Source organism: Phyllostomus hastatus, unplaced genomic scaffold, assembly GCF_019186645.2.
Source record: "Phyllostomus hastatus isolate PE091 unplaced genomic scaffold, TTU_PhHast_1.1 phas_contig_16, whole genome shotgun sequence".
Lineage (NCBI taxonomy): Eukaryota > Metazoa > Chordata > Mammalia > Chiroptera > Phyllostomidae > Phyllostomus > Phyllostomus hastatus.
The window spans coordinates 13651-85739 of NW_025333643.1; the positions used below are offsets into that span (position 1 = coordinate 13651).

The 72089-nt window shown below is 43.8% G+C and overlaps 1 protein-coding gene, 2 long non-coding RNA genes and 1 pseudogene across 3 annotated transcripts; all 4 read left to right on the top strand.

The window, feature by feature from the left end:
- The first annotated feature begins 3798 nt into the window (after nt 1-3798).
- On the top strand, nt 3799-13379 carry LOC123814316 (annotated as a pseudogene).
- Nucleotides 13380-15012: 1633 nt separating this feature from the next.
- LOC123814317 (zinc finger protein DZIP1L-like) lies at nt 15013-28965 on the top strand. Its single transcript, XM_045832017.1, is given in 9 exon segments — nt 15013-15081; nt 17636-17708; nt 17711-18216; nt 23340-23409; nt 26121-26165; nt 26168-26232; nt 26932-27081; nt 28732-28866; nt 28957-28965. Coding segments are annotated over 9 exon segments (1122 nt in total).
- Nucleotides 28966-35215: 6250 nt separating this feature from the next.
- Nucleotides 35216-39493, top strand: LOC123814530. The gene is made up of 3 exons (XR_006784929.1): nt 35216-35371; nt 38298-38328; nt 39450-39493. It is a non-coding gene; the product is annotated as an uncharacterized LOC123814530 (long non-coding RNA).
- Nucleotides 39494-41063: 1570 nt separating this feature from the next.
- Nucleotides 41064-44940, top strand: LOC123814529. The gene is made up of 4 exons (XR_006784928.1): nt 41064-41191; nt 42633-42732; nt 43058-43150; nt 44559-44940. It is a non-coding gene; the product is annotated as an uncharacterized LOC123814529 (long non-coding RNA).
- Nucleotides 44941-72089: the final 27149 nt, after the last annotated feature.

Here is a 72089-nt window from a genome sequence, read left to right on the forward strand (position 1 = left end):
TAACAGTGGGCTGCTGTTACACACAAGGGCACTGGAAAGAGTGGTGAGGGAAAATCCTGTCAGGAGCAGTGTTTAAAATACAACAGGTCATCTGCTTTGTGTGGAGGACAAATGGCCTGAAGTCAGGATATGTGCACACTTTCAGGCCATGGCAAATGTCTTGGCTGCTAGGTCAAGGCCTAGAGAGAGCAAGACTGGGAGACTGGAAATGAGGATGTCCGAGGAAGAGGCATGTGGATGGAGCTATGGCAGTGGGCCCGAATGTGTGGGCCTTTGTGTGCCACACCAATGTCCACTGGAAAGCATGTGTGGTGGAAGCAGAAGCACTGAATAAGCAGGTCACCAGGATGGCTCATCCAGTGCCTTCTGTCCTCAGCCGCTTCAACCCTTACAAAGGGGCCTGGGAAGGAATGGATCTGCCATGGTGGTCTGAGGTAGCTACCACCCCACTGAGTCAGTGACTGTCAGCAAGTCAGATCAATGCTGAGACCTTGCTATGTGGTGTGCAAGGCCATAAGCAGCTGACATGTTCATGACATTAGATCTCCTCTATCCCGGGGAGGGCAACAACCCATCCTTACTAGAAGGGAAGCATACTCCAATGATGGGTTTTCCTTCTCTGCTCCTCATGCATTGCTCAGAGTTACAGGCAAGCCACAGATGGTCTGCTTCTGGAGGAACCAAACCTGAGGCAGTCAACAAATGAAAAAGTTCGTTCTTTTAAGACTCAGATAAAATTCTGACAAGAGTAGACTAGAAGAGGAGAAACAAGTAACCAAATTCGAAAAAAAAAAGACAAAGAAGACGAGAAAATTATGGCGCTGATGAGATTTTAAAAGAACTAAGATACATAACTAGAGAAGAAGAGGAAACCCTTACAGTGGAGCACCAACTAACAAATGCAGAAGGAATGAAAGTGTTAGAAAATCGCTACTTTATAAATATTGCAGTGATGACTGATGCAGGCAGGAATTAGTGAACACCAATACTCACATCTGCGAGTTTGATAAGGACCAGGATATTTCCCCACTTCAAAGTACCTCCCACAAACGATTTAAGTTCAGCAAGAAATACATTTCACTCAACTGAAGACAACTTAATGTTTGTTGTCAGAAAGTCCCAGTGCCATCTACAGTAACAGTGTTGTATTTTTCTCTCCTTGTCCTTGGTGAAAGTGAGAGTTGCTTCTTTGGTTTGGAGAGCCCTTCCCGCCCCCAGTGAGCCAGAGGTCAGGCCACTGAGCAGAGGAGCTGGGGCAGTTCTGGGACTCACCCTGGTGCCCTCAGCCTGTGGCGGGTGGGGGCATGACTCCCAGCTCAGGGCCCTTCCTACGCCCTACTCAGTTCTCGATCAGGCAAGTCCTACTTTCTGTGTTTGGGATGTCACTGCATCACTAATGCTCACTTTCACCTGTGTGATGAAGACCACCTCCTACTTCTCTGACCTCTGACTTCACTGCTTGTTCAATGGTTTTGACCATTCTGCAGACAGCTGGGAGGCACTGGGTATGTGACCCACCTGAAATGCAGGCCCTAGGAATGTGTCACTCCACAAATGGAGCCCTCTAGTTACCCCAGTGCAAGGAGCCAGAGCTCTGCTCTACCCACATGCACCCCCTACCCCCAACTCAGAAGGAAAAAACCACCTATCTATCCAATGCCAGGGAACTTTGAAAAGATGCCAAGGTACCCTGAGCCTACAAGTGATGAGGTCCAGAGAAGAAATTCAGCTCCAAAAGGAAAAGGAGTGTGTGCAGACCCAAAGAGCTATTCCTGGAAAGCCTCAGGCACATAGAAAACAAGAAACCATCGATGAGTGGGCAGCTTTACCTCCTTTGATGTAGGACCTGCCATGTGAGGATCCACAGTCTGCTCAGGATGGGCCTTCTCTGGTCACATCAGAGCATCCGGGGGGAGCTGTGGATACCTGTTCATGGCAGAGAGAAGGCTCTGCACTTCAGGTAGGAGATTCCTGGAGGGAGAACAGCTTCAAAGAGGACCACCACACACTCATGTCAGGGGTACTGGGGAGCAGACCACAGGAGAACAGCACTGACTGTGGACATGTGGGCATTGCCACATCAGTGGAGGATGGTGATCCTCACTGACCTGTGAGACTTCACAAGGGTGACCTCAGGGCAAAAGGACCCTTGTTGAAGCCACTGCAACTGAAGTTGGAGAATGAATTCTTGTTCCAAGTCATCAGGAGCTTGGACTACGGGCTTGTGCCTTGCTTATTTGTGGGGATGGATTTCCTTCCTTTTTTTAAAGCTGAAACTTTGTGTTTGCACAGTTTGGACCAAGTTACAGGGTTGTCTGGTGATGAAGGTTCCCAATCTCTGCCCATGATTTTGACTGAAACAAAATTTCGCAGGTGCAGTATCTTTTGGTTCCAGGGTTATATACAGTCAGTATTCTCCAGGTGAAATCCTCACCCTATAGCCCTCCTGAGAGATGCACAGATAGGCAGAATTTAGTGTGTGGGTCACCTGAAAAGCTGTGTGAGCCCCTTATTCTTTTTAAGTCTCTGTGTTTGGGGGGAATTTACTAAAGGGAGGAGTTTCGTGTAGGTAGCATTAAATTCTGCCAATGATTTACTTCCACCAGTTTTTGAATTGGAAGATTAGGTGGTGATTTATCAAAAAGCACAGTAGAAAAAATTTGTTGTCATCACTGAGACCTCAGGTATTGGCAGCTGCAATCTGTACGGTAGAAGGTAAGCTCTGATTCATTGCTTTTGTATTTTCTAAAAGAGTCCTGTGGAATTCGAAAACAGACCACTGAAAAAGTGAGACCTCTGTTCTTCTGAAGTCAGTCAGAGTGAGAGCTAATGCTTCCAGAGTGAGGGACACAGGGGACAGAGAGACCCAAGTTGGAGGCAGGGCTCTGCTCACTGTGTGGTCTGGGCACATTATTTAACTCTACCCTTCAGTTTGCTTCCTTGGTTAATGTTCTCCTTAGTACTAGGAGCTTCTCAGTAAATTTTCTTGGATTTTTCAGGTGGGTAATTATATTTTCTACAACTAGTGAGGTTTTTACCTCTTCTTTTCTAGTATTCATAGTAGACCTTCTTTTCTCTGGTTTCCTTGCCTTGGTTAGAAGTAGCAGCAGTATTCTGAATGGAAACAGTGGTAACAGACAGACCTGTGTCACATTCCCAGTCTTAGTGGTGGTGTTTTAAATGCTTCATATTCAGTATGATGATTGCTGTATGTTCTAGTGGTCAGCTTAAGTAGGTTTCCTTGTGCATTTTAAAAATTATGTGTGGATGTCAAATCTTGTCCTGTTCTTTTTTAATAATCTACATATTTAAATTTTTTTATTTTATTGACTTATAGAGAGGGAAATATTGATTTGTTGTTCCACTTTTTGATGCATTCATTGATTGCTTCTTGCATGTGCCCACAACCTTGGTGTATTGGGATTACCCTCTAACCAACTGAGCTGCCCAACCAGGGCTTTTTATCCTGTTCTTGGCAGGACTCATTGAAACGATCATAGAGCTTTTCTTCTTTAAGCTGTAAGATAATACATGTGACTAACAGTTTTCCTAATAGTGAAATATTTTCCTGTTTTGAATCACCCTTAAATTCCCCTCTTAAACCCTAGTTAATGCATTTTTCTTTGTAATGCCATGTGACATGATCTGATTATATTTTATTTGGGATTTTTAAAAATGTAAGCTTCAAAGTCACATTCTTCTATTGTTTTCTGTATGCTCTCTTTATCTGGTTTTGTGAATGCAACTTCTAATTAATCGTGTTGACTTAAAGGAGCAGGCCAGGAGAGAGAGGGGCACATGCTGAAGGAGCTCCAGCTCCTCCTGTTGGCCATCCTGCTGCTTTCCTGGGGCTTCCTCTATCAGCTCACCCTGAAGTGCAGCTGCCTCTTCTCCTGCCTGGCCCCCAACAAGTCCCAGCAGGGGCTGGGAGCCCACCTGGGCCAGGGGCCCAGCATTTTGTTCCTAGAGACCTCTGAGAGAACAGAGCCTCCCCCGCTGGTCTCCTGTGGTGTGGAGTCGGCTGCCAAGGTTTATCCTGAGCAGCTGGTGGTGTTCTTTATGAAGGGTCTCAGTCATTCCCTGCAGATGCCTCCAAACTCCATCTCCCCAGCCTTTTCCCTCCTCTCAACAATAGACAATGTTTCCTCTTCCTTTTGGATATGAAAAGGCTGTTTGAAGACACACCATTGTTTCCATGGTACACTCAAGTAAGTGTTCACAGAATCTCAGAGTCCCCGTGTAGGGAGGAACCACAGAAAATGAGTCCAACCTACTCATTTGATAGATGGGTGAACTGAGGGTAAAGACTCAGTGTCAGAGGTAGGACTAGAACCCAGATCCTACAACTCTTGCCTGGTCTTCTTTCCATGGTGTTGAGTCCTGATGCAAGTAATCAAGAGAGACTTAAGTTACACTCACCTTTAGCCTGCTGACTTTTGCGTCTAGCTTTCTACCTTAGTATCTGGGTTACATCTGAGACTATTCTTAGGTGAATGAGTTTCTATATCTTTTCTACTGTCAGTTGTAAACTCATCCATGTTAAACTTCTTTGCACCTGAAGGGGAAACCAGGCAGTATTTCACTTGAAAATCATGTAAACAGAAAACTCATAAAGGATCAGGTGGAGTGCAGCTATATGAGATTGAGTATATTTAGATATATTCAAGAAACTGCTGGAACTCTCAGGAATTTTGTAATCACCACCTTAGTAATACAACATAATAGGAAAATAATATCTCAATTAAACATTTCTCTGAAGAGGACCCACAGTCCTCTGGCTGCTAGAGGGCGCTCCAGGACTGTACAAGATCAGACAGTCTGCTGGCTCAGGGACCTGCTTCCTCCCCACCCAGGCTCAACTAAGCTTACCCAAACTGCTTGCTTCTTGGGAAAACAAACCTCTGCTCAAATTGCGTTGGGAGACATTACACACTACACACTATTCATTTCTCACAAACTAATCGTACACATGAGGAACTTAAAGTCTCTGTGTAGATCTGAACCAAAGAGACTTTGATTTGATTCATACCAGCATTCTTTTAAAACTTATTTGAGCATACACCCTCTTTCAGGATGATGCAAATATTTTCTTGGAACTAATGTTTCGTGAAATACACTTTGGGTTTCTCTGAGCTGTGCCTCAACTTTGCTATGTTGGGTGTTAGGGACAAGATGGGCCTTGGGACACAGCTTTAAAGTGTCTGCCCCATCCAGTCCTGCTGGGCACTACATCACTGCCTTTGGGGGAGGGGCTGGGTGTGGCATGTGCTGACCCAGAGAGGCCACCTCAGAACAGCTGGGGGCCAGCTGTTTCAGGTGGCCCAATGTGTCATCAGCTGCTGGTGAGCACCAGGTGTGCTGCACTGATTTGGCAAGTGTAGCCCCTGAGGATGCCCAGGGTTGAGTCCTGTGGGGGAGGGACAGGGTGAGGAACCAGAACCCTAATGCCCTGTCTGGTGCTCACCCTGGGGGCAGCTCTTTGGTTTTAGGCCAATATCAGTCCAATGCCCACATCAGGCCAGCTTCTATGTCTCTGGGTCAGTTCCCTAACCATCACCACTTTACTAACACAATTTCTATCAAAACCATTTTGTTTAAATGAGTAGACATCTGGAGCCAGATTGCCTGGGTCAACTGGGTTTGAAGTTGACAGGCAAAGTCTACTTCTGCCTGTCTTACTTTGGACAAATTACTGAATTTCTTCATTCTTTTAGTTTTTCACTTGAAAAATGGGAATAATTATAATACCAATCTTTAATCATTTGTGTAGATCACAAAAAACTTAGGACAGTTTTTGATAAATTTTCACTCTTATGTATAGTGTCTTCAGCAACTGTATGCAATATGGTGATGTGAGCAATCCTTGTGAAGATTTCTGCAAAGTCTTAAATTCTTTCATTTGGCTTTAAAAACAATTAAATGTATTGGGGTGGCATTGGTAAAGGGGTTTCCAGTGTACATTGCTCTGACACTAGGTCTGTGCATTGCATGATGTGCCCACCACCTACAGTCAAACTGTCTTCCATCACCATATAGCAGGCGCCCTCCACCCCTCACCCCTTTCCCTCTGGTAACCACCATATTGCTTCACAAAGCCAAGAGTTGCTGTCTAAACTTTTAATCCACATAATTCAATTTAGAGAAACCTGTTTTGTTTTCCTGCATTCAGAGTTTAACATTCATTTGGGAACACTGTCAATCATTATGAGTATTTTTATTCTTTAAACAGTATTTTCTGTGTTGCTCACCTTGTAGCAGTAGCAGTCATCCAGTCTTTCTCACCCTACATCCAGTCCATCGAAATCTGACAGCTTGCTCTTTGCCACGTGTGCAGGACCTGACCCCTTCTCTCACCTCCTCCACTATTGTCCTCCTTCACCCTCAGCTCTTGCTGGATTATTTCAACAGTATCTTCACTTGCCTCTTTGCTTCTGTCTTTGCCACCTCCCAACCCCAACCCTGTCTTTTTCCACAGAGCATCCAGTGGGGGCCCTTTGAAGACTAATTCAGATCATATCCCTGCTTTCCTCCAAATCTCCCAAATCAGTTTAGTCTGTACCCAGCCCACATAGTCTACCCCCCTTCTCTACCCCTGGCCTCTCTGATCTCATCCACCCCTCTGCCCTCACTAGTCTGCCTTGGCCACAGTGCCCTCCTCCCACTCCTGCCTCAGGGCCCTCACACTAGCCATTCTCTGTATCCAGAACCTCCTCAGAGGTGTCAGCACAGTTCACCTTCCAGCTCCTACTGGAACCCAAGTATGACTGTCATCCCCCCTGCCCACTTCAAAGCCCCCTCACCAGCTTTTCTCCTTCAGAATCCTTGTGAACACCCAACATATCATATGTTCCTTTGTTTATTGTCTGTCTCCTCCCAGTAGACATTTTTGTCTTTGTTCACGTGTATCTTCAGCAGCTATCACAAAGCTTCACACATAGTAAGCAGGCCTGTGTTAAATATTAAAGGAATTCATTAGTGAATGAAAACATACACGAATGCAAACATTTTTGCCAATTTTTCAGATAGCATACATATTGATTTTTTAAAGTTCTCTACTTTATCTTTTCCTCTCTGAGGTTTTAGCACTTTTAGGACTTAAAAAAATTCTTCCTCCATGGTTTTATATTTGTAGGAACTGTACAATCCATGGAAATTGGCTCAGTAGAGTTTATTTTTCCCACTTTAGAGAGATGCTAAGTGACTTTCCCAGGGTTACACAGCTTGGGAATGTGGAATGTAATTGAATCTTTGACTCCAGAGCACAGGCTCTTCCTTCCCCTGCAGTGAGCAGGAGGAGTCCCTGGAGAGAAAATCATGCCCTGACCCTGAAAATAGGAGGAACAAGGTGCCCCATCAGGGAAGATGCACATAGACCTTCACACTTGGTCCTGGTACCTTTGCCACCTCTTTAAAAATTTTTTTTAATTCTGATAAAATGTACACACCATAATGCTTGTCATTTTAAATTGTGTAATTCAGTGGCATTAAGTATATTCACAATGTTGTACAAGCACCATTATCTGCCTCTACAACTTTTCCATCATCCCCAGTGAAATTCTGTGAAAAACACTAACTCCCCACTCGCTACCCACCCCCTCTGAGCCCTCGTAACCACTCTTGTAGTTTCTAGAATATCTCTATGGACGTGACTACTTTAGGGATGATGTATAAGCGAAATCGTGTTATATGTGTCCCTTTGTGCCTGGCTCATTTCACTTAGCATAATATTTTCAAGGTTCATGTAACATGCATCAGAATTCCATTCCTTTTTAAAGCTAAGTAATATTTTTGTGTGTACATACCATATTTTCTACTCCATTCATATGTCCATGGACACTTGGGTTGCTTTCACCTTTTGGCTATTGTGAATAATTGTTATAAGCTTGTATGTGCAAATGCCAGTCTTTATGCTTTCAATGTTTTAGAATACTCAGCCAGAAAGGGACCTGCTGGATCCTATGGCAATGCTATGTTTAATTTTTTGAGGAAGCACCATTCTCTTTTCCACAGCAGCTGTACCAGCTTTTACTCCCATTGGCAATGCACGGGCTTCCAATGTCTCTGCACCCTTGCCAACATGTGTTCCCACAGGATTTTGCTTTGGCTGCCCCAAGATACAGAGCTTGGCAGATTGAAGCTCAGGTGGGAGAAAGGGGAGTCTCAGTAAGGCCAAGGCTGGCTATGGGATGGGATCAAGGACTGATATTGGAAAGACAGAGCTCTTTGATCCTGGGCTTCACAGCTGGATGCACAGGACAGGCCAGCAGGTTGGGGGAGGGGTGTAATTGACATCTGACCAAGCCTGGGGCTCACCCAAAAGACTAGAGTGGGGCCAGATCAGAAACCAGGAAGGTCCCTTTAGGTTAGGGCTGGTGGCCTGGGATGTCTGCCCAAGAGTCTGCAGGTCCCCCTGCTTTTGCGCCATTCACATGGATCCTGGATTTTCCTGAGGGATTAAACCAGTCATTCCCTCCTTTCCCCTCCTATTGGATCTAAAAATAGCTCATCCCAGAGCAATGAGGGGAGAGGCTCCACTTCTCCTCATAGAGGTGTGGGATGCCTGCCTGGGGAGAGGGGATTCCTCGGACACCTCAGGCCTCCAGCTACTGATGCTGAGAGGTTCTCTGGTCCCTCTTCCATTGGCAGGAGTGAGGTGGCATCTGGCTCTGTTTCTGCCCTGGAGAGTAGGTGGTTTCCAGGCTGGGGAAGCTTCCCCACCTGGAGCAGCCAGGTAGAGCCCCATGGATTCTGGCAATGGCCTGGGGCAGTAGGAAGCTATTGGGTGCTCTTGAGCTGTTGAGCACAGCTCAGTGAGCTCAGAGGCTGGGCCAGGGTGAGCTGGGAAGCCAGTACTATGGGGAACTCCGCCCACTCTCTGAGTTCTGGAAACAGTTGGGTGAGCCAAGCAGTTGAGGAAAACTGCCAGGAATTAGGCTCTGGGTGGGCACAGCTGGGGAGCATGTGTCCAGTTCCAGTAATTCGTGCCACCAGTGGCTAGAAGCTAAACATTAGCAGCTCCAGATGCCCCTGAGGGCTACAGATTGATATTTAAGAATCAGCCAGAATTTCATTTAACAATCAGCTCTTTGGTCCGTTTTATAGAAGTTGGTGGACAGGTTTCCTAAGAACTACATGGACCCTAGGAATTGTTTCCCAGAGGGATTGCTGCCTTGTGTGGTGGTGAACCCCCCTCACTGGCAACCTGCGAAGCCAGGGCTCCCTTCCTTGGCTGTGGATTTCCCGTGGCAGAAACCCTCTTGAACAAGGCAGGGAGTTCAGAAATGCTAGCATAAATACCATTCTTTTGGGTCTCACTAATTGATGACATTGACCTGGGATTGGGATGTTTCTTGGGACCCATCAAACACATGGACAGATGGTTAACAAAGTTTCAGATTTTTTAATGACAGTCATTTCTGCCTGAGTTCCTGTTCCCACATGTGGGACAAGCAGTCCCCTGCTCATTTCCTGTGGAGAAACTAAGGGTTCCATCCCCTCCCCCACAGGGAATGTGGTTTCCAGGTAACCAGTAACATTCTTATTTCACTTTGTCTTCTGGACTCAACTGTGAAGTTGAGTCTGTGCAGATCCAGGGAGAATTGAAGGTCTCCAGCACTTACTGTATTGCGATTCACTGTAAACTTTCAGTCCTTGCATTCTGGTGAAGAAGCTTCAGGTACTGTAATTTCCATAATGAGAAATAATTTATGGATCATCGCCACCATCATTGGGAGGTAGTTTGGCATACTCCAAAAGCTTCAGAGTCCAACAGAACTTGAAGACTGGATTTCTTACTTAGTAGTTCAGTGATTTAGAGGAGAGCCCTTAGCTTTCTGAGTCTCAGTTTTTACACTTTTCAGTTGAAGCAACTGACAGCTTCCTACAAGGCCATCGGATGGCTAGAAGTAGAGCTCTGAAAGGCTGCCACAGTGCCTGGCACATAGATATGTAATAAATGATGGCTGTTGTAATCATAAAATTCCTCAGTCCTCACAGTTTTGCTCACCTTTTGAGGTCAGTTGTCCTAAGCAACTGAGAATTAGACTCTTGGGATTTCAGTGGAAGACAAGAGTGATACTTTTGGGGTTTGTAAAACCTCATGAACTAGGACCACTGCTGCAGAATGCTGTATAAGTGGGAGTGGGGCTGCCACCACCAGTTTCAGAGAGTGGGCTCAGAGGGTCAACGTGAGGGATTTAGGTCTGCTCCGGGGGCAAGCTACAACCCTGTGCTCTTATCTCGACAGTGAGTGTGGGCACTGTAGCTTCCCACTGGTGAGTCTGAACCCACCCACAAGGGCTCCTGAGCTTTCATTAGTGGCCAGTAGGATTAAGCCATGGACCCAGATGGCCAACAAATCAATCACTTTACTAAGTGTGAATAGCCTTTGACTCTGAGGGGTCCAAATTAAGTATTACTACTTCATTCTTATTCTTTCTCCTACTTCTTGCTAGTCCATAGCCTCACTTCCCCAAGACCCCAAGAATACAGAATTTTGAGGCAGATAATCTAAAGTTTTGACATTTTTTTTTAGTTTAATAGCAATCTGGGCTACAGGTAATATGCCAGGGACTGGAGTCCAAAAGATGTGAATAAGCCAAGGCTCAGCCCTGTGGCCTCACAGATGGAGGAGTTGGGGGTGAGGCAGAGGGAGAAATGAGACAGAAATACCTGCTGTGGGTGGCCTTTGGTTCTTCCACAGCACCCTGTCCTAGCTCCTACTCTGACACCACTCTGTGCAGCAATTTCTGTGTATTTTTCCATCTTCCTGGAGAACAAACTCTGGAGACAGACACCATCGCTTACTAGTGGTGAGAGTGTGGGAAAGTCATCTGCCTTCTTTGTCTGTCTCTCAGTTTCTTCATCAGTGTCCTTGGTTGCTGTGAGAATTAAATGGGATAATACCTGTAAAGCTGTCTATCTGTGAGTGGACCTCACAGATCTAGGACTGCTAACTCTTTCTGTTAACAGTGGCTGGGCCTGTTGCTTAGGTCCCCTCAAACCCTGAGTATCAATCACGGTATCTGGCACTTGTCAGGGCTCAGGACCCTTTGTTGATGGGATGGATGAGGGACCCGGCACAGCCACCTCAGCACAGACCAGGATGTGATGAGGGCCACCCAAGGACAGCATGCTGTGTGCTCTGGGAGACCGGGTCGCAGCAGGAATTTCTGACAGTGGGCCTGGGAGGGACTTATGGTGGCGATCACGTAGCAGGAAGACCTTGAAGCATGCACTCACCTTCAGTGGGGGCAGAAGGATGTGGAGAGGGCCAGCTACACCAAGAGGCAGCATCGCAGAGTGGCCAGGAGCTCAGAGTCTGTGACCAGGCTGCCTGGGTTTGGGTCCTGCCTTCTGCCCCTGGGGCAAGCTTCGTCCTTCTGTGTGCCTCAGACACAATCTCTGTCTTCCATGGCTGCTGAGAAATGACATGACATTCTTTATAAGCTGTTTAAAAACAGTGCCTATGAATGAACAGCCCAGAGGTAAGGAAGTCCAGGCAGCGACACAAAGCCCAGGCCGGGAGAAAACGGCGGCAGGGGTCCGAGCGCCACCGAGGGGGCAGGGACGGACTCAAAATGGAGGCGGAGAGCGGCGCACACAGTGCGCCTGCGTGAAAGGGGCTTTTGCGGGAAACGCCAAACAGCGACCTCCTGCTCAAGATAAGAGGAGAAAGGGAAAAAACAAGAAAGCGGTGGCATTGGCTTGAGTCACATGCCAACCCAACCTAAAGACACAGAGCCTTCATTGCAAACATACCTTTTGATGTGAGATGTCAGTCACCCAAAGACCTGGTCAGAGAAGCGGTTGGTGCGGTAACGTACGTGGAGCTCTTAATGGCCGCTGAAGGAACGTCAGGGGGACAGGCGGTTGTTGGATTCAAGATGGAAGAGAGCATGAAAGAAGCTGTCAAAATGCTGAAGAAGCCTAGTCTGAGTGGAAGACGACTGAAAATCAAAGAAGATCCTGAGGATGAATATGCCAGGAGAGCAGTGCAGAAGGCTGGAGGGCGTGGAAGCACAGTGTGTGCAGCAAATGTGGGTTATGAAGTTGGCTGGTAAATGTGAAGAAAGTTTTTAGTATGGCTCGTGTGGTGGTTCTGGCAGACATTCTAAGGATAAAGGTGGAGAAAGTCATGGAATACACATTGTTACTTGTGAACAGTCCACTGAAACTGTGCAAGCAAAATGTATTTTTAATGACCAAGTGCTATTTTGATAGACCAATGCACATGAAATGGATAAGAGGGCCTTACCAAAGGGAGACTTTTTCCTTCCTACCGTGCACAGCAACTTCCCACGGACTTGGTAGTTAGGATGAGGAAGGTGGCCTGTTGATGCCAATCACCTGAATCAAGGCATTGACATGGGAAGCACAGGGCCTGCAGGAATGGGGATGGAAAGCATAGAATTTTGAATAAATAAAAGAGGAGGCATGGAGGGACCCTTGGTGGTGGTATGGAAAACCTGGTTCACTTTGTATCTGGGATGAACATGGGCGGCATAAACGGAATCCTAAGTCATGCACTGAAGACAGGAGAGATCATTGCAAAGGAAGGAGGAGATTGGGCCTGGCATTAATTGCATTGGGGTGCCAGTATGGAGGGCATGGGCACAGGCCTGGGGTATGGCATGGATCACATGGGCTCTGAGATGCAGTGCATGGACCTAGACATGGACCACATGGTCTCTGGCATTGAGCACATGGCTCCTCCATCAACCTTGAGGGCCACCCAGACCATGGGTACATGTGCTTGATCATGAAGCACATGAGTCCTGTGTTGGATCACATGGCCACCAGCTTGGAGCAGGTGGATACCGACAACCTGGGAGTGCATGGGCCTGGAACCCATGAAAGCCAACAACCTTCAATCCATGGGCCTGGAACACATGGGAGCCAATCCCAATGACCTGGAGTGCATGGACCTGTAGCATGTGAGTGCAAATAGCTTGGAGTGCAGGGTTCCAACCATAGGTCTGGTCCTGAATGCTGGCATTGACTGCATGGGCCTGGCCATTGTTAGTGCTGGTATTGGCAGCTTTGACCATGCCATCGAGATGGAGCAATGCAACTTTGGAGAAAGATTCACAGGTTCCTTTGGTGGAGCAGAGGGCTATTCTCCTGGGGTGGCCAGGAAGGCCTGCCAAATGTTTGTGAGAAGTCTCCCATTTGATTGTGCATGGAAGATGCTAAAAGACAAATTGAATGAACGTGGCCATGTGTTATATGCTGACATCAAGATGGAGAATGGGAAGTCCAAGGGATGCCATGTGGTTAAGTTTGAGTCACCAGGGGTGGCTGAACCAGCCTGGTGGATGATGAATGGGATGAAGCTGAGTGGCTGAGTGACTGATGTTCAATGTGATAGAAATGCCTAAGTGGTTGCCCTGTTAAAATCAATACCAGACCTCTGACTTGCTATGTTTTTTGGCAACCATTTTAATTTGTTGGTGGATGTATGAAGATATTTCTAAAATTCAGTTGTTTGCTGGCGTAATTTGAATTACTTTGTCCATGACTGGAGTTTCACTCTTTGCATTGAGATTGCAACGTGTGCAATGTTTTTGGGAGTTGTGGCATCTTGTTCTACCAGGCTCAGGAAAGTGGCATTAAATGCAGGAAAAGGCCAGGTAAAAGAGAAAGCACAGTATAAGCTTGGCAATAAATGGCAACTGATTGTCCATCTTCATGTCCAAGATACAACCAGGCAGCCATTCTCCTAGTGTGGTCCCTGGACCAGCAGCACCAGATTCAGCTGGGACCTGGTGAGAAATACAGGTCTCCAGACTTATTAATTCTGAAGCACTTGTTGACATTGAATATGATTTTGATAAGAAATATGAGTTCCTGGAAAAAAAAGGTAGACAGCAATTAATATGTTAAGTGGGAGATGCAGCTAGGAAGGTGTCTGGAAAGAGTTCCAAGCAATGTGTGAATGTCTCCTTAAGGAATTTGGAACTGGCCCATGAGCAACCCATCAAATCCATTCCCATGTGGATGAAGGTCAGTGGTGGATGGCTCCTTGAAACAGGGCATGCCCTTCCTTTTTGCCACAGTGCCTAGCCCTCCCTGTCCCAACACTCCCTACTGCAGTGCTTCTGAATTAATAAGTCTGGAGATCTGTATTTCTCACCAGGTCCCAGCTGAATCTTGTGCTTAATTGTACTTTGGACATCAAAATGGAGAGTCAGTTGCCATTTATCATCAAATTTGTGCTGTGCTTTGTCTTACACCTGGCATGTTTTCTGCATTTAATGCTCCCTTCCTGGGCCTGGTAGAATTTGGATTTGCATTTTGTGGTATAGTCAGTATTGGAAGGTTTGTTGTAAAACAAAGAAACAAGCAAAATATAACCAAAGACACTGAAATAGGGGGCAGACTGACAGTGACCAGAGGGGAAAGGAGAGGGAATTTCACGGGGCAATGGGTAGGGTTTATAGGAACAAATTTGGAGGACACATGGACAAAAACTAGGAGTGGGGGGTAAGGGGGGGAAGAGGGGAGGGTTGGGTGGGTGGGCTGGAATGGGAGTAAGTGGGAGAAAACTGTACTTGAACAATGATTAAAATAAAATTTAAAAAAAAAGAGAAGGTTTGTTGTCATGGTCCCAAGAGACAGGCTGACCAGCAAGAAATCGATTTGGGAGTGTCTGAGTACTTAGAGCAGGCCTATGGTAGCTGAAGCTGTGGGTAATGTGAGCTCATCCCCAGAGGGACAGTGCAGGGAGAGATGGGTGTGGGTGAAGAGAAGACTATGACAGGGACATTGGGACACTGAGTCTTAAAGGAGGAGTGAAAGGGTAGTAACTGTTTAAGAAAGAGGCTGGAAGGAGCAAGGTGGGAGGGGAGGGGAGAGACCTGATGATGGAATGTTCCAGGCCTTACTGTTACAGAGAAAACTGAGCAAACATCTGAAGAATAAAGCTTAATCAGGTGAATAGTGAGTTCTGTGGTGAGTTTCCCAGTCTGAAGGAGGACAGAAAGCAGGTGTCCTGTTACCCTGGTCCACAGCATGAGCATGCAGGGTGACCTGCTGTTGCTCCAGGTGCAGCTTGTTGTGACTGTTGTCTCTGAGGTTCTGGTGACATGGTGGTAGCTTGAGCTGAACATGGTGTCATCTCGCCCACTTCTGTTTTGCTCTCTTGCCTTGCCTTGCCTTTCTTTCTTTTTCTTTTTTTTTCAAATAATATAAGATGTTAAGTAGAAATGTGCCAGTCTTCTCCTCATGGCTATAGTGGAGGTGCTTGTGGCTGAGGGGCTTTGCTTTTTGAGTGTGCTTTGGGAAAGACTGTCTGAGAAGGAAGCACGGGAGCCAAAATGGAAAAGGTGGGCCAGTGGCATCGTGAGGGCAGTCTCCCAGACAAGGATTGGCCCAAGAAGGCACGCTATAAATGCAGGGGAGGGAGTGGATGAATGACTTTGAGGGATAAGGAGTGATGATCTGATCAAATCAAATTTTTAGAAGAAATGATTTGAAAAATCATGTTGGGTGTTTCAGAGTTCACAAGTGTTAGAAGCAGATGTACCTCCAACTTTCTTCCATTCTGGTCTTGCTACCTGGGACAAACCACTTAGCTCTCCAGAAATCAATTGCTTTGTCTGTAAAATGGGAGTAGCAAAAGCTGTTTGTAGGTTTGTATTTCAAGCTGGTATGTGGCACAAAGGCTGGTAGTGGCTGCAGTGCAGCTGCTGTTAGCACTGAGTTCATTCCCTTTGCCTGTCCTCAGTTCCCACAGCACCCTGGGGGTCTGCATGGCAGGGCTCTAACCCCCTTTCCTAAAAAAAGACAGAGGCTCAGGCAGGTGGGGAATTTTCCTGGAGGACCTGCCCATCTTTGCAAACTCACCACCACCATTTCTTCAAGGCCTTTCTCCTTCCTCAGTGACCTTTCTCTTGTCTTTCTATTGCACTTAAAATTCTGAATCCTATGATCTAGAAAGAACTTAAGTATAATCATATGTACTTCTCCTTACTCCAGATTGTAAGTTCCACAAGGGAAGAAATTATGTTTTTTTCCTTAAAAATTATAAAAGGAACAGATTATGGTGCATAGAACTTTAAATAGTATGGGGACATAGAAAGTGAAAAACAAAGGTCCTCTAACTTCCATTCTCATGCCCAGAGATAATGATAGGTCTATTTTTCTTGAAGGTATCTATGCTTATGAAATATCATATATCATAAATTCATATATTTTATAGAATTTTATTATGTAATAATGGCAAATATGAAACATTCACATATACATATATATAATCATCATTGTGTGTGCAAGGCCTGTCTATGTATCTGTTATCTGTGTAAGTATTTACTGATAACCTATCTATGGACCACCCTTCTGTTCATTTTTTTATCCTCATTTCATATTTGTATTTACCTCTTCCCACTATTATCATAGCTATACCTATTCAAATGCATCTCTATAAAATCATATATAGATATATGAGACATACATATCTATTTCGTAAGTTATTAAATATAATGATATTCTTGTATCATTTAAAGAGAATTGCATACATGTATATGCACGTGCACACACATATGTACATAATCCCATTATTCCCTATCAGTACATGTGAAGCTGCATTATTCTCATCAGGAGATGCATTGTGTTTCATTGTATAGAGATACAGCTGTGTCCTCTATCGCGCTTTCTAGTTTGCTTTCCTATACTACTTCTTATACTTTGTTATTACAAACAACACTGCAGTGCCAACTTTTCCACAAGCACCTTTACACACTTGTATGTGTTTTTCTGTAAGAAAATGTTGAGTTAAAAATCTGTGCTGCTCTTACCAAATTACTTTTCAAAGAGAGAGAACAATCTGTATGTCTACCTAGAAAGTGGAGATTAGGATCTGAGTCTTTGACAAAAAACTGGAGCTCTTTTCAGGAAAACATTAGGTGTGAGAAAAAACAGCCATTGTGGATTGAGTTCAGTCTGAGTGCAGAGACATGGTCACTGTCTTAAGTCCCCCTCCCTCCTTCCCTGGGCAGTGGTGGACACCATCTCACTTACATCCCCCTAGACTAAACATAGTCATGTGATCACACCTTACAGCCAGGCAAACTGGGAAATGTAGCCTGGCCCTGTCCACTGTGATCTAGTGATTAGAGAAGAAGTGGGGCGGGAGTTGGGGAGTGTGGTACCTCAGGTAGCTCTGCCACTCATAGCAAGTTGTAGGACTTTATCCTGAGGTCCCTGGAAGGTTGCAGAGGACCAACTTATACAACTGACAGCTTCCCTCCCCCCACAAAAAAAAAGAACTCTGGCAGTGGTATTGGGCATGGGAGATTCACTGAGGAGCTAGTAATGCCAGGCACTAGACTATGTGCTTCACCTGCCTCATTCCTAACCACAAACATACAAAGTGACCCCAGAAGTCCAAATAGACCTAGAAGCCTTGAAGATGTGAAGGGACTTGCCCAAGGCTGAGGATCTGACTCCACAGCAGAGTGACTATAAAATCCATACCCTTGCTTTCCACGGCTCTGGCCATGTCAGTGCGTAGCATGCACACTGCAGCCATTGTTCAGATCCTTCACCTCACCCCACTCAGGCTCTTGGTGGCCAGGTGTGTGGTACATGCAGCCCATGCACCTTTCCTAACTTGGACTCTCTTCTTGTTTTTCAGGTCCTACCTCAGCTCCTTTGCTGGCTACAGTGCCCTTGGTGGCACCCTCCCAAGGGGGTCATCCCAGGGCTTCCCTGACCATGCAGTTTCTTGCTACCATTGTTCAGGGGCCCCATCATTCCATCTTCGGGGCCTACACAATCCCTCCCTTCAGGTTCCAGCCTCGCAATGGGAGCATGGACTGGAGGCACATGAGTGTCCTGGATGTGGACCGTGTGATACGAGAGCTGGATGTGGCCACCCTGCAGGAGAACCTCACTGACATCACCTTCTGCACCTTGGATGGGGAGGAATGTAGCCACTGTTTGCAGCCTTTGGACCAGGGGCTGCTTAATGTGCTGCGCCTAGCTCAGCTCTCCATTGAGTACCTGATGCACTGCCAGGACTTCCTGATGACCAGAGTTACCCTGCTGGAGCTGCACCTGCAAGCCAGCCTGAGGCAGCAGTCACAGAGTCAGCAGCAGCTGGACAGCCAGGCTGAAGAGCTCAGGGGTTTGCGAGAGGAGAGGCACCGGCAACGCCAGATGATCAAAGACTTGCAGCAGCTTCTCCGATGGTCAGGTGGCCAGAGCTACTATATGGTGAGGAATATCAACAGGGCAAGGAGGGTGGGAGGCCTGGGTGCCCAGGCACTGGGTCACCTGGGCAACACCATCCCCTGGGCTGTGAAGCTGCTATGGGCCATAGTCCTTGGTTAGGAGCAGATTTTAGAGATGCTGCTCAGGGCCAGAGGGCCTGAACATCTGGTTAGGTTACATCTACTGTGTGATTGTGTAGAGCATTCAGGTGTGTCAGATGTGTGTATGAAGGATGTATGTGCATAGAGTGTGCTTCTGGAGAGGTTGTGTCTAAAGCATGTTTGAATATGTGAAGGGTGTGTGTGTGCTCTCATGGAAGGTGTAAATATATCTGATGTGTGTATGTGGATATTTGTAGGGTACCTTTCTGTATGGTATGTGTGTGAAGTGCATGGTGTGTGATATGTGCTTGTGAGTATGTAGAAGTGTCCATATAAAGATATATGGACTTCCAGCAAGATGGAAGCATAGGCGGATGCACTGTACCTCCACGCACAGCCAAGATTAGAACAACAACAATTTAGAGTTAGAATAACACCCAGAACTGATAGAGAATTTATCTGAATGGAAGTGGGACAGCCAAGAAGTTGAAGTAGACCTGTTCATCCAGACCGGTAGGAGGAGCTGAGAGGAGGAGCGGGCGCGGGCTGCAGTGCGAAGAGAGTGGGGAGAACTGGGCGCCTAAGGCAACCAAGAGTGCATAAGCCTTCCGGGACGAAGCGGTGGACCCTGAGTATGCAAGCAGTGGCTGGCGGACCCAGTGAGGCAGCATTGTGGACCAGGGCAGAACGCACAACCCAGGATCCCAGATAAGGGACTGAGATCCCAGGAGAACGGAGCTACCACCATTTCCTCCCGCCCCCTCCCCCAAATACAATGTCACAGTCACAATCTAGTGCCTGGAGTGCCCAGCCCAGGTGAACACCTAAGGCTCTGCCCCTCACCATAACAAGAGCACCAGACCAGGGAAAAAAAAAAAAAGGAGAGAGAGAGGGAGACATGTCTCCAACAGAAGAACAGATCAGTCCCCCAGGACTCATCCTTTCGAGCGACCAAGAACTAGCCAATCGGTCAGACGTACAGTTCAAAACACTGGTGATCAGGAAGCTCATGGAATTGGTTGATTTTGGGTGCAAATTACATGAAAAAATGCAGGTTACCATAAAAGAGATGAAGGAAGATGCACAGAGAACCAATAGTGAAGGGAAGGAAACTGGGACTCAAAACAATAGAGTGGACCAGAAGGAAGAAAAAAACAACCAAGCAGGAAAGAATGAAGAAATAAGAATTCAGAAAAATGAGGAGAAGCTTAGGAACCTCTAGGACATCTCTAAACATTCCAACATCTGAATTATATGGGTACCAGAAGGGGAAGAGGAAAAGCAACAGATAGAGCACATATTTGAACAAATAATAAAGGAGAACTTCCCCACGCTGGCAAAGGAAATAGACTTCCAAGAAATCCAGGAAGCTCAGAGAGCCCCAAAGAAGTTGGACCCAAAAAGAAACACACCAAGGCACATCATAATTACATTACCCAAGGTAAAAATGAAGGAGAGAATCCTAGAAGCAGCAAGAGATAAGGGGACAGTAACCTACATAGGAGCTCCCATCAGACTGTCAGCTGATTTCTCAAAGGAGACCTTACAGGCAAGAAGGGGCTGGAAAGAAATATTCCAAGTCATGAAAGGCCAGGACCTACATCCCAGATTGCTCTATCCAGCAAACCTCTCATTTAGAATGGAAGGGCAGATAAAGTGCTTCTCAGATAAGGTCAAGTTAAAGGAGTTCATCATCACCAAGCCCTTATTTTGTGAAATGTTAAAGGAATTTATCTAAGAAAAGAAGATAAAGAAAAAACATGTATAGTAAAAGGGCAGCAAACTCACAATTATTAACAACCACACCTAAAGCAAAACCAAAAGAAACTAAGCAAACAACTAGAACAGGAACAGAACCACAGAAATGGAGATCACATGGAGGGTTAGCAACAGGGGAGTGAGAGGAGGAGAGAGGGGGAAAAGGTACAGAGAATAAGTAGCATAGAATGTAGGTTGAAAATAGATAGGGGTAGAGTAAGAATAGTATGGGAAATGTAGAAGCTAAAGAAATTACAAGTATGACACATGGACATGACTAAAGGGGGGGATATGGGTGGGAGAGAGTATTCAGGGTGGAGGGGAGTGAAGGGGAGAAAATGGGACAACTGTAATAGCAAAATCAATAAAATATATTTAAAAAGATATATTTGTGGTTGTGTGAATGGGTCAGGGTATAAGTGTGTCTAAGGGTGTGTGTATGTGTGGTTAGTGTGAGTTTACATGTATGTGTGTGTACATGAGAGCTTTGTGTGTGCATGTAGAGAGTGCTGTGTAAGGGTGTATGTATGGTGTGGGGGGAGCGTGTTGCAGAGAGATGAGTGTGTGTCAAGGGACTGGTAGAGTGAGGCCTGTTCTGGAAAAGGATCTCCATTATTTAACCAAGTGACAGTTCATGAGCCAGAGTGGAATTTCAGCTTTTGCCTATATTTTCTTAGAAAGTGTGGTGTGGGGTCATTGGCCCTGTAATAAACTGTCATGTTGACCAGGCCTGGAGCCAGATACTGAGGATATAGTCCTAAGTTGTGCTGGTTCAGATTTTCAAGGAATTCATAGTTGGAGGGCAGGTGGAGCAGAAGGAATCATTTCAACAGAGTGGTAACTGGTATAATTGATGTATTGTTAATTATGACATAAAGGTCAGAACCCTTTCAGTAGTGAGTGACAAAGAACAATCTAATCTTGGTTAGGCCAAGACGGAACTTGTTGGTTGATTTAACTGAAAAATCCAGGGTTATGGTGTCACAAAGGAGTGGCTTTGTCCCAGAAAATGATGGCACTAGAATCTCGTTTGTTTCTCTGAAGCTCTTGGCAATTCTTCCTCAGGGTAGATTCTTCCTTCCACTGTGAGAAAGATCCTGACCCTGTGGTAGCAAGTCGGGCCACAGTAACGCCAACTTCTCATTTTTCAGGATTTAAGGCTGCTGTGCCAGACAGCCAAAGTTGTTCCCAGCACCCCAGCTAAGTAGTTCACTGTCTCAGTGCCTCAACCAGTCACTGAACCCTGAGAATGCAGGGTTCTGATTGGCTTTGGTCTCAGTCACCTGTTTCATGGAGCTGGGGTGGACTGAAGCTCATGGCTTGAGAGTAAGGGAAGGGTAACTCCTCTGAAGAAAGCTGGGTGCTCTTATCAGAGGAAGAGGGTATGGCTAGTGTACTCTCAGAAATGAACAGATGTCCTTTGTGTCCTTTGTAGATGGAGAAAATGTTAAGAGAGATGGCTGAGGAGCTGTGGGAGCACAGAGGTGGGAGAGGAAGAGTCTTCCTGAGGTGGTGTTTAAACAAACCTTGAATGTTGAGCACAATTTTGTGAAAGAATGTTATGGGGGCAGAGGTATCCAAGGCGCCAGTGTGAGAAGGGTGCTCAGGGTAATGACTGTGGACTGCACGAGGTGGGTTTGGGCAGGAGACTGGTGAGAGGTGTGGCAGGAGAGGAGAGCAGAGCCAGGTCACAGTGGCCTTATATGTTGTGGAAGAGAGTGGATTTCAGTCTGAAGGCAGTGGCGGCTGTCCAATTTCAGGTGCCTGGCTTCTGAGTGGACTGCTTGAGGTGGGAATGGGGAAGCAGGTAAGGGTGTGATGAGGGGAAGGACTTGAAATGTCGACTAAGATGCTTTCTAAACTGTGCCCCACCCCACCCACCTCATGTTCCTGACAACTAGAAACTCATTTGTGTCATTTTAGAACTCGAGAGAGGGCAAAGTCTTTCAATCCAGGTGTGTGTGGGGGCTTACATTTGACTATGGGTGACTGCAAACCTAAAATTGTAGTTGAATGAATCATATCTAAGTCTATTCTTCCCTGTTATGAATGCAGTCTAGAGGGCAGATTTCTGGGGATGGTATGGAATGACACAGCCACTGAGGACCCAGTTCTTTAAGGGTTTCACTGCCAGCCTCATCATGTGACTTGTGCCTCGTGGTCCAAGATAGCTGCCTACATTCCACCTTTCAAGTCCACATTCAATTCAGCAGGGTGGGGCAGGGGGAGGAATGTCCTGTCTCTTTCTTGAATGTCGTGCCTCTTTCTGAAAATTGTATTTACCACTTCTGCTTGCATGTCACTGGACAAGATTTAGTCCCATGGCCACACCTGTTGGCAAGGGAGGACAGGACACACAGTGTTTGCTCTCATCAGCTTTATGACCAGCTAAAAATCATGGTTTCTATTGCTCAGGAAAATGGGAAATGGGTACTGGGGACAACTGGTCATTTCTGTCATATTTCCCCTTGTGTAAAGAGTGTGGATAACCTGTCCCCTTCCTGTATTGGCTGGCAATGGCAGCCCACAGTGCAGTGTTGGAAGTAGTTTGAAGTTTCACAGTGAAAGGATGATGTGGTAGATTGGCAGTGTCTGAAAAACGTGAGGAAAGTGAGGTCGAATCAGAGATGCTGTTATTAGCTATCCTTCTGTGGTGGTTATCAACCCTCATGTGGGAGCTGGACACTGGTATCTTTTAGAAACCTTTAGTAATGGAAAATTTCAAACATATACAACAATAGAGAAAGGAGTACAATGAACTTTTGTTTGCACATTACCCAGCCCAATAGTTACCAACTCACATCCAATGTTGTTGCATTTATTCCCCTACAAACATTTCTCCACCCCTGAACTGTTATTGGTGAGTAATAGTCACATGATTTTATCTGTGAATATTTCAGTATATATCTCCAAAAGACAAGGATCCCCACTTTTAAACATAAACATAATTATCATCATCACACCATAAAATTCCAACAATCATTTCTTAGTATCATCAAGTGGCTAGTCAGTGTTCCCAGTTCCCTAGCATACTGATAGTGGTTTAAAGCTCAGTATATATATAGATGTATACATATCTATATATAGAGAGAGGGATGTATATTTATATCTGGCAGGTTAACATGACTGCCTTACTCAGTAAATGAATTTTTTTGTGTCTGAAGCAGCCTGGGCATCCCAAGGTAATGGGAGTTTTGACATAGGGAGAATCCCAGGCTGACTCAGGTGACTTACTCCTGCACTTCCCACTGCTTCCTCTCTGTGTAGTGCCATCTGTGTGAGAAGACCTTCCTGAGTGCCTCCTATCTCTCGAGCCACCTGCAACACAGGCATGAGGGCACAGCACAAGGCGGTGAGTCCAGGTGGTCCTCCTGGGTCTGTGGAAGGACCTTGACTGGAATACTGTGGGTGGCGGCACATACATCATCTAAACTTCCCTCAGAACCTCATCATACACTGGAGGATGGGATGATCCCACCATCCATCCTGGAGATCCTACTTGGGGCTGGGAGGGTTGCATCTGACCATGTGTGTAGAGCTAAAGAGCTGGGAGTCACACAGGTAGGTTCCAGTCTTAGTTTTGTCCCCTTCAGTTCTGTGACTATGGTCAATGCCTCCCCCCTGAGTCTCAGTGTGTTTCACTATGAATGGGGCAGTCAGACTGAGTGAAGTAGAAAGGTCCTTCCTTCCTCTCCTTCTGTGAACCTGCTGTTCTGTGATGCTAACTCTGAATGAGCTTACATGGGCTTAATGAGCAGTCAGGCCCCTTCTTTGACTTCATTATTACATAATCTGATCATGACATAATCACTTTGATTTTACTGTTGCAAATTCCAAAGTGAGTGACAAAGCTGTGTGTTTTACCCATGGAGATCTTTGCATACTATATAACTATTTTTTAAGGTCTAATAAGAAATAATTGTTAAGACATAAATATAGACTTGAAAATATAAATATAAATAAAAATATCCCATAATAAATCTGTTTCTTATTTTTCCCTCATCCTAATTTCCTTTTCAAAGAATAAACTTAGAGGTTTAAAATAGCACTATTGGCCTAGTCACTGTGCATTTGTTACTTATGTAACTCTTCTTGGTTCTGCATTGGAGGCTGCTAAAGAAAAACAGATTTTGCACTTCTTAATATGTTTCTGATAAAAATATTTCTTTAAGTAATATTTGTATGCCCATCTTTATGGAAGCATTATTTGCAGTATGTAAGATATGGAAGTAAGCCAAATGTCCCTTGAAAGATGAATGGATCAACAAAATGTGGTGTATATAAATATACAGTGAAATATTATTCAGCCTTAAAGAGAAAGGAGATTCTCACATACACTGCAACATGGATGAGCCTTGAGGAGATGCTAAGTGAAACAAGTCAGTGACAAAGGGACAAATACTGTAATGATTTTAGTTATATGAGGTACATATTGTCATCAAACTCATAGACTCAGAGTAGAATGGTGGTTGTCAGGGCCTGGTGGGAGGGGAATGAGAAATTACTGTTAAGTCATTATAGAGCCTCTTTTTTCAAGAGGAGAAAAGTTATGGGCGTGGATGGTGGGGATGGTTGCCCAATGTTATGAAAGTATTTAGTGCCGCCTACAAATGGTTTAGAATGGTCAGTTTTATGTTCCATGTATTTTACCACAATTAGGAAATCAAGTAAAATACCATAGATATAGAAAATTTAAATAGAGGAGGTAGAAGAGAGAAAATACAAATCATGGACAATATACCTGCAGTTAATATTTTCATGTACTGTCTCTTATTCTTTTTCTGCCTACATATGTAATTGCACAATATGCAGTATTGATTATTGTTTATTTTCAATCAAGTATATATTATGTATTCCAATGTAATTAAATGATCTTTGTAAACATGATTTTTAATGGCTGAATGGGATCTCATCAAATGGCTACCATAATTTCATTCACAATTGAATTATTTCCTAATTTATATGGGTTACTCCAAAATTTCTCTGTTATAAACCACATGATGATGAATATTCTTGTACATACATGTTTGTGCATATGCCTCCTCATCTCCTGAAGGAGATGGAAGGAGAGGGAAAATGCTGGAAGGAGAGGGAAAACATGTTCCTAAGGCAACTCTGCTATATTAATGTTCAGGACCTTTTCATTGGCTTCTCAGCTCTCCTATTCTACACTCACCTCAGGGCACCTATTAACCCAAATCAATTTATATTGCATCTAAAAAGTGCATGTTTCCAAAAAGTCCAATCTAAGAAACACCATCTCACTCTTCAAAGAAAGGCTTGGGGTTTTAATACCAGTGCCATCTATTGAATAATTACTAAATGCACTTTAAGAAGTAACAAATGTACACTTGGCGTCTTTTTCATTAACCCTGAACCCCCACTGTTTTATCAGAATGTGGTTTAGATAGAATGTTCTTTTATAATTCATTCTGTATCTCTTTTTAACTTAAAAAATTTCAGCACATACTTAAACCAACCTTGGCTAAAATGTTCACTCAAAGTGCATGGTGCCTTTCTTTCCCTTGAAATGTAAAAGTATTGGTTTAAATGCCATTGTTGATGAAAAAAGTGGACTTACAACTACACTTATTTCCATCACTTCACACTCCTCTCTGACTGCTGTCAGGACACATGGACATGTTCTTTCTATTCATAGTCAGTGTGTGTGTACTACTTCTGTGGCTGTTTCTGTAGTAACTTTGCACTCCCATTTCTCTGAGTGGGCACTGTCAAAGGAGTTCTGTTAAATGACAGTGACAGTCCACATTTATTGAGCATCATGACAGGCACTATGCTCAGTGCTTTGCACGATCATGTTTCATCCTCACAGCAACCCTACGAGTTAGGTGCTATTATTTTGTCCATCTTCCACTGGGGGAAAGTGGGGGTCAGAGAGGTAAAGTCATTTGCCCAAGGTCAATGTAGAAAGTAAGTGGCAAAGCTGGTCTGAGACCAGGGTGTGTGATTAGTGACATAGATGAGAGACTACACTCCACTGATTTTTCCTCCTAAACTGGTCATCCTCTGCTTGCATGGACTCCACAGAGAAACAGAAGCAGGAAGAGTCTATGGAGGAGGTGGTACGAGACCTGCAGCCCAGCTGACATCAACTCAAGAGGAGCTGACAGCCCTGTTGAAGAAGCAGAGGCAGCTGCAGGTGGGCGTGGAGAAGAGACAGCAGGAGACCCAGTCATGGACCACCTGGAGACCCGGGATGCACATGAATCCCACAGGGCCAAGTTCTGGTGGTTTCTCTGAGCTGGGAGTCAGAGCTAGGGTGGCACCTTCCCTAAGTGACAAATGATTTTAGGTCATCTGGGAAGGAAACTTGAATCATTTTGCCAGACCCCTCTGGCCAAAAGTAGAGCAGGGAGTGGAAGTTTCCTGCATTAGTTAGCACCTTGGAAGGTATTCAAGCTGAAGGTTAACTTCTTACTCTGTACTCTCAACTTTTTGAGGACAAAGCATGGGTGTTGTTGTGAAAGCTCCAGAATCCAGCCCAGAGGAAGTTCTCAGTAAATATTTGTAAGATGAAAATACCTAAATTGTCTTACTCATTCCTTCCTTTATTCATCCACCATTCAGTCTCTCAGCATGTATTCACTGAGCATCAACTGTGCCAGGCCCAGTCCATTCTGAGGACCTGAAAGACAGAAACAACACAATCTCTATCCTCAAAGGATTTGAAAGTTCAGATCAAACTGGGCCCACTCCAAGTGCAAACCATGGGAACTGTGGGACAAATGTTCTTTGGTCTCCATGGTGACTTGCATGACAAGGGGCCCTAGTATTTCCTCAGTAAATGTTTGCCATAATGAGGAATTAATGATTCTGTTGTTCTTGATGTTCTTTGTAGGAAGCAAAGACCACCTGTCAGAGGGAAAGAGACGCTAAAGCTATGTTTGAGGAGTGGAAAGAAGAGCTATCTGAGGAAATATACCAACAAAAAAAAGTATTTTGGGATGAGCTGAAAAGTTCTGTCCTCCCTGACTCTCCATTAGAAGAGGTACCTAGTGGAAAAGTCTTTTCAAATTTCCTTTGTTGAAAATGTGCTTCTCTGTTCTCAAAATTCATTTACTTGTTTTGTGCTAGTTTTATTTCCTCTGCCACTGTGGGGGCTCAGGTACTGTGAGGCCGGATTCTGGAGGCCAGTGCCTGGGACTGCATCTCTGCTCTATCCCACACTGGCTGTGTGACAGTAGGGAGTTACTGAACCTTCCCATGGCTTGATTTCTTTTCTGTAAGATGGGTTACTGAGAGTGTTAAATTAGCACAGAGCACTCAACATTATCTGGTATATCGCAAGAACTTCCTAGATATTATTCTTCCTTATGCAAAGAGCTTTCTGCACTGGATAAGAAATGACACAAAATTTAAACGAATGTATTTTTCTTTCAACACAAATTTGCTGAGTGCTGGCTGCATCACAGGGAGACTGAGGGGCCTGTGGAGGTCACACACAATAGCTAACGTTTATTGACTATATCTACTGATTTCCAGCTCCTGTGCAGAACACCTGATAGACTAAGTTTAACCGTCCTAACTATCACACAACATAACACTCTCAAAGTAGGACCTCATGAGCTTATTAATTTCCTTTTTCAAGTATTATTAACATTCTCCCTTTACAGGTCAAGACATGGAGGCCACATAGCTTGCTCAAGGTCACACAGCTATTAAGAGACAGAGTTGTGCTGGGGTTGGAAACTAGCTCTTTAAACCACAAAGTTCCTGCTTTTCTACTGGATATATCATCGAATTTATTCAGAAACACTTTATTAAATTTATCCCTGGACTGTATCTTAGCATGTAAACCTGTATGACTAACACTGTCACAGGAGATAAGTTTTAAGGAGAAATATCTTCAGAATGTATTTTGCCCCTATGGGTTCTCTTAACATCCAGAACAATCTGGTTTTTGAAAATGAACCCGTAGTGTTTCTCACACCTATTCCATGTTCCATGGTCAGGGATGATTTGGGGAAATAAGGTGCTGCTTCCCCAAATGGACCTCATGCTTCCAGCCCCAGCTCCTCAACCCTCACTGCTGAGCTCATCTAACACTTCCTGACTCCACATTTCCCTCACAAGGTGCTGGCTGACCAGGCATTTGAAACTAAGGCAGGATTTTGAATTTTGACTTTTTTAGAAACTACCTCATCACAGGTCAATTCTTATGTTCAGTTAGGAAATCCTGAGTTTTGGTAAATGAGAACATAATTTTATATTAGTGTACTTTTCTTTGAACTTGAATCATGTTCTCTTAAATTTTAATTTCACTGAAGTGTAAGAGCCAAAATGGATACCAAATTCTGTGTAGGTGGATAACCAGTTTGTTAATACATTTTTTAACTTCTGAGAAAAAACACCGGGTAAGATTCCATTTGGAGTGATTGTGACAAACACTGTAAGTCAGTCAATTTTCTGCTCTTCTGTGGGAACTTGCTTCTCCCGGGCCAGGCCTGAGCCCTCAGGAGAACACTGGAGAAGGAGAACCCAGACTGGTGTGGATGTTCACAGGTGTGCTGATATCCAATGAGGAGAGGTTGGAGTTTGTGGTTGGGGCAAGAGGTGCCCATTGACTCTGCTCCAGATGTAAAACAAAAAATCAAGGTTAGATTTTCATCTAAATAAAATCATACCCTGGCCTTTTCAGACACCAGGGGCCCCGCAGTCCTGTGACGAGATGTATTCCAGCCTCGGGTCTCTGCAGGATGAGGAGTGCGAGGAACTGCTCAGGCAGACACAGGAATTTGAGGACCTGAGATTTCTCAAGGAGACGAAAATTCAGGTGAGCAGATCCTCTGTGCCTTTCCTCCCAAAGCCAGTGAACAGCCCTGTGTCCTCTAATAAAGTTTCCATTTTCATTCTATGGTTTCAGGAAAGTTGAAAGACATCAAAATTTCCATATTTTCAGACCATCTGCCAATACAAGAAAGCACAGAATAGGGTTCTTGGGGTGCTTGGGTGAGAGTCGTGATATGTATGTGCACAACATGAGATCTTCCTGGGATCTTGTTCAAAATACACACAGCTGTGTCTCTTCTTGAACAACCTTGCACTCCTTCTGACTCCATCCCAGTTGAAAACAACTCTTAGATAGTGTATCTCTTTGTAAGAGTTGAAAAGAACTCTTATAAATCTGCTGGTTTTGAAAATATTTGGAATGGATATAGCGGTGTGGCGGTATTTCAGAACTGTCTCTATGAAACTAGAAAATCTTTGATTTGTAGAATTTGCAATTTTCTGTGTTGTAAATATTCCTACCATGGCCAATTTCATGCTACCAATGTAAAGTCAACAAATATGGGATTGGGCCCCAAGTGCTGTGACTCAGGAGGTTGGGTGCCACCCTGCCAAGTGAAAGGTTGCTGGTTCAATCCCAGGTCTGGGCACATGCCTGGGCTGTTGGTTTAGTCCCGGCTGGGGCACATCACAGAGGAAACCAATCAATGTTTCTCTCTTTGGTGTTTCTCTCCCTCTCTTCTTCTCTTCCCCTCTCTCTAAATAAATAAATAAAATCTTTTAAAAATAAATGAAAAATGCTTATGCATTTGGAAAGCCTTCAGTCTAATCTGCTCTCCTGAGTTAACTGGATGTGGCCCTGGCCACCACTGGATGAATCTATAATAGTCCAATTGTGTATGGTCTGTACCACTGGTAATTATTTCCATGTCATGGAAGGGCCATTGACAGTCAATAATCCTGCTGTGCTTCTCTTTCTGCTCTGCAAGCTTGTTAAGGAAGAGCTTCATGCCCAATAGTTAGCAGTAAAGTGATTCCACCACTTGATGTTTCACCAGTTTCCCACTGAAGAAAGCCATTCTTGTTTAAGAACTCTGTTTACATTCTTTGCGTATTTTTCTATCAATTTCCTACCCAATCTGTGAAATTGGACAATGCATTGAAAGTAGCCCATCCTTTTGCTGTTCTTTTCAAAAAACGTATTTTTTTAATATGCTATTACAGTTGTCCCAACTTTTCCGCCTTTTCCCCCTCTGCTCAACCTGGACCCACAGGTCCCTGCACCAGTTTCCCTCCCCACCAACCCCTGGTTAGTTCATGTCCATGGGTTGTGCATATAAGTTCTTTGGCTTGTCCATTTTCTATATTGTTCTGAACAGCCCCTGTCTACTTTGTTCCTGACAACTATGCTTCTTTTATTTATTTATTTATTTATTTAAAGGATTTATTTATTTATTTTTTAGAGAGGTAAGGGAGGGAGAAAGAGGGAGAGAGAGAAACATCAATGTGCGGTTGCTGGGGTCATGGCCTGCAACCCAGGCTTGACTGGGAACCGAACCTGCGACACTTTTCTTCGCAGCTCGCACTCAATCCACTGAGCTATGCCAGCCAGGGCTTATGCTTCTTTAAAAAAGAATGTCAATATACTATAACTTCAATTATAGTTTTAGGGGTGTTACACATGTTTCTTAGTAGCGTTTTTAAATTAAATCATTTTTTATTCTTATTCTAGTATAGTTGTCTCAATTTTTCTCATTTTGCCCTCCTCTGCCCATCCCATCCTCTGCTCCCACAATCAATTCCCACAGTGTTGTCCATGTCTGTGGGACATTCATACACGTCTTTGTCTGATCCCTTCCCTTTACACCATTATCCACCTCTCCTTCCCACTGGTCACTTTCAGTCTGTTCCATGTTCCCATGCCTGTGTTTCTGTTTTATTTGTTAGGTAATTTTGTTTATTACCTTCCTATTATAGCTGACATCATATGATATTTGTCTTTCAGCAACTGGGTTCTTAATCCCTGCACCCCTTCCTTCATTCTTCCCTTTAACCCTCCCACTTTATAACCCTCCAAATGATCTCCAGATCTATGATTCTCTTTATGTTCTGGTTGTTTGCTTAGTTTGTGTTTTTCAGAATCAGTGGTTGAGAGCTATGAATTTGCTTCCATTTTACAGTTCATAGTTTTGATCTTCTTCTTTTTCTTAAATAAGTCCCTTTAACATTTCAAGAAGTAATGGCTTGTTGATGATAAACTCCATTAGCTTTACCTTGTCTGAGAAGCACTCTATCTGCCCTTCAATTCTACATGATAGCTTCTCTGGATCCTTGCTTTTTATCACTTTGAATATTTCTTGCCAGTCCCTTCATGCCTACAGAGCTTCTTTTGAGAAATCAGCCTATAATCTCATGGGTACTCCTAGTAGGTAACTCTGCGCTTTTCTCTTGCTGCTTTTAAGGTTCTTTATCTTTAACCTTTTGCATTTGAATTATGATGTGTCTTGGTGTGGTCCTCCTTGGGTCCCAATTCTTTGGGACTTTCTGTGCTTCCTGGACTTGTATATCTATTTCCTTCACCAAACTAAGGAAGTCCTCTTTCATGTTTTCATGATTTTTTTCAAATAAGTTTTCAATTTCTTGCTCTTCCTGATCTCCTTCTGGCATCCATGTGAATCGGATGTTGGTATTTGAGAAGATGTCCCAGAGGGTCCTTATACTATCTTTGGTTTTCTAAATTATTTTTTCTTCCTGCTGTTCTGGTGAACACTTATTTCTTCTTTGTGTTCCAAATTGTTGATTTGAATCCCAGTTTCCTACCCTCTAACTGATGGTTCTCTATTTCACTTAGTGTAACCTTCATTTCTGCCTTTATGTTGTTGCCATACTCACTGAGCTCTTTGCACATCCTGATCACCAGTGTTTTGCCCTCTGCATCTGATAGGTTGTTTATCTGCCTTAAGTTTGGTTCTTTTCCCTAGATTTTCTTCTGTCCTTTCATTTGGGCCATATTTCTTTTCCCTCTCAATTTGGCATCCTCCCTATGTTTGTTTCTGTGGGTTAGGTAGACCTGCTGTGACACCCTTAGTACTATGGTCTGCTATTGAAAAAGCACTGATCAATTGTGTAGGGCAGAGCCTTAGGTAATATGCAGGGCAGGGCAGCCTGCATCACCACTTTCTGGCTCTGTATGAGGGGAGGGTGCAAAAAAAGTCATAAAAAGAATGAAATCTTTCCATTTGAGACAACATGGATGGACTTACAGGATATTATGCTAAGTGAAATGAGCAGAGAAAGAAAAATACCATATGATTTCATTTCCATGTGAAATCTAAAAAACAAAATAAATGACCAAACAAAACAGGAACAAACTCATAGATACAGAACAAAGTGATGGTTGCCAGATGGAAGGGTATTGGGAGGATTGGTGAAAAAGGTAGAGGGATTGAAAAGTACAAATTGTCATTTCTAAAAGCCGTCACAGGGAGGAACAGTACAGCACAGGAAGTACAGTCAAAAATATAGTAACACATATGTATGGTGTCAGATGGGTTCTAGACTTACTGAGGGGATGACTTTGTAAGGTGTGTAAGTGTGTAATCACTGTGTTGTATGGACACTAAAACTAATATAATAGTGTATGTCGACTGTAATTGAAAAATAAAAAGTAATTATTGATAGGTAATTAGTTACTATTGCTATTTTCTTGATTTCAGATATTTTTTGGAGTTACTTTGGGGAGTTACTTTGTTGTTTTCTTTTTGTCTTGCTGCCTTGTTTTTTGACTTGATGCTCCCCACTAAGGAGTGGTATGGTTTGATTCCTTTTTCCTTTTATCATTTCTGTACCTGCTATATGTGTTTTTCTGTAATTAGTATGAGGCTTCCATAAACATTTTATAGTTTCATCTGTCTGGTATAAGCTGATAACAACTTAAGTTCAACTGCATACAAACACTCTACCCTTTAACTTTTGTCCTCCCACCCCTCCTGGTGTCCACAAGTCAGCCAGTACACTCTGTGGCTGGTTGCTGAGATTTCTGTGTCAGAACAATACACCGATTTCAGCCATGCCAATGCCCTCTGGGCTGTGAGGGAGAAGTGGGCTTCCTGGGCAGCATCCCTCATGCCTAGAGCAGTGGTTGGATGCTTTTTCCCATGTGAGAAAGTGTGCAAGCTTGATGAGGTCCTTCTGAGCATTGAACTTTGCTGCCTTCAGTGAGGGTTGGTGCAGAAATGTGAAAGAGTTCTTCTCCTGTCAGTGCATCTATTCTCAGATTTTTAGCTCCATCAAGTTACTGAAAGCTTTCAGCTGGATTCCCAGGTTCCCGTAAAGGTCATCTCATGTGTCAGTGATTTGAGAGCTGAACCTCTTATCCCACCATCTTCTGGACAATCACTAGTGTTTTTAGGTTTGAATCTTTGAGCTACCTATACTTTATTTCAGTTAAAGATATGAAATAAGGATGGAAGTTCATATATTTTTAGGCCCTTAGCTACTTGTGTAAACAGTGTTAGTCAGCAGTCAACCCTCCCCCAGACTAACATTCCATGTTCTCTTCTATTTGTCTGAACTTCCTATTCTTTTTCCCAGTTCTGTCTTGGTAATGATGAGCCAGTACTTTTTAATGTTATAGTATTATAATATATACATTTAATAATAATTTATTGGTTCACTTTTAAAGAGAGGGGAAGGGAGGGAGAGAAGGAGAGAATCATCAATGTGTGGTAGCTTATTCTGCTCCCCCCTTGGGGATCTGGCCAAATCCCATGCATGTGCCCTGACTTGGAACTGAACTGGTGACCCTCTGGTTCACAGAGTGGCACTCAGTCCACTGGGTCATAACAGCCAGGGCAGTTTTCTAATATATTTTGATTGTGAAGGAGCTGTAATTTTTTTCAGTAAAGAGAACTGAAGAGGACAATTCATGAGCTGGAAAAAGAGCTGGCTGCTAACAACAAAGAGGTAGTTCAGACTAGGTGGTTCCCATGATCTCCTCCCAGCACACCTTCTCCCTGAAATCTTGAACTAGTTGGGAAGTATGTTGTTGCTGACATTGCTCCTGGCTGTTGACCCTCATCAACATGCCAAAGGGTCAGCTGCCCACAGTAGCTTCCCTGGCCAGGAAGAGGAGACTCCAGGCCACCTCTTCTGAACCACCACATCATTTACTCTGTGGTCCCCTGGGCAGTGACCCCAGGAGGCCCTTCAAGGAGGCTTTTGCCATAAACCTCTGGTGAGTTGCCTGGTCATGTTGAGTTCAGGCCCTCCTTTGAAATCCCACCCAGGAGAGAACCAGGTGGCTGTGGACCTCTGTAACAGTTCAGGGATAACGCCAATGGAAGGGCTCAGTTACCAGGACCAGAGAACAGAGAGCAGGAATCTTCAGGGAAGAGAAAGCAGCATCTATAAAAATGCCCCTGAGGAGGAGACAAGTTGAAGAGGAAGCCCATTAACAGCAGCCTCAGGTTCTGCCTGCAGAGAGCTCAGAGGGTCAAAGTGCATGAATCAGAGTGGGGCGCATAGTAGCCACCCCACTGCAGTAATCCCATCTGTTCAATGTCCTTCATGTCAAATACTTTAAAAAGGGAAGTACATTTACTTTTATGACTAGAGCAGGAGAAATATATTAAGGTACACTAAGTCTCCCCATCTTTACCTACCTGTCCCCTACACCCATGGTCCACAGGTGACCACTTCGTTGTTTTATTGCACACTCTTCTACAGATTCTTTCTGCAAATGTAAGGAAATAGTCTCCTGTTCTCTCTGCTCTTAACCAGAGGCAGAATGTTAGCACATTTTCTTCACCATTTGTTTTCATCTAAAAACATCCATTTGATGACTCTGAATGACCTCCACTTCCCTGACTGCCCTTCAGTGGGTGGTCACCACACAGAAAGCCCCTGTGCTGTAAACTTTACAGCCTGGGTTCAGTTCTCCATTCTTCTCAGGCACAGTTCGAGGATGTTTCCCAACTGGAAGGTAGTCAGTCTTGTCAGAAAGCCACCTGCCCAGGTCAGGCAACCCTCTACCCTGGTCCCAGTGAAACCCTGACCAGCATTTGCCTACAGGGGCCAGCCCCACAGACACGGGGTGCTCAGAGGTTCCTGTGATACTGACTGACTAACCACCCTGTGCCCCCCAGCTACAGGATGAGAATCAGGAGCTGCAGAAGGAAAATTGGATGCTGCGGAGGGAAAATAATAAGCTGCAGGAGGAAAAGGAGAAGATGGAAAAGGAGAATGAGAAACTACAGAAGGAAAAGGAGAAAATACAGATAGAGAATGAGAACCTGAAGAAAGAAAATGAGAAGCTCCAGAAGGTGAATGAGAGGCTACAGGAGGAGAGTGAGAAGCCACAGGAGAATGAGAAACTGAAGAAAGAAAATGAGAAGCTCCAGAAGGACACTGAGAAGCTGCAGAAGGAAATTGAGAGGCTGCATAACATGCTTAGTCAAGTACACGTACCAGGTTCCCAATCCCAGGACCACATGGTGTCCCTCAGCACCCAGATGCAACAAGAAGCCAGGCCCATTACCTCACAGGAGATGGTAGGTCTGTCCCTCCTCCCAGGCAGCCTGTGGTGCTCCTAGTCCTCTGCCCCATAAGGGCCTCTTTAGATTCTACTGGGCTTCCTGCTATTGTTCTCAGTATTCAGGTTTCTTTAAGGAGGGAGGAATCTTCAGGCTGGAGGGACACAAAGGGGTAAGGATGCATCCTGCCTTCCTCCAGGCTAAAGATGTGCCCCTTGTCCTCAGGAGCTATGGGCCCAGGGCTTCCCACTGATACCAGAGACCACATTCATACCTGGCTCCCACTGACACTTGGCTTGTTGCTCCATGTGAGCCTCACGCCTGCCCTTCAAGGTAGACTTACCTTCTCCTCATTGTCATTTGACCCATAGTGAAAGAGCCTGGAGAAGTCAAGTGCCTCACAGGAGTCCACACAGGACCCTCTGTACTGATGGTGGTCAGATTCAACCCCAGCAAGGCAGGGGGGCTGCAAAGTTTATGCTCTTCTCACTGGGTCCTCAGACCTAACTTCTTCACCAATAGCCTTCTGATAAACTAACAGCCTCTGAAGCTCTGGTCATATAAACTAATTTGATGAAAAGGTACCCCTCTCTTTCACTCAGCACCCCTCTCCTAGGCCTTGCCTCAAGACTTTTTGCCTATTGCCCATAATTCTCTGCCCAGGCAGGCTCACCTCCCTCACCTGAGCCCCAGGTCTGTAGAGAAGTGTATCTTTCCCCAGCTGAGCCCCTCCTGTGGCCTTAGGTCCTGGCCCTGGTTCTGACAACACCCTCCCCACAACTTCCTGGGGGCTGAGCTGCCACTCTCACTGTCTAGTCCACTCTTTCTGTACTTGCCCCCTTGCTGTGGATGCTTTTCTGATCTTCCAGCCACACTTCACTCAGTCACGTATACCCACTACTGTGGTGTTTTCTTCACTGTCACTCCCAGAACAGTAAGGTCTTCAGTGCTGTGGCTGCTCAGGTCTCAGTCTGGGGGTTTATTCCTTATGTTAACCAGAACTCTTCTTTGTAAATGTTTCAGTTAGCAACACATTGGCTAAACAGAAGAGAGCAGGGTGCTTTTTTTACATTGTAACACCAAATGAAATGAGTGTTTCTGTCCTTGTTTTAGCAGCACATTGATTGCATTGGAAATCCAGACTGTGTTTCTCTTTTTATCATCTTCTACATGTTTACCTTTTGTTCTTGGGCTTGCTCTCATAGTTGCAATATTGCTAGGATAGCCAGAACTATCACACCCATATTCTATGGAAGAAGTTGGTGAAAAGGCTTTTCTCCAAGAGTTCTGCTAATACTGTGTTGAAAACCGTTCTCTCTCATGCAGAGCTATAGCTGCAAGGGAGACTATGAATAATGAATGTGAATAATTTGAATGATTTGAAAATGAATAATTTGTTTTATAGTGTCTAGAATAGACAGAGGCAAAGGAGGAAATAGTTGGATGTATCATTAGCCAGTAGATAATAGAAAACAACTTAAGCAGAGGAGGGAATCTCTGATGAGGGTAGATACGGTTTCCCCCTGAACTCAATGTAGAAGAGCAGCTGAGTGTGGGAATAAGCTAGAACCAGGGACATGAAGATGGTCAGGAGTTTTCCTCTGCTGTGTGCCTTTTCTTTCCTGTGTGTCTGAATCAGTTTTTTTGTTGTTCTGAAGACCAGCTTCCCTTCCTTATCTGTTGCATGTGAAAAAACAAGGAAGTGAACAAACCAAAAGAAAACACCAAACCCAAACCTGTTAGTTGCCATCAGATCTTGGCTTTCCACATTACCAGTCTATGATTCTCTCCCCAGTCCTGCACAGTCAGCTTTGGCTGTGGTGTGTGGTCATGCTGTCACATGCATCCCCTCTATGCACATGGAAGGGTAGCTGAAAGCAGGTCTGGCACCCTGTTGCTATGAAAGCTAATACTCACAAGGCAGGTGCTGATGTACAGTCCATTCTGGAAAGGTAAGTGATGGTCTGGTGTACATCATGTTAATTAATCATCTTGGCTTCACTTCATCCTGGCCTCATGGCATCCTGGCTCCATGGTTGAATGTCAGCAAACCTGGAGCTGGGATGTTTGAGGGTCAGATCTGTATCTTCTGATACTAGTTCCTAGGATTTTTACATGCACATGTTGTTTATGTAGAAGCTGCAGATTAGCCAGAATGAGCACTTACAGAAACTATGTCAAAAGAATTTGGGCCCTGGCTGGTATAGCTCAGTGAATTGAGTGGGGGCCTGCAAACCAAAGGGTTGCCAGTTTGATTCCCAGTCAGGGCACATGCCTGGGTTGCAGGCCAGGTCTCCAGTTGGGGGCACATGAGGAGAAACCACACATACATATTTCTCTCCCTCTCTTTCTCCTTCCCTTCCCCTCTCTCTAAAAAACAAATAAATGAAAACTTCTTTAAAAAAAGAATTTGGGGTGGGTTACAATATCCCAGCATTACAATTTCCACTGAGAAAGAGGAAGAATAAGAAGCACTTTCAGGAAAAAAGGTTTGAGCAGATGGTTTAGTGAGTCTCCACAACACTCCCCCTAGCTCCTATGGGGCATTATCTCAGATGCCCTCATTGCATGGGAAGGGCCTACCTAGTCCTGTGTGTTTTCTACCCAGTGTACCACCAGTACTGACTGTCCCTCTCTGCTTCCACGGGGTCCTGACCTTCCAACCACAGTCCCTGTCTGAAGAGGAAGCATTCTTACCTCCCCACCAGGGACAAAATAAGCACAGTGCCATGCTGGTTGCTGCCATTCAAACATGATGCCATCCGCCTCACATATGGACACCATGAGATGTGTTGGTGTTTGGGCTGGTGAACTGTGAGCATCTTCCAGTTTCTAATAGGTGCTATGGAAATAGAGGCTGCCCTTTTTCATGGTGCTAGACAAAATCACTGCTGAGAGCAGAGTTCCCTGCTGGATGTAACATGCTGTGTTCTAACCTTTGCAGACCCAGACCTCACTGCCCAGGAAGGTGAAGGGTAAGTCTGCATGGGGTGGTTTGTCACAATCTCGGCTGCTGTCATGCCTTTTCCTGTTTCCTGTCCCTCACCAGTCAGTCTCTAGGATGAGGCTGAGGGCATGTGGAGCCAGGCTCTTCAGCTGGGCAAAGGACAGAGGGAAGACCTTAGTTTTGGGACAGATAGGGCACGAGTTGGCATTTGTGCTGAAGGGGTACTTTGCAGTGGCTGGGTTTCTTGCCTGGCCTTCTCTTCTCTGTAGGAAGATGGACACATGGAGAGGGTAAGATTCCTGGGGGCAGTGTTTGATGGGCAGGGTCCAAGAACCAGCTTCTTCTAATTCACCTTGCTTCTGGTTTAGGCCATCGACCTTGACCTTGTTCTTGGTGTATTGCAAGTTCATCCCAGATCTATGTGAATGTAACCTGTTTGGAGTATTATTCTCCTCTCTTGGGTACACTGGTGTGCTGGTATGTGTGCCTGTGAGTGTGTGAGTGTGTAATGCAGTGTAGGTGCTGGCATCTAAAGGCAGGAAGTAACCTACAAGGCACTGTTCTCTCTTGGAGACGTTGGCCTTCCCTTATGGAACTGGCCCCTTGTACTGCATCCACCCAGCCTCCCCTCTTTAAACCTGTAGCTAACCTTCTGCCTTTTCTTGCAAACCCACAAGTCTCCTCCAATGCCCTGCCTTCAGGCCAGACATTTCCTTCTCTCTTTGCAATCAGCTCAGAAGGGCACTATTCTTGTGGCCCTGATCTTCCCAGTGGTGGGGTTCAGATGAGCACCATGTGCTTCCTCAGCAATTCAGATCCATATTCATTGTCTCATTACCCTGTCCCCATGGTTGAATGTGGGGTGAGCATGGATATCTTCATTTTCTAGAAGAGGAGACTGAGGCTTAAAGGGCTTCAAAAATTGGCCAAGTCCTGCCCAGCCAGTGAGGGGCAGGGCTGGACTATGAACTCTGCACCTTTTGCCTCCAGTGTGTGTGGTTGTGACCAGCGGGCCTGCCTGCCCTCTCTGGTACAGAAATGACCAGTGGCCTTACTTCTCCTGACTGGCTCTCACTTGCTGCCCCACACTTTTCTCAGCTCGGGATGGGGTCCAATGCCTTGGAGTCACTACGTGTTCCTTCTCCTCAGGGAGCACTAAGGACCCAAAGGCTGTGAACATGGACAAGGACTCTTCCAAAGAAGGTGGGACCCCATTTTCTTCCCTGGTGACCAAGGCTGACACAGATTTGCTGCCCACTTCATTGTTTCCATTATCTCTTCTTCCGTGTATCTGGCCTCCTGACCCTGAAGTGATGGGAACTAGAGGCATGAATGCCAGGGCTACACAGTGAGAAGGGGGTCCCCTGACTCCCAGACTGCAGGGCTCCCCTGCAAACTGTGGATTCAGTAAGGCTGGGGTGGCATGTGAGAATCTGCATTTCTCAGAAGTTAGCAGCTGGGGCCCATGCTGTGGCTCATACTTTGAAAACCACTGCTCTGGAACCATTGGTTCTCAGGCCTGGCTGTCTCTTAGAAGATCTGGGGAGCTTTAAAAGGAAATATGAGCCCTGGCTGGTATAGCTCAGTGGATTGAGTACAGGCTCTGAACCAAAGGGTTGCCAGTTCGATTCCCAGTCAGGGCACATATCTGAGTTGCCAGACAGGTCCCCTAGTGTGGGCCATGTGAGAGGCAACCACACATTGGTGCTTAAAAAATAAATAAATAAATATAAATAAATATGAAGGACAGGAGACCACCCTCAGATATTCTGATGGATCTAGTTTTGGATGGGGCCCACCTAGTTCAGACAAACACTCAGGTTTAGTTACCACCTACAAGTGTGACTGCTTGAGGTTTCTCTTGTGTTGCCACAGCACCCAGCTCTGGCCTGTTCACACTCATGTGACTTGTCAGTAAATGTCCCCTGAGTGAATCTAAGGGCTGGTCCAGTTCTAACTGCAGTGGCCCCTACACTGTACCAAAAGAGCACTTGGGGAAGCTCCCCAGACTCAGTGTGGATGGCCACTTCATAGCAGTTGCCACATTTCATTGTAATTGCTAGTTTTGTTACCCTCTGGGTGGGTATTTCTTAACCTGTGGTCTATGGCTCACCTCCACCACAATCATCTGGGCAACATAAAATGCAGATTCCAGAGCCCTTCCCCAGATTGATGGAATCAGCATCTCTGGAGGGGTCATGGGGCAGGGAATGCATGTGCCTTTGAACCTCTTTGGATTTGGATGTTCACTATATCCAAATAGGAGGGAGGGGATCTGACCTAGACAATAAATGTGAAGAGAGCAGAAACCTGTCTATCCTGTATACCATGCTATCCCCATAAAGGGATGAAATTTGATGCAGTGATGGGGTTAGGGTATAAGGAGGGGCCAGTTGTGGCTGTAGCTGGCAGCTGATAGGGCCTGGAATCTGGGATCCAAATGGGGTCAGGGAAAGAGCTGCTGCCAGGACTGAAGGGTGAGGTAAAAGCTTGCCGCCCTGAGTTGTCCTGGGAGCAGGACTGAGCCCAGATCTTAGAGGTTCAGACTGGAAGAAAATGCGAGTCCTGAATGTGGGTAAGGGGTCTGGGCAGAGGTGCCCAGGAACAGAAACACCCCAGCTTCTGACCCAGAATGGACACGTGGACTGGGTCACTGGCCCTGAGCCAACAACCAGGACCAGGTGGGCACAGTGGGGTTTTGGAGATGGAGGTTTCAGGTACCCGAGGCTGACCTTGGTGATTGTCTGGTGTTACAGAGTCTGAGGATTCCCAAGATGAACAGCAGAAGGTGCCTGGAGGCTCAGGGGCAGAGCATCAGCTTACTAAAGATGTTTGGGCAAACCCCAGAGAATGATCTGCAAGAGAGTCAGGGAAGCACAAGAAGAAAGAGAGTAAGTGCTAAGGCCAGTGTTTCCACACAGGGAGTTATTAAACTGATGAAGGTGCCGTGGTTCTTCACATTGTAGGCTTCTTCATCTTATTTGTTCCAATGGGGGCACCTTTGGTGTCTAAGAATGGAAAGCCACGCAGCTTCTCCTCTCACATCCTGATGGCAGTGGGGTGTCTCTCCTCTGTTTCTCCCAATGGTTGCTTCAGATGCCCCCCTGTGTGCTGACCTGTCTGGGCTGCCTGCTCATTGGTTGCTTTCTACCAGGTCTCTCCTTCTGACTGAGGGAATTTAATTGGCTTAGTCTGGCCTCTGCATGGGTCCCTTGGGTTAAGTGTCCATCACCAGTGCACATGTAGCCACACACCTTGAACAGGTGGCTGTGGGTGGGCCAGGCACTGAAAGCCATGTCTAGTATAGACTAGGACTTGAATGCTGATGGTTGCTTATGCTCCTTTTTAATCAGAGCATGCATATTATCATTAAAGGCATCAATGAACTCTCCTAATATTGTTAAATAAAAACCCCTATTATTAACAAAGATGGACATGATGTCATTGAAAACAATATCTCTGTAGGCTCAGATTAGAAGAAAGATGGGCACCTAGGTTAGATCTGTAATGATGCTCTCACGTTTGACTGTTTCCAAATCCTGCTCAATCTAACTTTGTCCCTATGTTCAGACCTGATTAAAACATTTCTTTTGTGAAACTAGAAGAGATTCGTCAAAGAATGCACATGCATATACACATAGCTCATGGACAGAGACAACAATGAGGTGAAGGCCAGAAAAGGCTGGGGGTGGGTGAGGTGGGTCACGGTGGGGGCTGGGAGAGAATGGGGTACATATGTAATCATGTCAACTATAAAAAAGTTGTCCTTAAAAAGAATAAAAATAAAATATTTCTTTCTAACCTTGAAAGAATCTTCATCTTGGATTGAGATGTCTCTGAAGAACTTCCCATGGGCTCTGGGTAGATGTCAAAGTCCAAGCAACTTTCAGGAGGTCTTAGAAGGCTACCTGGCATTTGTTTTTAGAAGTAGTCTTTTCAAACATTGGTAGCCACTAATATTGTTGTGTCTGGTATAAGGATAGTGCCTGACGTACAAAGAGGAGGAAGCCATGGACTCCCATCAAGGACTCAGTCAGGTGGTGGAAAGGCATGCGCTAAGCTTCATACACTGTGATGACCGTGGGATTCTGAGCATCCCGTTTGTACCATCTTGCTCTGCATGTTTTGCTGAGACTCCCAGACCCTAAAGCAGCACCCTTTCTACAGCGCATGAAGCTGCTGCTCGCCCTGCTCTGCCGCTCTTGTCTTGCTTGCCCAGACAGTGCCTGGTACTGGTCCCAGGAGATCCTGTGTCAGCAGCAGGTTTAGAATCTTAGGGGAATAAGAAGGAGGGGCACCCTGTCTCCAAAGGGGACCTGTTGTCTCTTCTAGGATGCAAAGGAAGTCCCCAGGAGGACTTTCAGACACTTCCTGAAGGTCAGGGGGGAGAAGAAGGAGGGGAGGTTTTCTGAGTGGTGCAGCAAGGCTTCAGGTAAGCTGCTGAGAGGGCTTGCTTGGGGGCTCTGACCTGGGAGGGTCCTGGTTTGTTTGCCTATGTGGTGGGTGGTTCTAAAGGGTGACACAATGGTAGGGTTTTCACAGGTGACTGAGGATGAAAGCCCTCTGTTGGCCAAACAGTCTGGGGTGGGATGGGCAGGGGTGGACAGCAAGGTAGGTACCTCAGGGAAGCATAGGACAGCCAGTTTTCCAGCAGGTGGCCTGGCCAAATGCTCCTGCTAGGATTTTCTCTTTGCTTGGCAGCTTAGTTCTGCTTTGCTTCACCTGCTTTGACCACAAGTTGAACTTTGCTCCCACAGAGAGAGCAGCTCGTTGGTTTTCAGGCTCTCGAAAGAGGGCCAGGCAGCGCTGATAGAAGGCCCATAGCCTGGGAGCTGCGGCTGCAGGCAGAGGTAAGTATCAGTGAACACACTGTTCTGAAGCAGCCAGAGGGCAAAAGGCTGGGCCAGTCTTTCCTATGGAAAAACCCTTCTGTGGAGCCTAAACTTTTCCCTGTCTGGTCACTGCTGCTGCTTTGACCAGGGGAGTCATGTCAAGGGAAGGCAGGTGGTTCTTGTGGAGGGTTAAAGGACATGGTCAAGGAACCTCCAATGTCTGGCCTTAATTATCTTTGGGAACAAGGGAAGTTGTATTTCTGGGTTTGGGAGCCTCCCCAGTTCAGGAGGATTCCCAATGACACAATGGTAGGGTGTCACAGCTATCATGGGAGGTTTGGAGTGGGATGGAGGGGCTTCAGTGGGTGTGTGTCCCGCCATGCAGGGTGATAGCCCAGCTCCTTTCACCACTATTCCTCAGCCATGCACGTATGTGGCCAGGGGGAGGTCACTGCTGTTGTCTCTGTGTCCAGGCAGGCCTAAACTGAGCCCTTCATGCAAAGGAGTTTTCCAGACTATGGCTCATGTATCATAGAAATGGGAAAGATAATTTTGTTTGGTACATGGATGAATGATTTTAAAATTTCATCCTTTTTTTTGTTCATGTGCATTAGAAAAATATTACTAACACCCATCCACTAACTCATGAAAATTCTTTCTTGGACAAGTATAAAGTGGGTATTTTATATTTAAGTGTAGTTTCACTTTATACAAAATGTTAAATAGACAACAGAACACTTGGAATGAGAATGTGCTAACTTGTGTCCATAATATGGAAAGTCTGTCCAGTTTAAACTTCTGGTCTTAAAGTGTGTAAGGAAAGGACAGTTCTTAGTCCCACACAGAAATCACAAGGGTATTTGTCCTGCTTGCTAACTTGCCTTTCCAACTTCCATTTGAGTTCCTAGGCCTCTGTCTCAGATGTTCATTCATTACACACTCATTTCGCACATGATTTGTTCAGGCTGATCTGCACCAGGTCCTGCCATCTTCGTTGGGACACAGGACTCAGTGATGTGATGGAGCCAAGGTCAGGGAGGTGGGAGCACAGAGGAGAGAGGGAACAGGCAGTTAGGAAAGATGAATGGAAGCCCCCTCTGAGTCCCCATCCCATTGTTCTCAGTTTGTCATATCTGCTAAGACCCTTTTCCAGAGCTAACAGGTTTCAGGACTCAAGACATGATATCCCTTTGCATGGCCATTATTCAGCCTAGCTCAGTACTGATGTCTAAATCAGGGAGACTGTGGCCCACCCTGCTTCATTCCCCTGGGGCTTTCCTGGGTGGAGGGCACACTTGCCCCTGGGCGCTCTCATTTGGGGACATTTTTTAGATTAAGGGGCAGGAATGAGTGTAAGACTCTGTGTTTGTGGGGGAGGAGAGCGAGGGGAATTAATCAGTTTCACTCTTTCCCCATGTGACTTTAGATCCCAGGCTTCCTGCCTTTTCTTCTGAAGAGCCCAGAAGTCTCAAAGCTGGACCTGTGAGGAGGAGGTGCTCACCAGACCGAGATTTCACTGCAGTTGCCAGCACAGGGTTCCTAACAAATGGCCACTAATGTGTCCCTGGGCTGGGGCAGGGTGGACCACTTTCAGGGGTAGGGGTGGGGTGCCACCTAGGGCAGGCACATTGTGGAGAGCAAGGCCAATGAACTGGCCTTGGTCCCACCAGTCTACCCTGCTGCCCCCCTGGCTCCAGAAAGCGGCCTTCCAACATGCTGATCACTTCCTTGCCACCATGCTGCCTCCTGGACCTGTAGATGAGACTAGGGCTTGGGATTATTATTTCCAATGATTCCTTTTTGTTATATTTCCCTTAGATAGATAAGAGTTTGAATATGATGTTAATATATATTTCTGTTTTACTTTGAGTGAATAGCATAGTTATTGTGTGTGACTCTTGTCTATTCCTTGATGCCTGGATGCTCAGCTGACTCACAGGGAAGACTAGATCAGGAACAGAAGCTCCTGACACATGTGGTTGCTGGGTCCCTGTGGTCTCAGTGCCCGCCCACTAGAGGGCACTCCAGGACTGTACAGAAGCAGGTAGCCTGCTGCCTTAGTGCTCCACTCAACTAAGGTCACCCAAACTGGTTGCTCCTTGGGAAAAGAAATCTCTACTCAAATTGTGGTGGGAGATCCTACACACTACATTCATTTCTCACAAACTAATCGTGCACATGAGGAGATTAAAGGCTCTGAACAAAACACTTTAATTTGATTCAAACCAGCATTTTCCAAGCCTATTTGAGCATAGACCCTCTTTCAGGATGATGTAAACATTTTCTTGGAACTAATGTTCATGAAATACAGTTTGGGTTTCTCTAGCCTGTGCCTCAACTTTGCTATGTTGGGTGTTAGGGACAAGGTGGGCCTTGGGACACAGCTTTTAAGTGTCTGCCCTATCCAGTCCTGCTGGGCACTACATCACTGCCTTTGGGGGAGGCGCTGGGTGTGGAATGTGCTGACCCAGAGAGGCCACCTCAGAACAGCTGGGGGCCAGCTCTTTGGGGTGACCCAATGTGTCATCAGCTGCTGGTGAGCACCAGGTGTGCTGCACTGATTTGGCAAGTGTAGCCCCTCAGAATGCCCAGGGGTGTGTCCTGTGGGGGACAAACAGGGTGAGTAGCCAGAAACCTAATGCCCTGTCTGGTGCTCACCCTGGGGGCAGCTCTTGGGTTTTAGGCCAATATCAGTCCAATGCCCACATTCAGGCCAGCTTCTATGTCTCTGGGTCAGTTCCCTAACCATCACCACTTCACTAACTAATCAACACAGTTTCTACCAAAACCGTTTTGTTTAAATGAGTAGCTATCTAGAGCCAGATTGCCTGGGTTCAAAGTCAACTTCCACCTGTCTGACTTTGGACAAATTACTGAATTTCTTGATCCTTTTAGTTTTCCACTTGAAAAATGGGAATAATCATAATACCATTCTTTGATAATTCATGCAGATTATAAAAAACTGAGGACAGTTTTAATAAATTTCAGCTATTATTATTTATGAGGTGTTCAGCAATTATATATAATATGATGATGTGAAAATCTCTTGTGAAGATTTCTGCAAAGTTTTAGTTAACCTGTTTCATTTGCCTTTTTATTTTTATTTATTTTTAATATTTTTTGTTTTTTTTAATGTTGTTCAAATACAGTTGTCTCCATTTCCCGCTCTCCCCTACTGCTCAACCCTAGCCATCCCAACCCATTACCCTGGATCCTACCCCACTTTGGCTTTGTCCATGTGTCCTTTATACATGTTCTAGACAACCCTTCCCCCTTTCTCCCCCATTATGCCCTCCCACCTCCCCTCTGGTGTCTGTCAGTTTGTACTTAATTTCAGTGTCTCTGATTATATTTTGCTTGCTTGTTTGTTTGTTTTGTTGATTAGGTTTCACTTATAGGTGAGATCATATAGTATTTGACTTTCACTGCCGGGCTTATTTCACTTAGTATGATGCTCTCCAGAGCCATCCAAGCTGTCACGAAGTGTAGGAACTCCTTCTTTTTTTCTGCTGCACAGTATTCCATCCTGTAAATGTACCACTGTTTTTTGATCCACTCATTTACTGATGGGCTCTTAGGGTGTTTCCTCATACTCAGCTATTGTAAATTGTGCTGCTGTGAACATTGGGATACATAGGTTCTTTTCCATTGGTGTTTCAGGATTCTCAGGGCATAGTCCCAGCAGTGGAATTGCTGGGTCAAAAGGCAGTTCCATTTTTAGTTTTTTTGAGGAAATTCCATAGTGTTTTCCACAGTGCTTGCACCAGTCTGCATTCCCTCCTACAGTGTACTAGGGTTCCCTTTTCTCCACAACCTTCCCAGCACTTCTTTTTTTGTTGCTTTGTTTATGATGGCCATTCTGATCAGTGTGAAGTAGTGTGTCATTGAGGTTTTAACTTGCATCTCTGATGGCTATTGATGCTGAGCATCTTTTTACATGTCTCTGGGCTCTCTGTATGCCCTTCATGGAGAAGTGTCTGTTCAGGTCCTTTGCCCATTTTTTCACTGGCTTGTTGTCTTCCTGGAATGGAGAAGTGTGAGTTCTTTTTTTTTTCTTTTGAGTCTTTATGGTGCTTTATTCAGATGGTTAGCAATGAGAGCAGACAGGTTTACACCCTAACAAAACTGTCTTACATTTTCTTTCCAAGCCAGCATTTCTATAACAGGGAATAAACTAGGTATGGTGATGGGTTTTGAAATTCAGGGAAAATCAGGTGGAAGAAAACTGCAGCATTAACCTCCTGGGCAGTTACCTGTTCCCAGAGGCAGGTGGTTGTCTGTCTCTCCCTGGCAGGTGGTTGTCCATCCCTCATTTGGTGGTTGCCTGAATGCCTCCACTTGTTCCCCAGGTGGTGATCTCTAGCCTTACCCTAGGAGGTCAGCTGTCTCTCCCAGGAGCCAGGATGGCCTTTGTATGTAGTTTCTGAAACTAAAGCTTTAACATATGCTTTACCTATGAGAAGTATTAACTATTTACCTTAAGATAAAATTTTCCAATTCTTAAGTTATCATTCCCCACCTTTAGTATTAAACTATCTTATTTCTATGAGATCAGCTTCCTATGGAAGTATTTCTTTTTTTTTGTTGAGCATGTAAGCAATACAGCAAACCTGTGGGGGAGAAGTCTTTAATACAGTGAAGGCCATTCATTACAGCTAATGTGTCACTTAAATGTTCTACATATTTCTTTACTTTCACTTCTTCATCTATATACATATCACCACCCCAATCATAGCCTGAAATAGTCACCTGTACACAATTTCATAAAGACTCAAGTGAATCCCACTTCAATGAGCCACTCTTATCCTGAGCAGGGTAATAGGCAAAGCTTGATGTCAATGGGAATGAGTTTCTTGACACAGCTTGGCTGTGTTTTTCTTCAAGGTGTGATTCATCTTCTCTACCTTCCCAGAAGCCTGGGGTCTGCATGCCGTTTGTAGTCTCCACTTGCTTCCTAAAAGTTTGCTAACCTTCTGTGTAATTTCTGAAAAACAAAAGCAGGTCAATTATCACTCTGGATGCTGCCAGGAAGGCCAATGTCAGGGATGATTTCCTTCAGTAAGGCTTTCACTACTTCAAGGATTTCTCCATTCTGGTACGATAGACTTCTACCCATCCTGAAAAATGTGTCAACAAACACTAACAAATATTCCCACTCTCAGACACTTGGCATGTGAGTAAAGTCTACTTGCCAGTCCTCAAGTGGGCACTGTCCTTGGTATTGTGGGGATCTGTCCTGGGGTTGTTCTTCTGGCACACAACACATGTAGCAATTACTTTTTCTGTGGCTCTAGGAATTCCAGGACCTGTTAGCCCCAGTTTAACATAGGTAGTCAATGAGTCCCTTCCATAGTGTATGGCCTCATGCAAATGCTTCATGACTGGCACTACTAGATTTTCAGGAATGCAGTACAACTCCTTTCTTATTGTATTTTCCATTTACTCTCAGGACCTTCTTCATCAAAATTCCAACCTCTCATCTTTCTCTAAGTCTGCAGTGGAATATTCAGGGTCAAATTGTGACAAGTGCAGAACAGGTACAAGTCATTATAAACATTTCTTTAGCAGCCTCTTCTGCTGCCCGGTCAGCCAGATTGTTTCCTCTAGCAACTTCAGTGTCCTCTTTCTGATGCCCAGGCCATGCATAGCTATAACCTGTAAAGGTACCTGAATGGCCTCTAAACATTTTGAGATTTCTGCTGCATGGTTATTCTCCTTTTTCTTTGGAGGCAAACAGTTCTTTTTCCCTCCAGATGGAACCATGTGATTGCAAAATTAAGAAAGCTTCCCTGGAGTCGATATACAGTCATGCTCTTTTTGCACAACAGTTCCAGTGCCCTCATCAATGCAATCAGTTCAGCTTTCTGAGCAGAGGTTCCTGGCAGCAAGGCCTTGGCCTCCACTGCTCCTTCAAGAGCCACAACTGTATACTCAGCCTCTTGGTTTCCTTCATCCATAGAACTTCTTCCATCTCCATTGAAAGTCCAGTCTGCTTTCTGTAGAGGACTGTCCTGTAAATCAATTCTGCTAGAATACTCTTCATCAGTTATTTCAGCACAGTCATGTATTAGCATAGACAAGTCAGGCTCCAGGGAAAAGAGAGGCAGGATTTAACTAACTTACAGTTTTGAGGGAGCCATTGAGATTGTGAAAAAGAATGGCTTGGTACCTGCCCCTACTTCCAGCACTGAGCCAAATTTCTCCCTTTTACTCCAGCAGGCTCAGCACTTGCTGGGGTGCAAAACTGGCACAGGCTGTCCCAAAGAAAACTTTTGAGCCTCCTGTAAGAGTTCACAGGTGGCTTCCACATCTTTCAGGCAGGCTGGCCACCCCTGGACAGTGTGATCTAGTTTCCTTGACAAGTATGTGATGGGCTGTGAAATGTCAATAAGTGTTTGGGTGAGGAATCCTAGGGCAACACCCTGTCTCTCATGTGCTTACAACTGAAAGAATATCAGTAAGTTCAGAAGCCCCAAGGCTGCTGCAGAAGCCAGGTGCTCCTTCAGGGACACGAAAACCTGAGTGCACTGCCCTGTCCAGAATAAAGGGCTATATTTCAGTCCCTTCTGAGCTTCATATGCTGGTTTAGCTGTGAGCACAAAGTTTGGAATCCAAATGCGGCAGTTGCTTGCCATCCCCAGGAATCTCCTTAACTGTTTCCTGGTATTGGGAGAGGTCCTTGTTGCACTGCCTACACTGTATTCAGATGTTTCTGCTTAGGGATACCTTTCCCCATTCCCTGAAGGGGGCATCTCTTATAATGGTCTGAGAGAGGAAGGCCATTCCCCTAGGGTCCCAGTTGGGCTCAGTAAGAGGTATTGCCCTGGGAGAGCAGAGAGTCCCATGTGGATTTTCTTGGTGCAACTTTGGAGCCTCTTCATTTGCCTTATTGAACACCAGCCTCCATTCATCCCCCTTAAACAAAGAATTTAGTAAGTCTTGTGTGACAGCTCAATTGGGATGATGGGTGGCAAAAACTGACACAACCAAATCAGTCATTTTAGCAGGATCATCCCTATGAGAAGGGTTTGACCTTTCCTTGCTTAACAGATCCGATGTAGAAACTGGACTATTTGCCCAATAATATCCAGCAGGCTGGCCCTCTGGCCCTTCTCCCACTGGAAGTCTCCACAAAGGATATTGCCCTGCCCAAGTAGGAGCTTTTCCTGCACTGAATTGGGTTCCCTGACAGGTTCAAGACTGCAACTGAATTCTTTATGTATTTTGGAGATCAAACTCTTGTCCAAGGTATCATTTGCAAATACATTTTCCCATACAGTTGGTTCCCTTTTTATTTTGCTGATGTTTTCTTTAGCTGTGCACAAGCTTTGTATCTTGATGAAGTCCCATTTGTTTAATCTTTCCTTTATGTCTCTTGCTCTAGGGAACATAGCAATGAATCTATTGCTCCCTGGTATATCTGAGATTTTCCTGCCTATGTTGTCCTCTAGGACTTTTATGGTGTTATGAGTTATATTTAAGTGTTTTATCCATCTTGAATTCATTTTTGTGCATAGTGTAAGTTTGTGTTCAGGATCCTTTTTTTTTCCTCTGTAGCCATCCAGATCTCCCAACACCATTTGTTGAAGAGGCTTTTTTCACTCCATTTTATGTTTCTGCCCCCTTCGTCCAATATTAATTGATCATAGAGACTTGGGTTTATTTCTGGTCTCTCTATTCTGTTCCACTGATCTATGTGTCTGTTCTTATGCCAGTACCAGACTGTTTTGATTACTGTGGCTTGTAATATAGTTTGATAATAGATATTGTAATCCCTCCTGCTTTGTTCTTCTTTCTCAAAGTTGCTGTTGTTGTTCGGGGTCATTTATGGTTACATATAAATTTTTGAAATGTTTGTTCTATGTCTGCAAAATATGTCATTGGCACTTTAATAGGGATTGTGTTGAAACTCCAGCTTCCTAGATTTATTTGTTTCTTTCTTAATTTCTTTCGTTAGCATTGTGTAGTTTTCCAAGTACAGGTCTTTTACCTCTTTGGTTAGGTTTATTCCTAGGTACTTTATTTTTCTTGTTGTTGTATGAAATGGTATCTTTTTCCTGGTTTCTGTGTCTGATATTTCATTGTTGGTGTACAAAAATGCCTTTGACTTCTGAATTGGTCCTGAGAGGGGGTTAGCATGGCTTCCATTCTGTCCACTGCCATCTTGCCTCTGAAGGCTCATTTGGCTTTTAAAACAATGAAATATATTGGGATGGCATTGGTCAAGAGGTTTCCATTGTACATTTCTATGACACTAGGTCTGCATGTTGCATGGTGTGCCCCGCACCTACAGTCAAACCCTCTTCCATCACCATATATCAGGCTCCCTCCACCCCTCACCCCCTTCCCTCTGGCAACCCCCATATTGCTTTTCAAAGCCAAGAGTTGCTGTTTAATCTCTTAACCTTCATATTTCAGTTTAGAAAAATCTGTTTTTGTTTTCCTGCATTCAGAATTTTAGTATTCATTGATGCAGATCCTGGGCTACAGGATCCGTGTGTGTGTTGTGGCTGCTAATAAGAAACACACACGAACTGCAGAGTTTCTACACAAGTCCTGTGGAGAAAAAGGGATGGCATGGCCACTCCGTAAGAGAGAAAGAGAGGGTCCCAGCCCCTGCCTGGACAGGCTTTTATTGCTTTTCTTGGTACATTCCATTGAGGATGGTCTTTCTTTAGCACCCACAAGTTGGCTGCAGCTGATTACCTTTACAGATAACAAAGGAAAAAAGGTTGTTAATTACTTGAAAGAGAAGGATGTTGTAGACTGAGGGGAAAAGCGGTTGAACCAGTTACACTCCATACTTGGGAGGTTTAGCATAGACTTTAGGAAGTTACAGTAAGCTCTTGCTGCCTCAATTTAGAGTGAGAGAGTTTTAGAAAAAGCAAGTCTCAAAGCAGTCTAGGTACAATACAGGCCTGATTCCCCACAAGAGAACCTCTATGTGAGTGTGGTCCTGTGTGCCCTCACTCCCCACTGGTTTTCAATGTGGGGGTTGAGCTACATTTCCACGCCACATTAAACAGCTCCCTACAATTCATTTGGGGCCACTGCCAATTATTATGAGTTATTTTTATTCTTTTAAAAAGTATTTTCCATGTTACTCACCTAGTAGCACTTTCAGTCATCTAGTCTTTCCTGCCCCATGTCCAGTCCATCAAAATTGGATGGCTTGTTCTTTGCCATGCATGCAGGACCTGACCCCTTCTCTCAGCTCCTCCACTATCATCCTCCTTCACCCTCACCTCTTGCTGGATTATTTCAACAGTCTCTTCACTTGCCTCTTTGCTTCTGCCTTTACTGCCTCCCAGCCCCCACCCCAGTCTGTTTTCCACAGAGCAGTCAGTGGGGCCCTTTGAAGACCAATTCAGATCACATCCCTCTTTTCCTCCAAATCTCCCAAATCAATTTAGTCTTTATCCAGCCTACATAATCCAACCTTCTTCTCTAACCCCTGCCTCTCTGATCTCATCTCCTACCCCTCTTTCCTCACTAGTCTGCTTTGGCCACAGTGCCTTCCTCCCACTCCTGCCTCAGGGCCCTCGCACTAGCCCTTCCCTCTATCTAGAACCTCCTCAGAGGTGTCAGCACAATTCACCTACCCACTTCCTTCCAGTTTCTGCAACCAGGGACTCGATTTGATGACAAGGATGTTGAGACTATGGTGCAAACTTGAAGACTTCCAGGGGGTAAGCAACCTCAGTTGTTCGAACTTGTCCTTTCTCCACCCCCAAAGACTTGACCCCTTCTCCTACCCAGAGTGGAGGCACTACTATAAAGTCTGGAACACAGGCCGTGGCTTCAATGAGTCCTACACCCTGCATCTGTGGAACTACATGAACCAGGAAGGGAGGGGCATGGTTAGAAGCAGCAACTCACTGGTGGAGAATCTCTACTGCCAGCACTATCCCAGGTCCTACAGGGACCGGGTTCAAGGCCCAGCAGGCTTGGTGACTGGGGAGTTGGGTCCAAGGAACAAATAGAGCCAACAGTGGATCATTGCTGCCACATCAGGAAATTAAGCACTGCCTGGGGAGCCACAGTTTACCTTGATTGCCACTTTCCCTGGGGTGTGTGGCCTTACCCACAGGTCAGTTAAGATTAGCTTCTCCTGTCTGAAATAGACAAGTCCCAGAGACCTTTGTCCTGATTCCGTGTTAAGCACTGACCCTGGCATCACTGATTCATGTGTGTGTACTATGGCAGAGGTGGAACTGCAGAGGGTGACAGCTTCCCAGGGCAACATGATCTAGTCCTCTATCACCTGTTGGTCTCCTTGGGACGTGGAACAGAGCCTGGCACACGGCAGTGCTCCAGAACTCTCAAGCGTAGTGCGTGGCACGTCTGCGTCAGCTGAGGCTGGAGTCTTTCTCTTTGGCCTCACCAACAAGGAGGACTGGGGCACATGTCAAGTCCACTCTCTCACAGTGGCCCTGCAAAAGAGGGCACCACACTTACACATGGGCAGATTGAGGCTGGTGGAGATGGCAAACACAAACAGGCACCTTCACAGCTACTTTCTGCACACTTCTGGATTCATTGGGAAGAGAGCTGGAAAGCAACAGCTCCCCACAGATTTCCCACTAGACTGAATTTGGAGGACACTCCCTGACTGCCAGAGCCTGAGCTGAGCCTAGAGATGCTTTAGCTAAGTTGGTTCTCAGAATGACTCTGCTCAGTAGAGTTTATTTTTCCCACTTTAGAGAGATGCTTAGTGACCTTCCCAGGGTTATAGAGCTTGGGTATGTGGAATGTAATTGAATCTTTGACTCCAGAGCACAGGCTCTTCCTTCCCCTGCAGTGAGCAGGAGGAGTCTCTGGAGAGAAAATCATGCCCTGACCCTGAAAATAGGAGGAACAAGGTGCCCCATCAGGGAAGATGCACACAGACCTTCACACTTGGTCCTGGTACCTTTGCCACCTCTTTAAAAAAAAATAACTTTAAAAAAATTTGATAAAATGTACACACCATAATTCTTGCTATTTTAACCATTTTAAAGTGTATAATTCAGTGGCATTAAGTACATTCACATTGTTGTGCTAACAATACCACTCTCCGCCTCTAGAACTTTTCCATCATCCCAAAGTGAAGTTCTGTGCCATTACACTAACTCCCCACTCCCTACCCAGCTCCTCTGAGCCCTCGTAACCACTCTTGTAGTTTCCAGAATATCTCTATGGACGTGACTATTTTAGGTATGATGTATAAGGGAAATTGTGGTATATGTGTCCCTTTGTGCCTGGCTCATTTCACTTAGCATAATATTTTCAAGGTTCATGTAACATGCATCAGAATTCCATTCCTTTTTTAAAGCTAAATAATATTCCTTTGTATGTATGTACCATACTTTTTAATCCATTCATATGGCCATGGACCCTTGGGTTGCTTTCACCTTTTGGCTATTGTCAATGATACTGTTATAAAGTACATGCAAATACCAGAGGTTCTGGTTTCCATGCTTTTGAATACACAGCCAGAAAGGGACCTGCTGATCCTATGGCAATGCTATGTTTAATTTTTGGGGAAGTGCCATTCTCTCTTCCATACCAGCTGTACCAGTTTTTACTCCCATCAGTAATGCACAGGCTTCCAATATCTCCGCACCCTTGCCAACGTGTGTTCCCACAGGATTTTGTTTTGGCTGCCCCAGGGTTAGAGCTTGGCAGATTGAAGCTCAGGTGGGAGACAGGCCTTAAAAAATTCCCAGAAATGTGAGTCTCAGTAAAGCCAAGGCTGTCTATGGGATGGGATCAAGGACTGTTGTTGGAGAGACAGAGTTCTTTGGTTCTGGGCTTTACAGCAAGATGCATGGGATGGGCCAGCAGATTCATGGAGTGGCCCCCTCCAAGACACATCATAATTGAAATGCCAAAGGTTAAAGATAAAGAAATTATCTTAAAAGCAGCAAGAGAAAATCAGTTAGTTACCTAATAACTGTTTCCATAAGGGGTATTTCCACAACACTGTCTGTTGAATTCCCAAAAGAAACCTTGCAGGCTAGAAGTTTGGCAAGGAATATTCCAAGTCATGAAAAGCAGAGACAAACAGCCAAGAGCAAAGATTGCTCTACCCAGCAAAGCTATCCTTTAGAAACAAAGCGCAGATAAATAGCTTCCCAGACAAGAAAAAAGTAAAGGAGTTCATCATTACTAAACCATTTTATATGAAATGTTAAAGGGACTTGTTTAAGAAAAAGAAGATCGAAAGTATGAACAATAACATGGCAAAAACATAGCTCTCAACAACTGAATCTAAAAAAGAATAAGCAAACAAGAACAAAGACAGAATCATGGATACCGAGAACATTTTGATGGTTGCCGGAAAGGAGGGGCCTGGTGAGGAGGTGAGGGGATTAAGAAGTACAAATGGGTAGTTACAGAATAGCATGGGGATGTAAAGTACAGTGTAGGAAATGGAGTAGCCAAAGAGTTTATATGCATGACCCATGGACAGGAATAAGGTGTGGGGAGGACCTGAGGGATTGAGGGGTGCTTGGTGCAAAGGGGGAAAATCAGGACAACCATAATAGCATAAAATATAATTTAAAAAAATAATGTTTGGTAGAATTCACCAGTGAAGGCATCTGATTATGGTCTCTTCTTTACTGGAAGATTTCTTTTTATTACTGATTCAATCCCATTACTCATTGTAGGTCTGCTTACATTTTTTAAATTTCTTTATGATTCAGTCTTGGTAAGTTACATGTTTCTGGGAATTTATTCACTTTTTTTAGATTATCCAATTTGTTGTTACATAATTGCTCATTGTAGTCTCTTGGGATTCTTTGCATTTCTGTGGTATCAGTTGTAATGTCTCTTCCTTCATTTCTGATTGTTTTTATTTGAGACCTCTCTTTTTACTTAGTCAAGCTATGGATGTGTCAATTTTATCTTTTCAAAAAAAATAACTACTGTTTTGTTGACCTTTTATATCATTTTCCTAATCTCTAGTTTCCTTATATCTAGTCCTATCTTTATTATTTCCTTCCTTTTGTTAACTTTGAGCTTTGAGCCTTCTAGATTTTTGAGGCACATTTATTTGAAATCTTTCTCTTTTTTTCATGTAGTTTATTACTGTACACTGTTGTCTTAGGAGTGATCTTACTGCTTCCCATAAGTTTTGATATGTTGTGTTTTCATCTTCATTTGTCTCAAGACATGTTTTGGTTCCCCTTTTGATTTCTTCTTTGACCCACCAGTTTTTTAGGAGTATGTTGTTTAATCTACCCACATTTGTGAATTGGCCTGTTTCTCTCCTTTTATCGATTTCTGGTTTTAACATATCATGGTTTGGAAAGATTAACTTGATATGATTTCAATCTTAAACTGGCAAGACTTGTTCTGCAGGCTAATGTATGATCGGTCCTGGAGCATGTTCCTGTGCACTTGAGAATAATGTGTATTCTGCTGTTTTTGGATGGAGTTTTCTGTGTCTTTTTGTTAGGGTCATTTGATATTTAGTGCTACTGTTCAAGTCTGCTGGCTTTTTGTGTTTTGTTGAGTTTCTGTCTGGATGATCTATCTATTGTTGAAAATAGAGTATCTTAATATCTTACTATTCTTTTATTGCTGTCTATTCTCCCTTATTTCTTTTTATTGTGAAGGTGCTCTAATGTGTGGTGCCTATATATTTACAATTGTTACATCCTCTTGAAAAATTGATCCTTTATTATTTTTTAATGATCTTTGACTCTGGTGACTGTTATTTTTGTTTGTTTGTTTTACTTAAAGTTTTTTGTCTGATGTAAGGTTTCCTGCCCCTGTTCTCTTTTGGCTACCATTTGCATAAAATATCTTTTTGCAACCCTTCAGTTTCTGCCTATGTGTATCCACAAACCTAAAGTGAGTCTCTGTAGACTGCGTATAGTTTGACCTTTTAAAAAAAAAATTTATTCAGCCACTCTACATCTGCTGATTGGAAAATTTAATTCATTTAAATTTAACATGCCTCTAAGATGCCTCCCATTCCTTACAGAAAAAAAGAAACTAAATGCTGACTTACAGAACTTGAAAGCAAAGCTCGTTCATGCAGCCCTCACTCTCAGACTGGAGCCCTGTTCTCTGTCGGCTCCTGGCAGAGCCCGTTCTTCAGCCGGAAGGTGGTGTCTGGCACACGCCCGCTTCACTGAGAGCAACGGGTTCCCCTTGTCTCCCTGCCTTTGTCCCCTGTCCCTTCTTTTATCTGCAAGTAAATTTTAAATGGGGGGGAAAGACAGGTTGATCAGAGTAATTTCCAGAATGAACCCAGAAATACATTCTTCATAGCTGGGCATGGCTTTGTCAATAGGAGCAGGTTGGGCTGGTGAGACTGAGTGGAGAATAAAAAGCATTATTGCCAGAAATGCAAGGCTGGATCCATTTTCTTAGAAATGCAGAGTAGTTTCAAATAGTGTCATGGGACCAGAGGATTTTGTGCTGGCATGAATTCACTGATTTCAGTAAAAAATTCTCTTTTCAGGATTTAAGGTTGTTACTGTCACACATCAACGTCCTTGAGTTATTCTCACTTGGGCTCCCAAGTGTTGGGCCTCTGCACACACTGCCTCTGTTCACTCATGTAAACCCTGGTCTCCAGGCTTTGTTGCAGCTTCAGAACAGTGGTAAAGGAATTGGAAATGTCAATAAGATATCACACTATGTATTGGTTTTGCACGGTTAATAGCTGAATGCTTTAACAACTTTATCAGTCCCACTTGCTTAACAGATATATTAAGAACTGGAACTGTTGTTCCAAGGGCTCCAAAGTAAGTAGGACAAGTATTGTTGGCTTGAATATTTCTTCCTTGCAATAAATTGGAGTTCAAAGAAGCTAAGAATTAAGAGGTGCACTTTTCAAGTGTAATTCAGTTTGACAAACATTTATTGTTAAAAATTCCTTTAACTTTTCCTTCTTGATACAGTGAGTCCTTTATAGCAGAGGGAGTATAGGCCCAAACACTGAAGTTGTCCCAGTTGGGATTATCAGAGGTTATCTGCAGGGCAGGAGAGTTGAGGAAATCTCTGCTCTGTTCTGTGGTTTTCTTCCCAATACTGCCTTTTCTTTGGAGAAGCTCTGAACATCCAAAGAACAGTGTTGAAAAATAAAAATACTGAAATAATATTGAATGTAAAAAAAAAACACCAGTGATTCACAAATCCCACCCACCCCCACCGCAATCCTGTCCATTTATTTGGTGCTACATTGATCCACATTTCCTAAGGTGTCATCAGTCAGTAACAATCACCCAGGCTCCAGAGTCCACTGTGCTGACCAAGTCTGGCTTACGGTTTAATGGAGGGAGCAGGAACTCTCTCACAGGACAAAACCTGTTGGGAAAGTAGACAATACCAGGACACATAGGTGGCTTTCAACAGTGTATTCAGACCCACCGCAGCTCAAAGATGAATAACTCTGCACATCTCTACTCAAATATCTATTCCTAGGGGTTGCTTGGCTGGTCAGAGAAAGCCTGCCACTGTGTGGTAAAGACAGTTGGAGGAATTTTGAACAGAATGTCATGGAGGGTCAAAGAGCAGGGACCTCCCTTTGGGCAGGTAGTAGTAGGAACTATGCATTGGTGGCACCCAAGGTAAAGGGACTAATACAAGGTATAGCCTCAGGTTCTCCAAAGCCCATCCTGGGAGCCTCTAGGGACCTGTGACGTCCAGGTGAGGAGCTGCTACTGCAGCACCTGCCCACACAGACAGAAAGATTATGTGATACAGGCCAGGTAAGGCAGAGAGAGGAGCAGAAGGAAGGGAAAGCAGTTCCATTCACACTGGAGGGAAGGCTGAAAAGATGGAGCTGGGGGCCCTGGGAACTTCGTGGCAGAGTGGCTCAGATGACAGGAGGCCTCTTCAGAAAGACTCAGGAAAGACATTGGGCTGTGACCCTAGAAAGGCCCCAGGTACCAGTGACTGGCTGCCGGCTTTCTGTGCACATCTCATCAGCTCTCACACAGAGCTGAGAACTTCCTTCTTGAAATAGTAAATTAAAAGAACAAAAGGAAAATAGTAACTTTACAGTGGAGAAAACTGTTGGACATCACCTTAATCAAATAACTGACACTAACCTCACAAATCATCATCAGTTGGCTAGTGGCGCTGGGCATCAATAGGCAAACAATACTTTATGGTGCTCCTACCAAAACATGCATGACTCAGACTTCGCCATGAGGAAACACGGGACAAATTCAACGTGAGAGACATCTACAAAACAACTCTCTATATTCTCCACAATGTAAAAGTTGTGAAAGACCAAGGAATTGCTAAGGGACTCTTTCAGATTAAAAGAAATGTAAGAACAATAACAACTAACTACAGCCTTGGATTCAGTTTTGGACCAGAAAAAAATAATACTATAGAAAACATTATTAGGACAACAGGCAAAAGCAAAATGTGAACTGTATTATTAGATAATGCCAAGTTGTCTAACACTTAGATAAATAGTAAATTTCCTGAATTCATTAAATTCCCTATAGTTATGTAAGAGAGGGCCCTTATTCTTAGGAAATAAGTACTTAAGTACTAAGGTCAGAAGGGGCATGATATCTGCAACTTACTCTCAAATGATTCAGGGGAAAAACAATTTAAAAAGAGAAAGAGACAAATGATAAAGTAAATATGGAAAAATATTAACAGTGGGTAAATCTAAGTAAAAGCTATAGTTCTTTAGTATAATTCTTACAATTTTTCTGTAAGTTTTGTAGAGTGAAGAAGTAAAATGGAGTCCCTATAGTCAAGCTTTTGAGTATCTGAAATCAAGAAAAGTGGGGCACAAGGAAACAATTCTACTCTTGTTTTACTTAGCCTGGGAACTGGAACCTCTGAGCTTTCCAGTCGTGCATCAATGACTGACTACATTTCACCTCCCAGATAACCCTTTGATTACCCCCTTAAGGGCTAAGGAGAGAATGCTCACATACCCAGACCACCTGACATCCATTATCCAGACCACTCACTGGCCATCTAGAGGATTACCATCTCAGACCAATCCAAAGGCTAAGAATGCCAGATTGATTATTCTCAAGAATGTACATACATTTTACTATAACAACCTTCGGCTTTCGTTTCTTCTTGAGAACACTGGATATTGCCTACTTATGTTTCCAGTTTGCAAACCCTACAACACTTGAATAAATCTTTACCATTTATTTCCAGCCAAAGACTCCTGATTCCTTTTTAGTTTTTTTGACAGCTTGAAATTATTTCAAATAAAATCTTAAATAAACTTTAAAAAATAAAGAAATAAGAAAAATGATAAATAATAATATACCAGTAAGTTTTAAAATATAAGTGATATCAGTAAATTCCAAAAAAAAATCTAACCTAATAAGATTGACTCAGCTAGAAATTTTAAATAAATTTATACTCATTAAAGAAATTGAGTCAGTAGTTTATAATTTTCCCAAAAATTAAACACCAGGCCATACCAGATGAATTTACAGGTGAGTTCCACCAACTTTCAAGGAACAGATTAAGAGATGCACTTTTCCCCACCTTTATTCTTTGAAATTATTGTAATTGATATCAAAAGCATAGATGGATAAAATAATAAAGGACCCATCTCATTCACTAACATACATACAAAAATCACAAACTAAATACTGACAACCTGAACCTAACAATTTATGAAAAAATAATATGTTCATTACTAAATTGAGTTTAGCCTCGGAATTCAGACTATGTTTAATGTTAGAACCCCCACATCTGTAGCCAGTTATTCAGAAGTGAGGGTGGCCCTGCAAACTCTCCAGCTTGTGGCCTGTGTTTGAAGTGGGGCCAGTCTATGGAGCACTGTATTTTTAACCTATGAAGTTTTGCCTAACTCTGGATAGAGTCAGAAGTCATTGCAGCAATGAACAGAGAAATCAAAACCTAACAATAAATGGTCAGATGAAAGGGAAGGGAAACAAAAGATGGGCTGGAATAGGTTAGAAGCTAGACTTCTCTGAATGTTCCTTGTTTCATGGTGTTAAAAACAAGACATACAGCCCTGACTGGTGTGGCTCAGTTGGTTGGGCATCACTCAGGGAAGGGAAATGTTGCCAGTTTGATTCCCAGTCAGAGCACACGCCTGGCTTATGGGTTTGGTTCCCAGACAGGGTATGGATGAAAGGCAACTGACCAATGTTTCTCTCTCACATTGATGCTTCTCTCTCTCTCTTCCTCCCTCACTTCCCCTCTCCCAATAAATAAAAATCAGAAAGAAAGAAAGAAAGAAAGAAAGAAAGAAAGACCCAAAATGGAGTTGCTTAAGCTAAGCCCCATATCAGCACACCAAGACTTAACTGAATTACAGTTTTGTCTCTCCCAAACAACAGACACAAAATAAAGTCATTTGTGGTAAGCCCCTCCAAGACTTACTATGTAATCTTTTTAAAGAAGATTAGATCCTTTATAGAAGAATCACAGAAAGTTAATGTAGGAAAAGTTACTGACTTAGAAAATTATAATTTTAGCCTCCCCCAGAAGTAGAATTTTAAATGAATCACCTAAGAGAAGGTAGCCTTACCTTCCATTTTCTTGTCTCATCTTGTTTCTGCTTATGAAAGTCCTCCTCTTTGTACTCCTCGAAGCACCCTTCTATTTACTAGTTGGGATGCTGCTCAATTCATGAATCTTTAATAAAATCAATTACATCTTTAAATTTACTCAGTTGCATTTTTTGTTCTTTAACACCCTGATCAGCACTAGCTAGGTCATAGGCCTGACAGATTCCTGCCATCCCCTGAAGGAAAATAACCTTGCAACAACCAACCTGCTTTGTACCTGGCATAACTTTCTTGCTCCTGTTCCCTTATGCCTGTAGTCTTTCATTTTGTATGGCTCTTTGGAGCTCCTCAGTATCTACTAGATTGGATGCTGCCCAATTCATAAATCACTGAATGAGACCAAAATGATCTTTAAAATTTACTCAGTCGAATTCTGCTTTTTAACAGTGGTTTGACTTTGGAATCATCCAATTGTTTTTACATACTTAAAACTCAACAATGAGTCAAAAATATAAAAAGCAATCCCTAAAAATTAAAAACCAAAACAAAGTACCTTATTTCTATATCACATTAGCATGACTACTCAGAATTATTTCAAGTGACCTTAAATGCAGTATTTTGATTGTACATCCCTAGCAGCAGAGCTAGATCATAAGATCAAAATAAATCAAAACTATTCAGGGGTCTTGTTGTCAGTTGTAATATTGGTGTTATTATTTTGAAAAGATAGAATCAATAAACACATCCATACCCCAAGATTACAGTCTCTAAAGGTTATTACCCTTTAAAAAGAACCAAAGCTCTTTGAACACAGGACTTGTCCAACATTGGGAAGGAAACATACAAAATGAATGTGGTATATCTTGTCATAACAGGAATCAGGGAACCTACTGAAGGCTGCGGGGGGCCTGTCAACAGCACACTGGACCCAAGTTGAAGGGGCTCCCACCGGCCAATGGTGGGATAACCTGAGCACTAAAAATAATGATTTTAATAGATTGAGACATGCCAAATGTGTAACAAATATATAACAAATATATAAAATTAATGATTTATAATGATAATTTTATAAAGCTGTTATTGAATGTCTTTGGAGGTTGCTAAGGCACCAACTCATTCTGGAAATTGACACATAAAGGAAAGAATCAAGCATGTATCCTGCCTTTCCTATTCAGACTGTTTTTTGATATAACCAAAATATTGGTGGAGATCCTTTATAGAAGAATCACAGAAAGTTAATGTAGGAAGAGTTACTGACTTCGAAAACCACTATTTTACAATCTCTAATGAAATCACAGGCATAAATAGCAATCAACTATGGCTGCCAAAGGCACTGGGTAAAAGATCAATGGGAGACTATTACCATGGATGGTTTAGGCTGACAACACTTGAACCAGCAGATCAGTGCAAGATCACTAAGGGTGAGATAGCCCAACATGTTGTGTCTGCTGATGTGATTCAGTAAAAAGTGTACATCTACAGAGTGTACACTTGCAGAGTACCACCTACAAAGTGTAGGTGGTAGTGTGCCACCTACAGAGGAATGTTGCCAAATAAGTAAATTGCCAAGAAATTTCAATTTTTAACATTTTTAAAAAGGAAAATCCTACATCTAATCAAGTCTCTGGTTCTAATTACTAGTTTTCAGAAATATAGGGGATAGAATAACATGAAATACAGTTCAAAATTAAGTCAGATGAATATAGAAGGTGAGAAATTTTATAGTACAAGTGATTCCATTTCTTCATCAAATAAGATTTTTTAAAAGGGGTAAAGCTTTATAAAAGACTAAAAGAAACTTAATAAGCATGCTAACCAAATGAAATGTGTGCACCTTTTTGCATCCTGGTTCAAATAACCAACCCAACAGTAAAAATACAATAGTTTGGAAAATCAGAAAATATTAAATACACACTGGATGTTAGGTGATATTAAGAAATTATTATTCTGGGGGGTAGTCATCAGTATTGTGGCCATCCTTCTTAAAGTCCTTATCTGTTAGAGGAACCACCACTGCATTTACAAATTAAATGATATGATACTTAGAAATTACTTTCAAATACTTTTTTTTAAGTGGGAGGAGAGGTGGTATAAAGATGGCACAAAACATCTTTGCTGAAGTTTGGTAAAGGGTCATGAAGAGTCATTATAGCATTCTCTCTACTCTGGGGTATGTTTTTAAACCCCTGTACTAAGGAGTTAAAGATAAGCGTATGATCTTAATAGGCCCAAGAAAAACCTCATTTGATCACATTCAACACCCATTTATAATTGCTATGTTTAGCAGATAGGAATAGAGGGAATTCACTTAACATCGATAAACTTTGCCAATCAAAACCTTCTGCAAACATTATAGTTAATAATAAAATAGAAGCATTTTTAAAAATCAGGAATAAAATAAGAATTTCCCTAATATTACCACTTCTCAGCAACATTAATTCAAGAACCTAATCAGGCCCTGGCTGGTACAGCTCAGTGGATTGAGTGCCAGCCCGAGAACCAAAGGGGCCCGGTTCGATTCCCAGTCAGGGCACATGCCTGGGTTGCTGGCCATGTCCCCAGAAGGGAGTGTGAAAGAAACAACCACACACTGATGTTTCTGTCCCTCTCTTTCTCCCTCCCTTCCCCTTTTAAAAATAAGTAAATAAAATCTTTAAAAAAGAAAAAAGAACCTAATCAGCATAATAAATCAAGAAACAGAAATAAGAAACACAATGTTTGGAGAGAAAAAAATAAGAATTCATTTTCTCAAGTGAAATGATTGTCTACATAGAAATCTCAAAGTGACAATAAATACATTATTAGAATAGCTCTCAAAATAACTAAGAGTTTAGCAAAGGAATAATGAAGGAAAAAAATGGTATTTACCGTCAATGGGTAAAGAGGATTCAATTGGAAAAGGACACAGGGAGCTTTTGAAAACACTGGTAATGTCCTATTTTTTATGATGGATGGTAGAGAGAAGACCATTTATTATTCCATACACCTTACCATATGTGTCTGTGTGATTTTGTTTGTATGATATACTACATAATAAAAAATTAAAAGCAAATAATTGATTTCCTATTTCTAGTACTTCTAAAGTACAAAACATCTGGCAACATCTGTTGGGAATATTGATAGAGAATTCTTTCTTTGAGAAAATTTTAACTTGCTCTTGAATGTCATTTGTTGTTTTAAAAGTTCTCAATGACCATTATATCACCAGATTGTTTCCATGTGGAAGTGTAAATTTGGGGTTGCCAAATATTCAGATATTTTTTAAAAAGCTGGAAATATAAAAACTAATGTATGCAACTATGTTGAGACTCTGTATGCATCAACACTGTGAAGGCCAGGTGAAGGATATCCATCTGCATAGGTCACCATGCTATGACCTCTGTTCTAGGCTCACCATCTTAGAAACAGCCTTTGGCCCTGAGCTGTAGGGTCATTCCCTTCTAGGTGGGCCTGAGTTCTCCAGCACAACCACAACTCTCGGATCTCATCACATCCTGCTGTCCTCATTCTTCTGCATTTCCTGTCCAGCCCAGCAGGTGTCCGCATTTGTGAACCCCTCTTCTAGAATCTGAAACTGACTGTGTTTCTCCCAGTTGACCATCAGAGGGCAGGCATGGAAAATAAGAGGAGAAAACCACAGTTTTTGCTTCTACTGGTACTTTCAAAGAAAGGAATCCAGGGATTAACCATGAAGGTCATTTTACTTGTTTATCCGAATTTAGAAGTATTCTAAGAACATAAGGTATGAGGGTGGGAATGTTTGTGTCTTGCTAGAGCTCATCAAAATCGGTAGGACCTCTCTAGAGATGCTGCTCTAAGAATCAGAGCTTGGCACTGCTCAAGCATAGATAGCTCAGGACAGCCAGGAACTTGGCTTATTTCAGAAATTCTTACCAACAAGTGAATGATTCAACATGTTCCAACACAGTCACTCTTTTATGCTACACACATCTCTTGAAGAGAATCTCTCCAGGTCTGTCCTCACCAGGAAATGAGGAGAGACTATATATAGGGCAAGAAGGGGTCAAGCAAGCCTCAGTCACAGGGACATTCAGTGCTTGATGTGCTGATAAATGTTTAGCAACCAGCTCTCAAAATAAATTTAAAAGCTCTAATTTGTAGCATTTGCCATTTCCATGGTGTAACTACTCATACCTTGCCCAACTTCAAGCTACCAACATAGCATCACTGAACACAAAGCTGGGAAGACATACACGCAAAGGACTCTTGCCAGCCAAGCCAACTTCATTACACCACTGCCTCCACTCACCCTCTATCTCCATTTCAAAGTTAAATCTTAACTGTAGAAGCAGGCCCACTCTACCATTCACAGGGTGTAGGGTGAGGGTAGGACAGTATAGAGACTTGGGCCAGGGACCAAGGGCCAAGGGAATGCAAGTGGCCCAAAGCTGACCACAAAAATGCAACCACCGCTCCACTTCCTACAAAAAAAAAATGCATTATTGTCTCTCTTTTAACTGCTCATCTCTCTGCAGATGTTCAGACCAGTATTCCACAAGAGCAGCTAATTAAGGTTTGACCCCTATATGATATTCCTGGGGTGGCGGTAGTAAGCAATCCCTTCCTCTTGCCCTCACAATGTAGGTGCAAAGATCATTGCTAAACTCAAAGGAAGGAGAAAGTTGTCTGGCCTTGACAGAGAAAAATCTGCCTCACCCAGCCTTTACCTAAATATGCCTTGTCTCCAGCTTATAGAAGCAACCCAATAGAGCCTCTGGAAGAGTCAGTTTGGAGGCCTTTCCTTTCCTTTTGTGCTAAAATGTTTAACAAAAATTGCCTGGAAATTTCTCTGACAGATCCTTTTGATTTCTATCTTAGGAAATCCAAGAATCACAACACCAGTGACAAGGGTACAAATGGAGGTCCAGAGTCAGTGTGTCAAATATTTAAATTATAAATCAAACTCACAAACCATTCATTAAAATGTCTTATCCTGCTGACATGACAGACATGACTTCATAACTACCTGGAAAGCCAGGTTTAAATTTAGTATTCTACACCTAACATAGCCAGACAGAAGAAGCCATCCCTGGTCCTCTATCCCTGGCCATCCCCTTCCCCTCTCCCTACATACTCACTCTCCCACCCCTGCACACACAAGCCCTATCCTGTGCTTCCAAGCTCTGTCACACCCTATGCAAGCAACTGCCTCTTGTCCACCCGTTGGGCTCAGGCTTGAGCATGTAGACAGTGTGATCTTGTTACCAGAAAGGGGACCAGCCAAAGCAGGCCTGCCTCAGGCCAACCTGTAGTGTTTTTGGGTTCTTGACTTCATGTAGGAAAGATTTCTCAACACGAGTCCAGGTGATTTTGAGATTACATTTATGAAAGCTGGGGACAGTGAAACAGGAAGGGCCTAAGATAGAAGAAGCAACAGGAGAGGGACTAGGTAGGGTTGCTTCAGCTCAGAGAAGTCAGGAAAAGGGGGCCTTGGAGACAAGTTCAGGGGGGAAGTCTGGGACAAGCTGCCTCTGCCCATTGCTCCACTAGTTGCAAGTCTAGTGGGGACCCTTAGAGTTCAGGAGATGCATGGATGTGGGGGGAGAAAAGAGGGATGGGAAAGGTGTCAGAGTGCTCCCAGTTAGGTGGAGCACACACTGAGTCCTTCATTTTGAGGATTTTTGAAAGCTGGGAGTTTGGAGAAGGTCTTAGGAGAGAATCTTAATAGAACATTCATCAGCTTTATGCTGATGAGCCAAAATAAGATTTATCCCCTTAACTTCATTTGTCCCTGGGTGTGGTTGTGTGATAGACAGACAGACATGAGCAGAGCAAGGACAGAAGCCCAAGTACAGAAAGTCATCAGGGTGGAAAGCCCCAGGTGCCTGGCAATGGGCAAAACTGGGAAAACAAGGACCTCACCCCCCAGGTGACCTTCCCTCCCCTAGCATATTGCTGGTCATGCAGTTTAGACCCCTTGACTTTCATATCACTGCTCAAGCAGTTCGGACCCTCCCCTTACTTTCCCTCTCCTGGCATACCTCTAGTCATGTGGTAGACCCCCTTAGAGGAAGAGCAAGGGCCTAAGAATGGCCTCATGCAACTCCCATGTGGGCCCTTGCACAACCACTCCCTTCAGCATTAACCCCTAGGGGTAATATCTAGGCCTCATTGGTATTTCAACTTCAGGCCCAGAAAGGCAGCAAAACCAAACAAGTGATACCATGGCTGACATCAGGATCAGCTTGGATGACTAATGACCCCCTGCCCTGTGCTACCCAATCAGTAGAGACTACAACCCTGAAAGGACACACCTGAAAAGCTGATGAATATTCTATTGAGATCTCCCCTAGGACCTCCCCTAAACCTCCAGCCTTTAAAAGTCTTTAGGACAGAAGACCAGGGGCTGTTCCTCTTGGGAGCACAACTCACCTGTTCCACTCCTTCCGCCCCACCCCCCAGGCATGTAAACTTTTACCTTTCTCTCTTCTGAGCTCCAAGGGCTCTTCTTTTGCCTCTGTAGCTTATTTCCTAACCCATGTCTTCTACAGCTCACTTCTTCTACCTCTATGACTTTCTAAACTTTCTCTTATAGTTTCAGTCTTGGCTCTAAACTCTTTCTTAGCCAGAACTCAAGTACTGAGTTTGCTGAACCAAGGTCTGGTGTGACTCCACCAGTCAACACCTGGTGCCAGTCTTGCTGCTGACAGATGGCAAAAATGGTACTAGTTGGATTTCTGCTATCTCCCAAGTAAGGTGAGTTAAGCTATTTGGCCTCCCATTAGAAAGAAGTATAAAACTTTTACTCCAAGTGTCCTTGGTTAGGGAATATAGAACTTTGTGATTTACTCAATGGCTGTAAACTGTTTGGCTATTTAACTGTCTCAGGTTCCCTATTCCACTTGTCCTGGCTCATAGCCTGTCTCAGTCTGGGCACAGGAGAATGTGCCCAGGGAAGAGGCCACACCAGCATAAAAGTGGTCTTGAAGGAATTATGGGGTATCAAGTACACGAAGCATAGAGGAAGAGGTTAGTCTCCAAGGGATGTCTCTCGATGGCCCTGTGAATTCTTCATTCCCTGGGTATGTCAAAGTCAGACCAAGGCAAAACCAAGCCCTTTAAATCACAGGACTCAAGGCAAGGAGACGTCTCTCCCAGGCCTGAGAGCAACTACTGTGCAGAAGTGCCTCTGCTCTCAGGGTCTCCTGATGACTTTGGTGTTAAACATCCTACCTACTTTGACAGGGTTCCTAAGATTTCAGTCGATCAAGCACAGTGCTGAGTACTACAATTTGCTAAGACTAAGTTGTACAGTGAAAATATAAAAATATCCTTCTGCCCAAATATTCCCAAAAGAGTAGTTCATTACACTGGGTCCTCACTTTTACTTTAGAGCAGGTTTGGCAAACCAGGACCCACAGGCCAAACCCTGCTGGCCTGTTTTTTATGGTCCATGAGCTTGGAATGGCTTTTACATTTTGAAAGGGGATGGAGGGTCAAAAGAAGAATATTTTATGACATGGGAACATTATATGAAATTCTAATTTCAGAGCCCATACATAAAGTTTTACTGGACCCAGCCCTGCTCCTTCATTCAGACATTGTCTATGGCTATTTTCTCACCTCAACAGCAGAGTGGAATGGTTGAGAGTGACAATAGCCACAAAGCCTCAGTTATTCACTTTCTGACTCTTTATAGAAACAGTTTGTCAACCCAGTGTGAGAGTTAAGTTTCTTTCCTATGTTTCTCCAGAAAAGATTGGTGATACGTAGAGTAAGCAGAATGTGAGCCCCTCAGAAGGAAGGGCTGGAAGGGGAGGGAAAAGGGGAGGCCAGACTGTGTGAACTGCAGAACTTTGCCTCCTTTCTCCTAGAAAAGAGAAGCTACACAGAAGCAGCAAGAGCCTGCAGGAGGATTACTTAAGGACAGAAAGAGGAAAGAAGAAGGCATAGTACCCCTAACACTTCATCAACACCCATGTCAGTCTTTGCCTTTGCTTTTGCCATTAATTTCATTTATTGTCATCATGTAATTGAAACATTAAATATCAATTTAATGGCTATCACTATAGTCCCTTTGCTATGTGATTATCTTCATTGTTGAAAATGACATTGGTAGCTCAGCATTAAACATCTAGAGCAACTTTGTCTACTAGGAATAATTTTATAGTAGACCTCATGTAAATTTATAGTGACCTCATTTTAAACAGTAAAAAAGAAAAGTGTCTTGTGTGTGTTACATGCCATTGAGTCGATTACGGTTCCTAGGGAATCCTATGACTGGATGACGCCCACAATGCCCTGTCCTCAGCAGCCCTGCTCAGCTCCTGAAGACTCTTGCTTATGGATTCTTTTATGGAGTTAATTGTCTCCTGCCTGGTCTTCCACTTTTCCTGCTGTGTGTTTCCCCCCAGCATTGTTGTCTTTCCAAAGAATTCTACCTTCTCATTCTGTACCCAACTGTTAGGACAACTGTCTTGTCATTTTTGCCTCCAGCAACACTGAAACTAGAAAAGTTGGTGTTTGTGCTGCCTGCTGCCCAGAACCAATAAGTAAAGACAGGGGTTGAGTCTTTATGGGCACTTTAGTCAGAGGGCTGGCAATCTGAGAAGACAGAGGGTTATACACCCTCAAAAACCATCTTAACATCACATTTCAAGCAGACCTTTTTACAACATAAAAAGAAAGGGTAGGTGTAAGGTGTTGGAAAAAGGTTAATTGGATAAGAGTTTCAGTCTCCTAGGACTTCTTTTTCTGCCAATCAACAAGTCTTCGCTCCCTCTCTGGAACCCATGGCTCAGATACCATCTCCATTGCTTTCAGACACCCCGGGGCACAAAGGTTGAATTGCTTGTTGACTAACATAAATTTTTTTTAACTTTGTGTATTAAATGATGCCATCAAAAAAGTGAAAAGACAACCCACTGAATGGAAGAAAATATTTCCATATCATGTATCTGAAAAGGATATAGTATCCCTATATATATAAAGAACTTTTACAACTCAACAATAAGAAGATAAACATTGCAATATTTAAAACATGGGCAAAGATTGTTAACCAACATTTCTCCAGAGAACATATACAAATGGCCAGTAAGTACATGAAAAGATGCTCAACATCATTAGATATTAGGGAAACATAAATTAATGAGATATCCCTATGATGGTTATAATTTTTAAGAAGTGGGTGATAACAAATGTGATGGGGATGTGGAAACATTTGAAACCTCATACATTGCTGGTGGGAATATAAAATGCTGCAGCCTCTGTGGAAAAGTTCAGTATTCCTCAAAAAGCTAAACATAGAGCTACCATATGACCAAGCAATCCTACTCCTAGGTATACACCCAAGAAAATTGAAAACATGTGCTCACATAAAAACATAGACATGAATGTTCATGGCAGCATTACTTATAATAGTCAAATAGTAGAAACAACCCAAATGTGTTCCAACTGATAAGTGGATAAATGAAATGCAGTATATCCATACAATGGGATATTTTTCAACTATAAAAAGGAATGAAGTACTGATGTATGCTACAACATGGATAAACCTTACATGCTACAAGATAGAGAATGTGCTTAGTGAAAAAGCCAGACCCAGAAGATTACAGGTGGCATGATTCCATTCACATGAAATGTCCCAAATCGGCAAATCCATAAAGACAGAAAGTAGGTTAGTGGTTGCTAAGGAATGGGGGAATTGAAAGTGTGCGGTCTCTTTTGGGGTGAGAAAAATGTTCTGCAGTTAGATAGTGGTGACAGTTGCTTAACTCTGAGACTCTATTAAAAACCACTGAACTACACACTGTGAAATGGTGACTTTTGTGGGATATGAATTGTATGTGCATGTAATTTTATCTTGCACTTCCTCCCTGTTCTCACTACCACTACTGTCACCCAGGTCACTGCCACCTTTCACCCTCAACCCTTCTTCACCTGCAAAAGCCTGGAGACTTGTCATCTTGCCTCCACCCTCACCTGCTGTCACCCATTCTGCACACAGCAGCCAACAAAGTGCTGAGTGTCGCTGTGCACCCATGTGGGTTTTTAAAAGATGTTATTTATTTTTAGAAAGAGGGGGACAGAGGGAGAGAGAGGGAGGGAGAAACATTGATGTGCAAGAGAAACATGGATCTGTTGCCCTTCACACGCCCCCTACTGGGGACCTGACCTGCAACCCAGGCATGTGCCCTTTCTGTCCACAGGCCAGCCCTCAGTCCACTGAGCCACATCAGCCAGCGCCACCTGTGTGATTTTTAAAATGTATTTATTTATTACCTAACTTTTTACTTTGTAATAATTTCATACTTATAAAAAAGTTGCAAAAGTAGTACAAAGAGTTCCCATGTACCTTTCCTCATCTTACATAACCACAGAAATATTGTTAAAACCAAGAACTATATACCCTTCGTTAGCTAATCTATAGACCTTGTGTCATCTTCACCAGTTGTCCCACTAATGTTCTTTTTCTGCTGCAGAGTCTAACCTAAGAACCCATATTGCATTTCGTTCTTCTGTCT